Raw genomic sequence first — 72,089 nt, forward strand, 5'->3', positions numbered from 1 at the left:
GCTTTGAGCATGTGTGTTAGACTTCGGAGGAAGTTGGGACACATACTTGCTGTTGGCTGAGTTTTCCTATAACAACACCCACCATTCAAGTATTGGTATGCCTTCCTTCGAGTTGTTGTATGGGAGGAGATGTCAGACTCCCATTTGCTAGGGAGAGGTAGGGTAGCGCATGATGGGTAGCACTGAGATAGTGCTTCAGAAGACTAAGCAGATACAGCTGGTCAGGCAGAGGTTGTTGACAGCTCAGAGTCGCCTGAAGAGTTATGCGGATAGGTGACGGTTCGAGCTTGAGTTTCAGGTGGGAGACTTTGTACTCCTGAAAGTATCTCCTTGGAAAGGAGTGATCCGATTCCGGAAGAGGGGCAAGCTGGGGCCCCGGTACATTGGTCCTTTCAGAGTGACCGCGAGGGTAGGCAGGGTAGCGTTTCGTTTGGAGCTACCTATAGAGTTGAGTCAAATTCGTGATACCTTCCATGTGTCTCAGTTGAGGAAGTGTATAGCCGACGAGTCGGCGGTGGTGCCACTAGAGGATATTCAGGTGGATGTGAGCTTGAATTATGTTGAGAGACCGATCGCGATCCTGGATCGGAAGATCAAGGTTCTGAGGAACAAGGAGGTGCCCCTGGTTCAGGTCTAGTGGCAACATTGGAGAGGGTCCGAGCTGACTTGGGAGCGGGAGTTGGAGATGCGGGAGCAGCATCCTGATTAGTTTGTCGAGTGAGAATTCGAGGGCGAAGTCTGATTCTAGTGGAGGAGAATTGTAACATCCGGATTCCCAGGTATTCTATGTTATTCATTTATTTTGAGTTAGAGAGAAGGACTCGACGAGTCGACGCCTAGACTCGTCGAGTAGGATCACGATTTGCTGACTGGATTAAAGAATGGACTCGACGAGTCGGCAGGGTGACTCGATAAGTCCGTGCTGCGGTCAGAAATCCTAAATCTGCGGGCCTAAGCCCTATTTAAAGGACCTTATAGCCATCAGTTTTGGCTATCCGTCCAGAGAGAGAAACCTTAGAGAGCTTGGGTGAGTTGTGTGTGAGAGCAAGCCATTTTAATCCTTTTTGGTGTTGTTTTGCAAAGAAGAAGGTGTTTCCAGCTAGAGGAGGTCAAGAGGGTTGCTAATCTGTGGTTTACAGGTTTGGATCTGCAGTGTTGAGGTATCAAATCGAACTCTCCTCCTGTTTTGGTGAAGATCTATGAATCTAGGGTTTTCTATACCCTTTTTATGGCTTGAATTGATGAGTTTATGGCCCCTTTATGTGTTAGACTTCGGATCTGGACCCATAGAGGTCCATATAGCATTATCCATCTTGCTTTATGAGGTGTTATGGAAGGAATGAACTTAGGTTGCCATTTTTGAGGCTATTTCTTCAAAAGGAACCATATATGTGTTGCATGAGTGTAAAGGTTTCACCTTTACGTGATTAGTGGGTATGGAAAGGTCAAATCTATAGGTTAGAGAAGTGGATCTGACCTCAGAAGGTCATTTGAGTGTTGCCATGGACGTAACTCGCCGAGTCCATAAGTGGACTCGACGAGTCGAGTCGGGGTTGCCCCGCGATTCGTGACAGGAGTAACCCGTCGTGTGAAGGGATGAATCGACATGCCCAGTGAGACTAGAAGGATTCAGAGGATCTGCATGGACTCGCCGAGTCGCCCATGTGCACTTGACAAGTCAGGTCAAAGTTTGACCATTGACTTCAGTTGACCTTAAGGTTTTGGTCAAGATGATTCAGGAGAGGTCAGGGAGAGGTAGAATGGTCTCTACCCATCATTAGACATGAGATTATGAGAGAGTATTGATTAGGGATGTTATTCTGTTGATAGGAGGAGGCTAGATCGGGTATCCGAGCACAGGAGATTATCCGATATCGTACGAGGTGAGTCTTCTCACTATACTGTACCTAGAGTGGTACTTATGTGTGACCGGAAGGTCTTATATGCTATGAGATGTATGTGTTGTATGAGGTTATATGATATGTATGTGCTATGTGTGTTATGTGTGTTATGACTGATAAGGACCGGAAGGTCATTATGATATGGACCGGAAGGTCAAGATGATATGGACCGGAAGGTCATTACGGGTAGGACCGGAAGGTCTACCAGGGTTGTGGGACGGAAGTCCTCTGAGACACAGTGACCGGAAGGTCTTATAGCCTTGAGTGGCGTATGTGCGTATGTGGTATTTTGTGGAACTCACTAAGCATTTATGCTTATAGTTGTTGTGTTATGTGTTTCAGGTACTAGCGAGCAGGATCGCGGGAGGGCACCGACATGATCCGTACACACTCATGGAGTTTATGTCTTGAGATTCTGGGATATGTTTTGTATGATAACATTGGATACATTATGTTTTGATATTACCTTATGATTAAAAGTATGTTTTAAAAATGAAAAATTGTTTTGGAAATTTACGTTGTTACAAGAAAACATCTGAAAAGGAAGAAGGACAAGTTTAGATTAGATATAAAGATAATCCTTAATAAGACACCCAAATGTAATATTAAGACTAGGACCCAACATAATATTTTATAACCTAGAAGAGGGATGCCGTAATCCAAGCTATAAAATATTTGAAGGTAGGTGAATGACGATTCACCGATTTCCACCATGAAAAACGAAATAAATTATTAGGTTTTAATTGGTTTTGAAACTCCTAGATTCTTTTGAGATTCATTGAACTTTTCAATGGCATATTTCAATCTCGAATGTGCCCTTCAAGTTTTGTGACTGGGATGCCGAGGATCACAAAACAAGGTGTGAATTAACCATTCAAATTACTTAGTACTTTTAATGTTTATCACCTAACCGATGTGCCAGTTAACCACACACGCTCCACCGATCTATGATAAACCTTAAGCCACCCTTTGCCTACCTTGTTAAGTCTAGGTTAGTGTGCCGGTTAACCACACACGCTCCACTAACGACTTAAGCAAAGTGCAAAGTGTAACTTCATGGGTAGCACCATATTCACATTTTCCTAAAGCAACTAAGATTGTGAATTTATAAAAATATATAGTTACTTTATAACCATCATATTTTTAATGAGGATTAAATTCATCGTCCTACACGTTCGGCTAATGACCCTCCACCAGTCAAGGAAGCGGTGGGTGAGAGTGGACACCCATTAAGCTTTTTATGATTCCCGGTGTCGTGCCGATTTTGTCGCGAAACTTCGACAGGTCATAACTTCTTCGTTATAACTCGGATTCTAGCGTTCTTTATATGTACATAAATCTTGTGACATATACTACAACTTAGTTAAGATTATTTATTCTAAATAATCCTCTATAAAAAAGTAATTTTTGACGCTTATCTTCTCTAAATTGACTAGCCCGAATCTGCGGGCGTTACAATTATCTCCCCCTTAGGATGATTACGTCCTGGAATCATCAACGAAACAGGGCTTGTATAATGACTCCATGTGTTATCTTTTCTTCCTAGGTAATAATCATAACTTCTATGTTCCTTCAAACGAGTATCTAACTCTTGGACTTCTTGACTGTAGACGATGCTTAATCTTGCACCCGCTCTTTATCTTATGTTGGACTTCCAATTCCTAACATTCAAGTTACAAAATTGATACTTATTGGACACTCATTCTTCTTCTTCTTAAACAGACTAATCTTAAGAGAAGTTCTTTACTTCGATTATCATAACAGACCGATGGGTCATGTTCTAATGTATGAATCGATGCTTAGACTCAGGTCTTTTAGAGTCAAATTCCAGAACGGAATATAGCTTTATTCATGTTCTAATGTGATATAATCACATTTTAGCATGCATCATTTCTAGTTATAGGCTTCTTACCTAAACAACGGTCGCGATACTTCTATTGATCACTTCGATTAACTTTCACTTCAATCTTCTGGCTTAAGTCGGATGTTACATCAAACTTTGTGTGGGGTATTTCCTTTTCTTTTTGCTTTCTCATTGAAGAAAAGAAGCAACACAAAAGAAGAATAATAGATCAAGTGAAGATTCAAGCTCATTCTTTATAGAAAAGAAAAAAAAAACGACAGAAGACAGAAGACCGATAGAAGAAGTTAAGGATTGAAGACTTAGGTTGTCTTGTGTCTAGTTCTTAGATTGAGCCATTTTTTTATTTTTTCTTATTTTTGATTTTTGGTGAGAAAAAGGCTATGAAGGTGAGACGGTAGATAGTAAAGGATAGTAAGAACAACTTATTTTGCTCTCAAGAACGCTTTCAAAGAAATTGAAGATTTAGAATATTGGTGTAATTCCTTTTCATCTTGCTACTTGAATAATGTTTGGTACCTCTAAACTACTTTACATTTCTTTTATTTTGGCCATGCTTGGCTAGGCTTATACTTGGTTGATTAGGGTTTAGCCCATGGATGATTGGTTGTTTTGAAGACTTTATGTTATCTTGTGTTTGAAGTTTATGGAAATGTTTTCTAGTCAAACATCTTCTTGTGTTTATTTATCTTTGATCATGAGCTTTGATGAATGAACGCTTATTCTTGTTGACTAATTTCTTGGTTAAGTAACGGACCCTCAAATTAGTAAGCAACAAGTGGTTTTTATGTTTGTTTTCATTTCATTTAAACCATGGAAGTGTTTCCTCCATAATGATAATGTAAGCATTTGATAATCTTTTGGACTTGGTAATTCTTAGAACTTAAAGCTAATTGACTTTCACAAGATTATATGCTTCATTGATTTTGTGACTTTAATTAAGGAAATGTGTTAAGAGCTCCTCTAACCATTTTCATAACAATGAAGAGTTGAGGTAATTTGTGCTTATGAATTGCTATATCCAAGTTAAATTAATTCACAAGTGTCGTTCCATTTAGTCTAATGATAAGTCAACTATGTCATCCATGTGGTGTATCCCAAAACCAACCAACTTTACTTCATTGAACTTAACCAAATCAATTCCTTGTTTACTTGTCATTTTATACTCTAGCTTAGCTTTAATTTTCTCAAGCAGCTAAAAAGATTACCCCCCCATTTTACTTTTACTCTTGTTTTATAAGTACTTGAACAAGTTATTTACATAGAGATTTAAATTGAACCAATCTCTGTGGATATGATCCCTTTACCACTATACACTATTTTAGTGTGTAATATTTAGGGTATTTATTTTGTTGGCCTCGACAACCACTAAGAAACAATAAAATGGGGCCTTAGATACTCACTTTCCTTATGTATCGTTAATAGGTTCGAGATGATCATGACGGTTCTTGTTCCTCCAAGGCTTGTAAAGGAAGCGTCTTTTAGATACTCTTAACATGTACCATTTTAGATTATTAAGTTACATAACTCAAATTTTTATTCAAATAACCACTGCTGGTCATTTTATAATGAACTATATAAGGAAATTTAAGTTTTTACCTTTGTTTTCAAAGTAGCTTGTCAAAAGAGGAACTTAATACAAGTTTTTAAAGGTAGAAGAGATGGATCTTCTTGGGTTCATTGTTAATTGAAAACATCTTCTTATGGGGCAGTTAGATACTTGAAAATGACAGAAAGAATTGATCTTTTTAGGTGTTGTGGGTTGTTCGAAAATCAGTCACTGTTTGGGGTGGTTTGGCACTCAAAAAATCAGCAAAACAAGGGGGCTTTGGGTCTCTTTTGGTCACTTAAAAACAGAGGTATACATGGCTGTTGGTTTCTCGAAATTTGACAGCAAAACAACATGTTTTTTGATCATTTTTGGTCACATGAAAACAACTTTGTGTAGGGCTGATGTGTTCTTGATTTTTGACAGCAAAACATGAAGTTTTTTTTAATAGCAAAACAGTGGGTTCTTGGGTGTTAAAAGCCACTCGAAAAACAACTATTTATGGAGCTATTTTGGATCTCGAAAATGCAACAAAAATACATGAAAAAGAAGAGTTTTGAGGCTGTTTCGGTGACTTCAAACACAACAGCCACAAGAGACACGTTCGGGGGTATTTTTGGGATAAACACATGTTAAAACCAAATGCTAAGTGGCTGTAACAGGATGCTAAAAAGAGGGAGACAACAAGTCCATTTTTGCCTTCGGTTTTTGATGGGTTTCGAGGAAAGGGGATGGGCTGTAATGAGGTTGATTTTTGGTATGATCTTGAGAGTAAATGAGTGATTGTTTGAAGTAAAATGGGAGAGAAGTAGAGAGGGAGGGTGTCGATATATATAAATAGCTGGAGGAAAGAGTGAGGAAGGTGAAACAATATTTTTTCAAGATTTGTCCTGATCTCCTAGATTTCCCGATCTTCATTTAGTTAGCTTCTAAACGGTCTAGTTAGGATTATATTTATAAAATATAGAAGAATGTTGAGTGAGGGAGGGTGTAACGAGATTTGTGAATGAAAGAGGGTGAGGGGTAAATGATTTGATATCTTGTTCTAGATTTCTTATCATTACATAGATTCTAAAATCTTTATTTAGTTGGTTGTCATTTGGTTTAGTTAGGATATATATATTCTAATGGGAAAAAAAGAGAATTATGAGGAGGGGAGGGGTAACGACTTTTTGAAGGGGAAAGGAGTAGGCTATGCAAGTGTAGTATAGCTTCATTTTATGTTCTATTTGCAAGTTGCCTATAGTTTCTCTTGTTTCACTAAATTCATCATACTCCTTGATGGAATTACACCTTTTATCCCCTCCATGATTGTCACTTTATTTCAAGTCCCATACCTTCTTTATATATATATATATATATATATATATATATATATATATATATATATATATATATATATATATATATATATATATATATATATATATATATATATATATACTTGTTGGCAATAAAATCACAATGTAGAATATACTTGTTGGAAATTTTTAGGCTTATTCTGATATTATTCATAGATGTTTAATATATTAATTATCCCATAATTTAACGTCCTATTTTATAAACTAATTGTATGATTTATAGATTAAAGCATAATTATGAACGTTAAGATAATAATTGTCATTTATTTTCCGTCATATTTGCTCATAAACGACTAAGTTTGATAAATTTCAGTTCTGTATATTTGTCCATTAATAGTATCACATGTCACCTTTATAAAAATTTTCGTTACCCAAAGCCATGTAAATATAATATTTTGAACACCCAGTTTTTAGTCGGTCGTTTTCACGAAGCCGGTTCTAATTTAGATTATAAAATAACGTTGTTATTAGATAAATTCTTAGATCTTGAAATTTCCTCAAATTATTATCTAAATTGTAACAAATTTTCTCATAATTTTTAGAAATTATAACATTCGTTATTCATTATCAATATAGATCGTCGTACAAAAGTCTATATTTTGCCAATTGTTATATTCTCCCTCCGTTAAAAAAATTTCGTCCCGAAATTCAACTTGTAGATAGGAAATCACTAAACAATTGGGGGTAGTTCTTTTTCATCTGATCCTCATGTTCCCAGGTGAATTCTGGTCATCGCTATGAGTTCCATCGAACTTTCACAATTGGGATACGACTTTGTTTTAAACGTTTTACTTCTTGGTCCATAATTTTCACAAGTTCTTTGACAAAGTGAAGTTTCGTGTTTAGTTGAATCTCATCGAGTGCTATTACGTCGGTGTCATCTGACAAACACTTTTTCAGGTTTGACACATGGAATATATCGTGCACTTTGCTCAGTTCTTTAAGTAGTTTTAGTCGATAAGCCACAAGACCAATTCTATCAAGGATTTCAAAAGGTGCAATGTATCTTGGGTTTAGCTTGCCTCTTTTGCCAAAATGAATCATACATTTCCAGGCTGATACTTTTAACATTACACGGTCTCCATGGAATAATAGAGGCTTATGCATTACATCAGCATAACTTTTCTGACGGTCAAGCGCCGCCTTAAGTCGATCTTTGATCTAAATGATTTTCTCGGTCGTTCCGTGGATTATCTCTGGCCCGATATGCAATGTGTCATTTGTGTGTTCATGGGCTAATTGGGTATCTCCGACCTCCACCCAACATAAAGGTGACCGACACTTGTGTTCATACAAGGCTTCAAATGGCGTCGCTTTAAGGTTGGTGTGATAACTATTATTATAGGAAAACTCAATTAACTGTAGATGAGTATCCCATGAATTTCCAAAGTCGATCACACAAGACCGGAGCATATCTTCCACTATCTGAACGGTTCGTTCACTTTGATCATCAGTCTGGGGGTGGTAAGTTGTGCTCATATCTAAGTGGGTTCCTAGAGATTTTTGAAGTGATTGACAAAATATAGAAGTGAACCTACTATCTCTGTCAGAGATAATAGAAATTGGCACTCCGTAAAGCTTGACAATTTCCCTAAGATATGCTCTTATCAGTTTTTCCATCTTGTCAGTTTCCTTGATTAGTAAGAAATGGGCAGACTTAGTTAGTTTGTCGACCATTACATATATAGTGTCATAACCACTAGGGGTATTAGGAAGCTTTGTGATAAAGTCCATTGCAATATGTTCCCATTTCCACTTGGGAATTTCAGGCTATTGTAGTAATCCTGAGGGCTTTTGATGCTCTGCTTTGATTTTAGAACGGGTCAAGAATTTGCCCACATATATGGTAATATCAACTTTCATGTTAGGCCACCGATATAATTTCTTCAGATCCAAATACAATCTTATCGGATCCAGGATGTACTTAATACCTGGATCTATGAGCTTCGTTCAGGTTTAAGCTTTTAATGTCACTAAACTTTAGTGTCCAGATTCTATTCATGAAATAACGGGTTCCATCATCTTTAGGCTCGAAATGCTTATCCATTCTTCGTAAAGCTTCCTCCCTAACATTTTCTTCTTTTAGAGCATCCGGTTAAGCTTCACAAATTTATGCATTAAGGTTGGAATGGATGGTCATAGTTAATGTTTTTACTCGTCGGGGTTTCACATGTTCCTTGTGACTTAAAGAGTCCACTACAACATTTGCTTTTCGAGGGTGATACCGGATCTCACACTCGTAATCGTTCAATAACTCGATCCATCTTCTTTGCCTCATATTTAGTTCTTTTTGATCAAATATGTGTTGGAGCCTCTTTGGCTCTCAAAAAATCAGCAAAACAAGGAGGCTTTGGGTCTCTTTTGGTCACTTAAAAATAGAGGTATACATGGTTGTTGGTTTCTTGAAATTTGACAGCAAAACATTGGGTTTTTGGATCACTTTTGGTCACACGAAAACAACTTTGTATAGGGCTGATGTGTTCTCGATTTTTGAAAGAAAAACATGAAGTTTTTGACAGAAAAACAGTGGGTTCTTGGGTGTTAAAAGCCACTTGAAAAACAACTATTTATGGAGTTGTTTTGGATCTCGAAAATGCAACAAAAATACATGAAAAAGAAGAGTTTTGGGGCTGTTTTGGTGACTTCAAACACAACAGCCACATGAGACACGTTCAGGGGTATTTTTGGGATAAAAACATGTTAAAAACAAGTGCTAAGTGGCTGTCACAGGAGGCTAAAAAGAGGGAGGCAACAACTATATTTTTGCCTTCGGTTTTAGATGGGTTTCGAGGAGAGTGGATGGGCTGTAGTGAGGAAGGTGACACAATATTGTCTCAAGATTTGTCCTAATCTCCTAGATTTCTCAGTCTTCATTTAGTTAGCTTCTAAATGATCTAGTTAGGATTATATTTATAAACTATAGAAGAATTGTGAGTGAGTGAGGGTGTAACGAGATTTATAAATGAAGGAGGGTGAGGGGTAAATGCTTTGATATCTTATTCAAGATTTCTTATCATTACATAGATTCTAAAATCTTTATTTAGTTGGTTGTCATTTGGTTTAGTTAGGATATATATTAGAATCTCCATATCTAATAAATAAATAGGTTAATCTTATTCTATCATGTGTCAAACTATTAAATCAATATGACGCCCCGTGTCATTGTTTTGGTTCTACAATTTGAATTTCATTTTACAGCTCATACTCATAAATACTCATAAATACTCATAAATTATATGTCAAAATATGTCAATATTACCTACTGCACCTATCCCCCGATTAAAGGATATCTTGCAAATTTTGTTACATTTATTATGTTTACATTTTCAAGAAATTCAAGAAATATTAATGTAGTAGATTTTGACCGTGATTTCCACGAGTTATATACTAGTGGAAAAATAAGAGAATTGTGAGGAGGGAGGGGTAACAAGTTTTTGAGGGGGAAAGGAGTAGGCTATGCAAATATAGTATAGCTTCATTTTATGTTTTATTTGCAAGTTGTCTGTAGCTTCTCTTGTTTCACTAAATTCATCATACTCTTTGGTGGAATTAGACATTTTATTCCCTTCATCCTTGTCACTTTATTTCAAGTCCCATACCTTCTTATTTATTCACACACACACACACACACATATATATATATATATATGTGTGTGTGTGTGTGTGACGACCCAAAAATCACAACTAAAAATTTCTTTTAAAAACGTTAATAAAACCATATTTAATAAAACCGCATCATAAGTTATAACATAATTTCTGAGTATTAATCCAAAACATAGTCTTTTTATCAGAGTAATCATTCTCAAGCTAACTGACTATGGTGTGTGCACTGCAATCTTCCCGAGCTCCTCTTTTGAAAACTGAGTACCTGAAACCAAAAACTGAAACCGTAAGCACGAAGCTTAGTGAGCTCCCCCAAACTACCACATACCATACAATAACATATAGAGCACATACTAGGCCTTGCCCACTGCATCGGACCGAGGTCCGGACTATCTGGGGCCTTGCCCCCTGCATCGGACCGAAGTCCGGAAATTGGCTGGGACCTTGTCCCCTGCATCGGACCGAAGTCCGGACTAACTGATTGGGACCTTGTCCCCTGCATCGGACCGAAGTCCGGAAACTAACTGGGACCTTGTCCCCTGCATCGAACCGAAGTCCGAACTAACTACGTCGGACCGAAGTCCGAACTAACTACGTCGGACCGAAGTCCGGAACTAACTGAACAAAGCATAACATAAACATATCAACTAGCATGAACACACATATACTGCAAACTACATCGGGCCGTAGCCCGGAACACATAACACATAAATCCTGTATGAGCCACGAAGGCATCAAATATACTAACTACTGCATCGGACCGAAGTCCGGAAACTACTGCTAGCTAAACGGGCCGGCATTGTGGCCTTAGACCCGTTCCTACTGGGAGGAAACTCACCTCGAAATGCTGACTGCTGAAAAATCGAGTGAAAGATCCCCGACTGCTGTCCCGGCTGCTCTCCGGCTATCATGACAAGTCAAACACTAAATCAAAAGGGGAATCTTTTGATAGGTAAAATGACTATTTTACCCTTACTATAGTGTGGGTCATAACCAAGGCCCAAACCTTAAATTCTTCTAAGTCCATCAATGGCCCACTAAAGGCCTAGTTTGCTACATTGGGCCTAACCCCATTATTGGGCCTTACCACAAGTGTGTATATAGCAAATTTGATACTTCTGGTAAAGGAGTCATGATTTGATTATATGTAGATGATATGTTGATTTTTGGTACTGATTTAGAAGAAGTTGATAAAACCAAGAAATTCTTATCATCTACTTTTGATATGAAAGACATGAGGGAGGCTGAAGTAATTATTGATATAAGAATTAGAAAAGGAAACAATGGGATTTCAATTTCTCAATCTCATTATATTGAGAAGATATTGAAAAAGTTTAACTTTGAGAATTGTTCTCCTATTAGCACTCCTATAGATCCTAGTCTTAAGCTTCTACCTAATAAAGGATCTCTAGTGTCTCAACTAGAATACTCAAGGTCTATTGGTTGTCTAATGTATCCCATGATTAGTACTAGGCCTGATATAGCATATGCTGTGGGAAGGCTTAATAGATATACTAGTAATCCTAGTTCACATCATTGGCAAGCCGTGAGTAGAGTATTCAAGTACTTAAAAGGGACCATGAATTATGGTTTAACTTATAGTGGATATCCTTCTATTTTAGAAGGTTATTCAGATGCCAGCTGGATTAACAACTTAGAGGATCAATCCTCTACTAGTGGTTGGGTGTTTTTTCTCGGAAGAGGTGTCATTTCTTGGACATCTAAGAAACAAACTTGTATTACTAACTCAACCATGGAGTCTGAGTTTGTTGCTTTGTCTGCTGTTGGTAAAGAAGCTGAGTGGCTAAGGAATTTGATTTATGAAATTCTTTTATGGCCCAAATCGATATCTACCATTTCTATCAGATATGATAGTACTGTAACCTTGGCTAAGGCTTATAATCAAGTATACAATGGAAAGTCTAGACATTTAAGTGTTAGACATAGCATGATTCGTGAGCTCATCATGACTGGTGTGATATCTGTGGAGTTTGTAAGAACTCAGTTGAATTTAGCCGATCATCTAACCAAAGGGTTAACAAGAGATTTTGTGCACAAGGCGGATGTAGGGATGGGTTTAAAGTCCACTTAAAATATTTTATATTGAGATACCCAATTCCCATCTAATGTGATATTAGATGTTGAATTCAATGTGGAAAGCTTGATATTTGAAAATTGGAACACATTATTATCATCATCCCAAGGTATGTGTTCAGTACTGCAAGTAAAGGAGGTTGAATTTATATTCTTAATAGTTCTTTTGAAAAATTGCATTTGCAGGTGCAAGAATAAAAGGACTACCTATATAAGCATGAATTTTAGCTGCTTCAAGAAGTTAGGACTTGGATTTGATATGCTTATTAAAGGATGGGACACAAGCTAGTAAAATATAGTGTCAAGTTAGAACTTATGAGAATGTAAACTGTTGTGTGTATTATCTTCATGTATTCACTATGGATAGAAAGGGTTCAATCCTTAGTGACACCCTGATATTCGAATATTTGGATTGTGTAATATACTAAGGTGAAATTCAATCGTCACGATATTCCATTTATGCATCAGTTTGTTGGTGTTATGTTTCATTTTTTTATCAAGATTACACTTAAATGGGGGAGGTTTGTTGGTGATTTGTTATCATCAATATTATTTAAGTGTAATGGGATTACTTTGTTGACCAACGGTGATCTTGATAAATATTAAACAAGTAAGGAAGGTGTGGAGTATACACTTGTTTAAGTTTGATCAAGTTTTCAAAGTACACTGTCATTTAGGGGAGAAGACCCTAAACGAACGGGGGTCCGGGGGCAGCGCCCCTAGGAGCGGGCTCCAAGGGGCAGAGCCCCCTGGCTGGGGTCGAGTATATAGGGTATGCTGCTATATAAAAAAATGCATCAGAAAATTGTATTTTCAGAGAATTGACCATTGTTTGACCCTTATCCAAACTTCCATTTTATTTCGGTTTTTATAGTTTATGACAGTTTGAAACTGTCATATGACAGTTTTCAGACAAATATCATAAATTCGGTTTTTGTCTCATTTTTCTGGTACAGACGAAACTATCATCAAAGCATTTTAAATTCTTGTCTCTCTAAGTCTTATCTGATTAAAGAATATTGGGAGTACCACACAAATGCTTTAATCTGAAAGTGTTTTACACAATTCTCAAAATTCCAAGCCTTACTATACCCCAATTTCTAACAGGAGGTGGTTGACAATTGGAATAGGAAACCTTGACCTGAGAAAAAAAATTTAGCTTTCTTTTGGTTGTTTTTCGTCGGGAAGTCGTAGAGACAGACATCGTAGAGAAAATCTATTCTAGGGTGATTCGTGGTGACAGAGAACATAAAAACGATTAATAAAGCATACATTATAAAGAAAATATAAAACCTATATTACAGATGCTCTTTTTTAGTTAATAGACCAAATATCACTTTCACATTTAAGATGGAGACCTAAATACATTTGGGTTTGATATCTTAGACCATAGAGAGATTATCGAGAAAAAGGAGAGGAATTAGAATAAAAGGAAAATGTATACCTTAAATTTGTTAGATAGGAAGATGGAAAGGGTGGGGGAGAAGCAGATTTTACAAATTTGAGGTTCATTTATGAAGATATAGGCGGAGGATGGTGGTGAATGGTGAGACGAAATCTTACTGTAGAAGGACATGTGTAAGCATTGCTTGGTATCAGATTGTGTGGGGTATGTAGTCTTTATAAAATTTGTTGAAATTATATAGGTGATTTGTGGTTTCAACAAAAAAATAGCAAACAATACCCCGATTTCATCAAGAAATCAACGATTTCAGTGCATTTGGGGGAGAGAAAAAAAGGAAAACAAAAGAACAATATATACCTGAAGCGACATATGTTGTCGTCGGAGGTGTGGAGGGTAATGAAGGAGATGCGAAGGTGTGCGAGGTGGAACAGTGAATGACAACGTAGTAGGAGGCCAAAGCTGGTTTTTTTTTTAAAGATGATTGTTTGGTGGTCAAACCAACAAATGATGGGATAAAATAATATTAATAAAACTCTAATCACTGCTATTTCTAACACTAAAAATAGTATAGAGTAAGCAGGGTCGGTCCACAGAGATACGAGACTTTTTATCTTGCCATATTTTCACACATAATACAAGTAATATTAAAATGGGAGTTTGTATTTAAACTTGAATTAAACTTCATAAATAAGAAAGATTGAAAACAAACGTAGTAAAAGAAGTACATTTCCGATTCTGACTCTTATATATGTATTATGTTGAAAGATGTAATATGATTATAACTCATGTTCAATCTAGGTTGGTAAGTTGGATATTAATAAACTCTAATATCCAAATTGGCAAAAGTATTTTATTCAAAATAAGCTCTTTAAATAAAACTTCATTTAATTGATTCAACCCAAATAAGCTCTTGCATTAAATCATTAAATGACATTAGGTTCTTGCACTAATTACCAACAATGTTTAACATTCCTCTTAAGCTTGGGAATATAAACATTTAATCTTTGATTGCACTAATTTTGATCTAATTACAACCAAGTAAGTGAGTGTTACTAACATCAAATCATAAAACATATACGAATTTCATGATTTGATTAACTAGATTGAATAGAACCCTGGTTCATTGATCAAGTGAAAAAGAGAATTAACCAAACACATGATTAAGATCAAATCAAAGATTACTAGATGTTAAACACAAGTTAAATTCAAATCATAGCCTAACAACACATACTTAAAAATCCAGATTCGGAAATGATAATAAAATCAACCACACATATCTAGGTTGGACTACAAATCAAACAAGTTTAAACTTCAAATTGACTTACAAAAAGAAATTAAAGTGTTTTCCAAGTGTTAATCTCCTTGTAAAGGCTCTGAAAATCGTCTCTTCTCCTCCCAAAATCCGACCTAACTCCCATCAAAACTGATTGTCTGAATTATAAGAAGACAAAACCACTTTAAAAACTGCCGAGACGTTTACACGGCCCATGTAAACCAAAGGGTTCCATTTACACGGCCGTGTAAACAATAAAAGTAGAATGCTTAATTCTTCCAGGTCTTCGAAATAGAATGTCCTTGCATATACGTTTACACGGCCCGTGTAAATTATAGGTATACATTTACACGGCCGTGTAAACTCCTGTGAAGCCAAATTCTTCATTTCTTCATTCTCTCTCTTCAAAGCTCCAAAACTTCTTGTCTCCAACTCTTGATAACTTCCTCCAACAAGATCCAACCTTCATAAGTCCCTGAAATATCCTAAAAGCGTGTGAATGGAATTGCATCATGAAAAATCCCGAAAATATACAAAATGCATGAGTTTAAACCTAAATGTAATGCACTTTTATGAACTAAAACTATAAAAATGAATGCATGAAATGCACCTAACAATGATGTAATCACTGGTGGTAAAGATCGATGGCTAAGGTTTCTGGAGAGACCCATGATAGATCAATTTGATGATGGATTCAAGGGAAGTTCTGTTAGAATGTCTCTTCAAGTTTATATGAACCAAATGAACAGAAACTACAACATATGAGGAAATGCCGAGATAAGTGAATGAACCAGGTCAAAACAACTGCTCCTTAATAAGAGGGGAGATAAGAGTTCCTTGACTTTTTCAATAGCCGAACAAATAATTTCAATGCATAAAATTGTTGTAAAAAATGTAATAAGCCTTATACCTCTTAAAATTCAGCAAAACATATTAAATGCTTATTAAGGTATATATATATATATATATGATATATATATATATATATATATATATATATATATATATATATATATATATATATATATATAGGGTAAAGTGAATATACCTAACAACCTAAGCTTAGGTACCTAACCTCATCAAATTACGTCATTTTGCATTAAATTTTCATTGCAGTCATCCAAGGTTCTTAAACTTCATCCCTAAACTTGATTTACTTCAAAAAAAAATTGGAAATTCATCATTATATTTCTCCTACATCCTTTCATTTGTAGCGGTAGGATATGAAACCCATCAGGTGGTATTCGATAGAAAGACATGATATAAAAGAAAGATATTGGTGAAAGTCCAAAGATTTTGAAAGTAATCAAGTTATGGGATTAAAATTTAAGAACCTTAGACAATTAAAATGTAAATATGATACAAACTGATGTACTATTATGGAGTTAGGTACCTAAGCTTATATAAGGTTGTTAGGTATATTCACTTTACCCATATATATATATATATATATATATATATATATATATATATATATATATATATATATATAAGAATGATTTTGCCACATGTCCTTCTCTCATTCAATTTGCCACATGTCATTTTGTCATAATTTAAAGATATATTTATTTTCCACTTGTCATTTATTTCATTTTCCATATCTTATATTATTAATTAGTTTCCATAAATTAAACCTACCATAATGATATTAATTTCAAATTTTAAATTTTAAATTTCAATTTCAATTTCAAATAAATTTACAGTTTAAACCTTTGTTTTTAACATTTTGTTATAATTAACCTGTTTAGTATACGGGTCTGATAACTAAACAATAATTTTAATTTATTTATTTTTTGCATGTTTTTTTCTCATAATTTTTATTTATTTCAAATTTCGAATTCAAATAAACTTCTCATTTAATCGTTTCTATTTAACATTTTGTTTTAATCAACCCGTATAATATACGGGTTTCACAACTAGTGTATATAGATGTTGGAAATTTTTAGGCTTATTCTAATATTATTCATAGATGTTTAATGTATTATTAATTATCCCATAATTTCACGTCCTATTTTATAAACTAATTGTACGGATTACAGATTAAAGCATAATTATGAACGTTAAGATAATAATTGTCATTTATTTTCCGCCGTCTTTGTTCATAAACAAGTAAGTTTCATAAATTTCAGTTCCGTATATTTGTCCGTTGATAGTATTACACGTCACATTTATAAAAAATTTCATTACCCGAAGCCGTGTAAATATAATATTTGAACACCCGGTTTTTAGTCTATCGTTTCACGAAACCGGTTCTAGTTTAGATTATAAAATAACGTCGTTATTAGACAAATTCTTAGATCATGAAATTTCCTCAAATTATTATCTAAATTGTAACAAATTTTCTTAGAATATTTTAGAAAGTATAACATTCGTTATTCATTATTAATATAGATCGTAGTACAAATAGGCCCGCGAGGTGATTCAGTCATGCCGAAGTTTAAAATTGGTTGTGATTTTTGTGACGTTACACGAAAATTCTTGAAACGACTCCAATGTTTCCCAAATGTTGGGGTGATCTCAGAACCAATTTGGTTCTTTAAAATTCAAAATCGAGAAGACAATTCTAATGTTAGACATTCTTCTGATATTGAATATCTATATTGAACATTTACTTGTAAAAAAGTTTAAACTATTTAGGCTAAATGTCAAGATTTATAACTTTAATATATTTGGGATTTATAACTTCAATATATTTTTGAGGCATAACTAATGATAAGCTATCTTCCATGCACTTGCTTTACCCAATGAATGTGGACGAGATGTACATACAACCACAACTTATGAGTCATGTTCGCTTTAGGCCAAAGGACATGGTTGCTACGAGAAGTATTCATGGCTAGGTGGAAGGGTAGTCACGACCTTGCACATCATCCCAAATGCCACGATCGATTTGTGGCCTCATATGGTGTTTACAATAGAAGACCACACCGAATCGTTTTGTTCTACTTATTTGTAGCTCTCTCTTCTTTCTACACGCTATGATGGTTCAACTATGTTGTAGGTACACCACAAAGGTTGTGGAAGGAGATAATGGTGAGGTGGAAGGAACGTTGTTGAGGGAGATGGTGTGGAAATATACTCCAGATCCTTACATGTGTACTCCCTTCACTTCATCCATTTCCTAAATAAACGTAAAGTATTTTGCTTATTAATGATCGTAGTCATAGTAAAAAATAAATACTCACAAAAACCATGTCAAGTCTCTCAATTGAATAACACAAAAACGATGTATTACCAACAAAAACAAATGGAAATTAAATACAACCACAAATATCTACTTAGATTGTCCTCTGCAGTTAATATCAATACTGTATGACACATAATAGATAAGAATTTAAATAAAACAACAAGACATGTTAAAATCACTTCCAAATTTTAGAAATTGATACTTTTAGTCATATCAACTTAAAAAACTTGGTATCCAACTATTGGTAGTTTGGAAAAAACTTGGTATCCAAAGACGAATACCTTATCCCAATATCGACTCCGATCCTCGTATGTTTTCTGTTATAGCTCATGGTCTTATTTTAAAGAAAGGGCACCTTAAACTTAAAGAATATTAATTTGAGTTTTCATGTTAATATTATCTTTTGCCACATTTTAAAATACAAAAATATATTTTCCCAATTGAGGAAGTAATTACATTCTTGTGGACCCACTAGATCCTTTGGTCCCACCACCGGCCTCATCATAGATTCATACACACCAACACGTCTTTTTTCCATTGAACCCCTTCTTCTCCATCGAATCACATCACCGACTTCCGGTCAACATTTTCAATTTTCGGAGAGGAAAATCGGTGGTCAACTGTAGATAATCACCAGCCGGCGCCGTCGTGGTGGTGATCTGCGTCGTCTGGTTTCGTTGATTCATGGTTATTTAACCAATTGGCCATCGGTTAAGAACAAAATGGGAATCGATTACTACAACATCCTCAAAGTGAACAGAAATGCTAGTGATGAAGACCTAAAAAAAGCCTACCGTCGTCTCGCCATGATTTGGCACCCGGATAGAAACCCTAGCAGTAACAAAGGAGAAGCGGAAGCCAAATTCAAGCAGATTTCTGAAGCGTATGATGTGTTAAGCGACCCCAAGAAGCGTCAGATCTACGATCTTTATGGGGAAGAAGCTTTGAAGTCCGGCCAAGTCCCTCCGCCCCATCCTTTTTCCTCCAATCGAGGTTACACCGCTCATCACTATCATACCAATAATCACCAGCATCCTGATCCTTCGTTTCGGTTTAACCCTAGGGACGCTGAGGATATTTATGCGGAATTGTTTGGAGGATCTGATGCCGCGGGCGGTGGCGCTGCTGGGCGGAGTGCGGGGAGGGCGTTCAAAGATGGGGCTTTTAGGGTTCCAAACGGTGGGGAGAGTTCATCGGCCAGGAAGGCTCCTGCTGTGGAGAATTTGTTGCCTTGTAGCTTGGAGGATCTTTATAAAGGCGCCAAGAAGAAGATGAAGATCTCTAGGACTGTAGCCAATTCTGCAGGGTACGTCTTTTCTGGTATTTTGCCATTTCTTTATCTAAAATTCTATTCATCAATTCTGCAAATGAGTAGGGTAATGATGGGATGATATACCATTTGGATATCAATGGATGATTTGATTTTCCTCTGAGTTTTGCTGCTTAACCCCTGATCACTTGACTAGATCACCCTCACCTAATCCTCATAATGCCAAATTTCGAAATAAACTTTGCTATATATCACAGTCGTAGCTGATTCAGTAAGCTCTCATATGCAACATCATGTTCTAAAACCTAGATTCAAGTCCCTGATATCCATTCTGATTGAATACATGTATATAGAGATAGGGAAAAACCATTGAAACAACCTCATGAAAATCAATTATGTAGGTTGCCTTTTTGGTCAGGACCAAAATCTAGCTGCTCTCATGCTTCCAATTGTTTTACTTTCTTATCTTTCTTCATAACCTTGATAGTAGCTGTGCACATACACTTACACATGCATATATGTTTTAAAGGACAAGAGCCTTTTTAAGGTAGTAATTGCCATATGATTGAATAATACAACTTTATAGAGTTAATACGAGTCGTATAAATATGATTCGGCCTTTAAGAGGAAAGATATATTTAGTAGTGTACCCCTAACCCTAAGACAGCGTGATGATTTGATTAAACAAGTCGCGCAAACACAACATGATGACTAGAAACTTGTCACAAAAGTTATTTATTTCTTAGTATTTATTTGCATGCAGTAAGATTCGAACAGTTGAGGAGATCTTAACAATTGAAATAAAACCGGGTTGGAAAAAGGGGACAAAGATTACATTTCCCGAAAAGGGAAACCAAGAACCCGGTGTGATAGCAGCGGATCTGATATTTGTAATCGATGAAAAACCTCATGAAGTTTTCACAAGAGATGGTAACGACTTGACCATGAATCAAGAAATCCCGCTTCTAGAAGCGCTGACAGGAAAAACCCTCGAAATCACAACGCTCGATGCCAGAATCCTACGAATTCCCGTAACCGAGATCGTGAAACCGGGATACGAATTAACTGTCCCCAACGAAGGAATGCCGGTTTCAAAGGAACCAAGAAAGAAGGGAAATCTCATAATTAAATTTGATGTTAGGTACCCAACAAGGCTTACAAATGAACAGAAGTTGGATTTAAAAAGAGTCTTGGGTGGAGCCATTTGATCTTGTTTAACAACAAGAAGAAGATGTCAAGATATACACCTACATTTTCTGGTTTCAAGTACATATACTTTGTTGCTTGTATGCAATTGTTTTTGGTTGATTTCGTTTCGTATCCAATCATATGATAATTCATAGATTCATGGATAGATAGTTTTATTGTTGGTAATTTGGTTTACTGAAGTCGTGATATTGACTTGGACTTTGCTTTTATGAATCGAATACAACTACCATAAAAGATAATTTTGCTATTACTATTATATCATCATTAAACATAAATTCATAACACTAGTGTATTTCACTCACAAATCGCACAGACCAACATAGGATTACCTGAAGTTATTGAAAAAGACAAAATTGCAAAAATGGTCCCCATGGTTTCTTATTTTATGTGGTTATGGTCCAAACGTTTGAAAAGTTGCAAATTTGGTCATTTTCAACAGGTTTATTGTGGTTTTGGTCCCTCATCCGTTAAGTTTAACTGGTTGGCTGTTAACTTTTTTAAAATAACAATTTTACCCTCAGGGACCATTTTTGTAGTTTTCTCTTTTACCATACCATAAGGACCATTTTTGCATACATTCTTTTTTATTTTATTGAAGTATTATATATTAATAGATATTATCTTTAATATATAATATTATATATTAATAAATATCGTTTTATTGTATTATTAATTTATTATAGTTGATTTTTAATTTTTTTTTGTTAGAGTAATTCTTTTTATTGAGTTATTATATATCAATACATATAGTTTTTAATATATAATATTTATATCATAATAAATATTATATTATTGGATTATTAACTTCTTTTAGTTGATATTTTTAATTCTTATTTATTTAAATTATTTTTATTGGATTATTTCTTTTAATTTATTATTTTCTTCATATACTAAATATTATTTTATTGGATTATTAGTTTATTTTAATTAATTCTTTTTTTTAAAAAAATTGTCGAAATAATTATTTTTTATTGAGTTATTATATATCAATACATATAGTTGTTAATATGTAATATTTATATCATAATAAATATTATATTATTGGATTATTATTATCTTTTAGTTAATTTTTGTAATTTCTTATTTTTAAACTATTTTTTATTGGATTATTACTTTTAATTTGTTATTTTCTTCATATACTAAATATTATTTTATCGGTTTATAATAATAGTTCTAGTTAATTTTATTAGTTCCACCACAAAGTCATGTGATATGCAAAATCGTCGTCTCTCATCATCGAAATCGTTAGGATCACTGTCAAACACTTTCATTTCATCTAGCTTATAATGAGAAACCATTGGGAAAATGCCACCACCATCACTCGGTCACCACCACCACTTATAAATGTTATCGGGGTTTGTTGCGCATTATGTGGGATATGAAGGATTCCAGTGGATTATGAAGAGGTTGTCGCAGGTGGCTACCAACAACGCTGGGTGGAATAGGGTATGATATCTATTGAAACTCCAATGAAGGTGTTTGGAGGTGATCATGTTAATTTTTGATGATGATAAGCGACACTTTTACGTATTTCGAGGACTTTGTGGTGAAACTAATAAAATTAAAAACAATTAATTGTATACATTCAAAATAAAATAATAATCCAATAAGATAATATTTGTTATATAAAAAAAATAATAAATTAAAAGTAATATTTCAATAAACTAATAATTCAAAAAAAACAAATTACAAAAATTAATAATCCAATAATGTATTATTTATTATGATGTAAATATTATATATTAAAAATAATATTTGTTGATATATAATAATCTAATAAAAAAGAATTACTCCAACAAAAACAAATTATAAAAAGAATCAACTAAAAGAAATTAATAATCCAATAAAATAATGTTTCGTAATATGTAATAATCCTATAATATAATATTTATTATGATATAAATATTATATATTAAAAACTATATGTACTGATATATAATAATTCAATAAAAAAGAATTACTTCGACAAAAAAATTAAAAAAAAATTAACTAAAATAAATTAATAATCCAATAAAACAACATTTCGTATATGAATAAAATAATAAATAAAAAGTAATAATACAATAAAAAATAATTAAAAATTACAGAAATTAACTAAAAAAATTAATAATCCAATAATATAATATTTATTATGATATAAATATTATATATTAAAAACTATATGTATTGATATATAATAATTTAATAAAAAAGAATCACTCCAACAATTTTTTTAAAAAAAAATCAACTAAAATAAATTAATAATCCAATAAAAAATGTTTATTAATATATAATATTATATATTAAAAATAATATCTATTAATATATAATACTTCATAAAAATAAAAAAGAATGTATGCAAAAATGGTCCTTATAGTATAGTAAAAGACAAAACTGTGAAAATGGTCTCTGTGGTAAAATTGTCATTTTAATGAAATTAACGGATGAATGACCAAAACAACAAAACTTGTTGAAAATGACAAAATCTGCAACTTTTCAAACGTTTAGACTGTAACCACATAAAATGAGAAACCACAGTGAAATTTTTAAAATTTTGTAATTGAAAAAATTGTTACATGATACAAAACTGAAATATGTTTAACCCAATCCACCAAGGAACCAGAAGTGAGGTTAAATAACAATGAATGGACTATTATATTCAAAAAAATTTTTTCTTATACATTGATAATTTGACATATATGGTTTTAATAGAAGTTTACCTTGTTACGTGTTATACAGTTTAAAATATTTACAATATTTTATATTATATTAGTATGAACTTATTATTTTATAGTTAAATTCAATGGCACGGTTATTGTTACAACATATATATTTTTACTGTGTAATTATATTATGTGCAAGATGTATGAATTCGACTAGTTAAGAAAAAATTAAGCATCTAAATATATATTTTTCGAATAATTTGTCGAATTCATCCAGACATTTATATGAGAAACAAAAAACCAATGTTTTAAAAAACCGGTTGGACCAGTCAAGTGAACAATTCAACTAGTATATATGTTATGTCTATTTCTGAACCGGATTGAATTGACTTACTTTTACCAAAAATCAGTTGAATCAGTTAAATTGAAAAAAAGAACACACCGAAATGAAACATTTTGGCATTTTGCATAACATACTTTGGTGGTATTTTCACATCTATTTAGATTTTTTTTTACAATTGAATAAAAATACATGGTAAATGTTATGAATCTTTTTGAAATGTATGTACTCATCTTTAAAACTATATTTTGTTTCAGTGTTATACTTTATTTTTTTTATTTATATGAATATATGTAAAACTTATAGTTATGTTTTCTTAATATATTTGGAACGATCTACGACTTGTTTTTATGTGTATTTTTAATGTTTGAATTTATTTTTATGTGTATTTTTACTGTTTGAATTTGTATATTTGTGTGTAGGTAAATAAGAAAAAAAATTTAGAAACCCAGTTGAATCGGCGGTGGAATTAGGAACCGGTCATTGTACCATTTAAATTAAAAAAAAAAAAAGAAAAAAAGAAAACTGGTACTCAAAAACAATGCCGAAAAACCTTGTTGATTATCTTATAAAAACAAGGGTTAAGAACATAACACTATTCTTTGTGGGTACTCAAGTTATCAACAAATCCAATTAATTATGTAGAAAAAAAATTAAAAAGCTTAAAACGTTATATTTAGAAAAAAAAAAACCTAGAAAAGCTATAAGTAAAAGAAAATGTTATAAAACATGAAAACAAGTTAGTAAAAAAATTGTTAAAAAGTTTTAAAAGATTGAATCATTGAAACGTTAAAAGTTTTTAAAAAAAATGAACTAAAAGACTTAATTTTTTAAATATAAAAATATAAAAGGTTTATAATAAATAATATGTTCTAAAAAAGTGTAAATATATATAGTAAAAAGTCTATAAAATATTATATATATATATATATATATATATATATATATATATATATATAGAGAGAGAGAGAGAGAGAGAGAGAGCTAGGTTCTAATGTTTCTAGCAAGTATTGTGTGCATGAATGCACCAATAGGAATTCAAGAAAAAATAATTAATTAAATAAATCAGTTAAGGGTATTATAATAAACTTTGCATAGTTAATTATGGAAGATAATTATATCCCTGATTTCACTCAAGAATCAAAGATAAATTTAGAGCATTAACCCTAAATCGTACTCAGTATCGTTTCTAATTCACCGCTTCTTCTTCTTTTTCTTCTACAATCGATCGCTAGCTGTGAAACCCCTTGCCTCCTTCGTATCTACTACCAACACCGCTATTTTAATCCATTTGTTAAACTCAAATAGCCTCCTTCGATCAATAAGATTGTCACCGCTTTTTGAGTTTATTGACTTCGTTTATTGATCATGGCTATTTGAGTTTGGTTATTGATCATTACTATGCGACATGGATGGGAACTTCCTGTTCACACTTTTTAGGTACAATTTTTGTGATTAATTTGCAACTTCGATCTGCTATGTGTTTGTGTTTTCCCTACAATCATTCAGGCTTTCTGTGTATTTATCCTTTATGTAAGATGCATAACTATCGATCTTGTTGATCTTGGCATTCTAATTGACCCAAACAGGGCAATTGCATCACCTTATAGATCCCATAATGGAACCGAAGTACCCGGTGAAGTTGTGATAAATGTGTTGATGGGTTTGATCATCATTGTAGGGTAAGATCCAAATTCCAAAATGAAAGAAATAGAAACGCACAGGTGAAAATTCTTCTAGATTTTTTTTCATTGTTTATATGTAAATTCACATGATTTAATTTTAATTCTAAATTATTTCTTGTGCAGTGGTTGAATAATTGTGTAGGGAGGAAAAATTACTTCACATTCATGTGCCTAATGGTTGTAAGTGTTGTTTGAGTAAGTTGATTATCGAAAAAATTGTCATAGAAGGCTTTGGTATCTAATATGATGAGGGTAATTCTGCCAGAATGGAGTCTCGAATTTCAATTCTATTAGAATAAAATCTTGGATTCCAATGCTTAAGTTCCAATTCAACCTAAGCATTGAATTTTGTATGAACTATCATGTCTAAAACTTGTTATTTTTTCTACACTTACTCATTAGTTTGTGCTTTTTCTTCAATTTTTACTTATCGGTTTTGGTGCAATTCACAACTTTTATTCTATGAGAATATAAATATTGCATAAAACATGTGTTGCTAGTAATTCTGACAGAATACATTTTATTCTATTAGAATATAACTTATGTTATATTATAGCAAAATAACTAGTAATGCATGTTGTTAGAATAAATTACAATTGTTTTATGTCTACTACATTCTATCAGAATTTATAGTTGTTATTCTTTTAGAATGCTCCGAATTTTTTAATATTTTGAAAGTTGATTATGTTTTTTTTTTTTTTTTTTTTTTTTTTTTTTTTTTTTGTGGATTTAGGTTTTGAAGAGACTGCCATTGATGTGGAAAAGGAGAAAAAAACATGGAGAACTAGAGTGTATTCTTGCAAAATGTATAAAGTGTTTCTTAACAATAATATTCTTTTGGAATGAGTTAGTATTTTTGTTAGATTTTGATGTTTTTTTTTCTTTTTTAACCATTTTTAGTTTTAATCTTTAAGAATAAATGTAATATGTATTCTTTAGAAAATGTTATTCTTGATTATATGTTGTATAATTCTTTAATCATGTTTAATATAAAAAGTATCTTGAATGAAACAATATTCTGCAAGAATAAAACCGCAAATATATTTACAAGTTTATTGTTTTTTGTCATTCTGGCAGAATAAAATCGGTTATTATTAAAAATAATATTAAATTTTAATTAGAATTAATTTAAAAAAAATTAGATTTTTAAAAAATAAGGGAGTTAATGATCCCTTAAAATCCGAAAATTTCCTTTTTTAAAATAGGTTAATTGACCAAAATACCCTTTGGCTGAAATTTGTGTGATTATATAATACATGCTACCCTATGGTAATATCATAGACCCTCAGATCATGATTGTTGATTCTATTCATTCAGTGGTCCAGATCTATGTATTCTGGCACACAATAGTTAGTAAAAACAAAATAACCTAACCCTATATATATATATATATATATATATATATATATATATATATATATATATATATATATATATATATGGAAAAGTTCAATAGAGAACCAATATGGATCAAAGAACCAAGAAACCCATCTTAACCATCTATTTTCTTTTAATCTTGACCATTAATCCTTAATTAACCAAAAAAACACGGAGGGGCATTTTGGTAAGTTCAGCGTCTAATCTAATGTTGATGTTTGTCTCCGTTAGCGTCTTCTGTCACTGTCCTTCATCGATCGATCCAAAATCTCGGCTGTTCTTCGAAATCAACATTTTTCATCCAATTTACTAATTGTTTCTTAAGATTTCAGCTAATAATCAAGTATTTTTAATATCTATTCATCTTTCGTTTATGATTATTAGGTCAATTCCGATGCATTGCTTATCAACTTATTTTTATTGTTATTGTAATCGTCTATTGTCAAATTCTGTTGATTTTACTGTTTAATTTTCAAATTGTTATGTTTTTATTGTTAATTTGCTATTTTTATGTCGTATGTTGAATTTGCGTTTGATGTTACTGTTTTTCATTCGACCGTTTTTGTAATCATTCGTCTGTACGACATTTAGACAATCAATTATATCTTGTGCATCTTCTGACATTTAAGTATTTTCCAAACTTTTAGTGATTTTGAGAATATTATCTTATCTTGTGCATATATTTTAAAGTTTTGTGATTATCTTGTTTATTTGTTTCCTTTTTTTGTATAATTATCAATTCTAAATTTCTAATTTGTATATAAATTCCAGGTTACCGACGATTCATTATGAGTTCTTTGAATTCTTGTTCAGATTTGCATTCAACTATTAATGAACAATCACGTATGTAACAACGTAAATTTTCAAACAAAATTTTCATTTCAAAATAAAGTATTTTCATTTAAAACAAGGCATAAACATTCCAAGTGTCATGTCAGAATACAAATCATATGAATCCCAAGATCACAAAACATCTATCAGTGTGTACAGATCACGCCGGCGCCTTCCCACGGTCCTCGCTAGTACCTGAAACACATACACAACAGCTGTAAGCATAAATGCTTAGTGAGTTCCCCAAAATACAACTTACGCACATACGCCTTTCCAGGCCCTGACCTTCCGGTCCATGTGTCTCAGGGGACTTCCGTCCCTGCTGGGTAAACCTTCCGGTCCTACCCACGCCAACCTTACGGTCCACAACACAACGCCTTCCGGCCCATAACATAATGCCTTCCGGCCCACATAACATACATAGCACGTATAACAATTAACTTATCACATATAGCACATATATCTCATATCATATCCGACCTTCCGGTCACACAGTCAAACCCTTCCGGGTACAGTATAGTGAGAAGACTCACCTCGTGAATATCGAAAGCTAGCAAATCCCGAAGTCACTCATGCTCGATCCGCCGAGCTACAATCTCCCTATAACATCATACATCTCTTATTAACATTTTTATCTTCTAAGTTTGACTATCCCTAAGAAGTCAAACATAGGTCAACTCTGGTCAACGGTCAACGGTCAACTTGACCGGACTCGGCGAGTGCACAGGGGCAACTCGGCGAGTCTAGACGTATTCGTCAACTCCCTAGGATTCCCTTCTTACTCGTCGAGTGCTTCCCCTGACTCGACGAGTTCCACCTGGGAGAGTCGTGGGGCCACCCCGACTCAACTCGCCGAGTCTCAAGAACAACTCGGCGAGTCCCAGCTCGACTCAGTCCACCTGTCGACCCTCTCTAACTCGTCCTGACTCACTGAGTCAACCATAACTCGGTCAAGACTACGCACTGGGTGTCCTCAAGGACAATCTTCAAGCGACTCGTCGAGTCTGTTCATCAAACTCGGCGAGTCCATGCCATGCACCAGCTAAAACTGGCTTTTGCGGTCAGATCCGTTCCATCCATTCATAGATCTGGCCTTCCCAAGCTTATTTGTCACGTAAAGTCTCAGTCTTGGTTGTCATGCAATGAGTACAAGGCTTATTTTGGGGAAACAACCTCTAATATGACCACCTTAGCTTCTAACTCAAAAGGATGGACATAAAGCTAGTCATATGGGGTCTCCTGGACCTGCTAAGGCCCAGATCTAGGTTCCATATCTCCATGGAACCTTTCATACTTCCAATTTAAGCCAAGAAATGCAAGAAGAAACCCTAGATTTGACACATCAACACAAAACACGAAGTTTGGCTCTGAAAGTTACCTCAAGAAGACTCCCCTGATGAATTAGCAACAGATCCAAGCTCCCCAACTCCTCAAGTTTGATCCTCTCCCTCCTTTCTTGCAATAACACACAAAATGGTGAACAAATGGCCTCCAAATACACTCACAAGGGCTCACAGTCGTATGGGGGCTCTTAGGGTTCAAGGTGGCCGCAAATGAGGGCCATAAGGTCCTTTAAATAGGGCTTAGGATCGGGAAATTAGGGTTTCATTAAACAGCGCGGACTCGCCGAGTCCATATCCTGGACTCGCCGAGTCCAGACGAATCCCGCGTCCAGAATCGTGACCCTACTCGGCGAGTCTGAGCTCCAACTCGCCGAGTCCCCTCTCAAAACACAAAATAATTAAACAATAAAGATACTTGGAATTCCGGGCTGTTACAACGTAAGTTTTTTTTCTTAATATAAATTTCACATTTTCTATATAATGTAATAAAATATATGTTTTTTTTTTGGTTTTGCAGTTCATGATCAGTCATCTTCAAATATGAATATTGATCATTCAAATAACAATAATTCTTGTTCAGATTTGCATTCAATTATTAATGAACAATGACGTAAGTTTTTTTTCTTAATATAAATTTCACATTTTATATATAATGTAATGAAATAGATGTTTTGGTTGGTTTTGCAGTTCATGATCAATCATCTTCAAGTATGAATATTGATCATTCAAATAGCAGTAATTCTCGTTATAGTTTTGATTTTGAGCTCTACAATACTGAAAGTGTTAAGCTTGTTCCTTATGATAAGTTGATACATAAGAAGCCTTTCAAAGGATTGTTGTTTGATTCATTGGTGTAACGCCCGCAGATCCGGGCTAGTCAATTTAGAGACAATAGGCATCAAAAATGAGTTTTTAATGGTATATTATTTAGAAGGAATAATCTTAACGAAGTTGTAGAATACGTCTCAAGGGTTCCGTACATATAAAGAACGTTGAAATCCGAGTTATAACGAAGAAGTTATGGTCCGTTGAAGTTTTATGGCAAAACCGGTACGACACCGGGAGACGTAAATAGTGAATTTACGATAGAGGATTTTTTAGCCTTATAATCTAAACAAAATTTTTAGTATACGTTAAACCGAGAACATACAAAAAAAGAACGCCCAAATCTGACTTTGTATGAGGAAGTTATGAATTTTCTAAGATTTGGCATAGCAGTGCACAACCCGAAATTCAAATTTTAGACCGAGTGGTTTTTGGTCTACACGACCTAAATGAGAATTGAAGATCTCATTAATAGGAACTCAACGGTAAAAAGACAGACGAAAACGGAGTCCGTATGTAAAAGTTATAAATTTTACACGGACATTTAACAGTGTAATCACCTCCTACTGTTAAATTTAAGATCGGTCGAGAATTAGCCGACGGAGTAAAAAGGAAAGTTGTAGATTTTATTTTTACCTACGCGTGGATATAAATATGTCAAAAACGGAGCTCGTATGCGAAAGATACGGACGAAGTTTGGAGACTACTTTACTATAAAATTCCTATAAATAAGAGATGAACTCTTCATAATTTCTTCACACCATAAGCCTTTCTTTCTCTCTCTAACTTCTCTCTAACCTCCCTAAACCCCTCCCAAGTATAGGGAACCTCCCTAGCACGAGAAGAAAGCCCCGGAGCGCCCAACGGCTCCGAGAAGAAAAACTTTCAGCTCGAAAACGCTGCTCCAGCGAAGCCCGGTTGTTAATAAAAACACGCTGTAAGTGAGCTACGCCTATACTATATTTAATATAGCTTTTATTTAATTATAGTAACATTATTAGGACCTTAAAATAATTATTTGGGCTATTATTATGAGTTATATTGAGTTTTATTTAACGCTTATATAATAATAATAATAGCTAGACTATTAATTAGTCACGGTTAATGTTAAAAACTAAACCCTAATGGTATTGATACTAGGTTTTGTCGAGGAAAATTGTTTTGAGATAACGAAGCGCTGTCTGAGTTCGGAATCACCACCTAATCAAGTGAGTGCATGGTCTCTTTCATCTTACACATAGATATGAAGTATTTTATATAAACTATGTGCTATGTGTGCATATTATCTGTATACTTGCTATCTATGCTGGATGAATGATTTTATACAAGTTTTAAATGATTTAAATTGTATACGTATTTTATATTTACAAATATGTTGGGTATAACATGGGTAGATGAATGATGAGAGATAAAAGATGATATAAGTGATCATTGGCAGCTATGGACTTAGTGCCTATTGAATAAATGCTGGTAGCTATGGACTTAGTACCTAGACACTGGTAGCTATGGATTTAGTACCCGATGAATGAACTTTAGCAACTATGGAATTAGTGCTTTACGAACGAGCATTGGCAGCTATGGACTTAGTGCCAGTCCTATAACCCTAGAAGCAAAGGACTTTAGAATGAACGAAGGCAAGATAGATGACTCTTAGGGTAAACTCTTGAGAGTAAGGAAGATAATGGGGATGGGTAATTGGGTTGATTGTTTGATTGTTTAAACATAATAATTATATTATTATGGGTTGAAAACCCTATGTACTCACCAGGTTTCCCAACCTGACCCACTCAGCTTATTTATATCACAGGTGTTGATATGAAGTCACATTACACTGAGAGATTAAGGAGATATAAATCACTAGTGATAATGAATATAAGTTCTGTTTATGCTTATGTTTTTGTATTGACGATAACATCCCAAATGTTTTAAAATGAATAAAAATACTTTTCTTCGGAAATGCTTTGATAACGTATTTATCATGTTTTACTGGGAACAAATTCCGCAACATTTTTATTAAAAGAGGTACTCTGATTTTTATAAAGCATAAACAAAAATCGGTCTTTTCTGGCCGTGAAAATGGGGATGTCACAATCGGACATTGGTCTTGACTTTTACAAGACTTATGGTCAAGAATGTGGTTTTCATGTGAATATGCCAAGTCAAAAAAGATACAATGATGACACAATTCGTATTAGATATTCGACATGTAGTAGATCTGGTTTCACAAAGTCATTCAAGAATGAAAATGTTAATGTGAAATTTTTAGATGTTAAGAGAAGGAGTACTTCTTTAAGAAGAACGGATGCCCTGCTGTTTCAAAGTCCAAAAATCTCCGATGTTCTTTAATGTTCTACATTTATGTGTTTGTTGAAGATCACAACCATGAACTTCTTGCTCAAGATCAGTTGCACTTATTGAGGATTAATAGGACAATGGATTTTCTTGATGAATCCTTTATACATAAGGTTGGTACTTGTAACATTGGTGCTTCAAAAGCTTATAACTTGGTGAGTAGTATGAAGGGTGGCTTTGATTCTAGGGGAGGGACTGCAATTGACTTTAAAATTTTCCATAGAGATTTGAATTGTAAAATTGGTGTCAAAGATTCCCAAATGGTTATGGATATATTGACAAACAGAAAATTTTGTTTCTCTAATTTTTCATTTGAGGTTCAAAAAGATGTTGATAATTATCTTACTGGACTTTTTTGGGCTGATGATACTTCGAAAGCCAACTATGAGGAATTTGGAGATGTACTATCTTTTGATGCTACTTATCAAACAAACAAGTAATTCCTAATCCTTATTTTTTCTTTTGATGGTATTTGTTCTTTTTAATAATACCTATAAAAAAAATTCAGGTATTCTATGGTATTTGTTCTTTTTAATGGAGTTGACTACCACAAGCGTTGTGTTACTTTTGCTGCTGGTTTACTAGCTTGTGAGACAACAGATGCATATGTGTGGTTGCTTGAAGTGTTTCGTAAAGCATTTTTCAAGCCTCCCATGATGATTGTAATAGATCAGGATTCATCAATGAAGAAAGCTGTTAATTTTGTTTTTCCTGAATCGAAGCATAGACTATGCATGTGGCACATCACTCAAAAACTTGAGGAAAAGGTATATTTTTTGTTTCTTGATTCCTATATATGTTTATAACCATATAGATCATAAAGCATATAGTGAATTCACAATGTAAATTTTCATATGATGAAAGGAACAAATCTAAATCATAAATCACATTGTGAATTCATAATGTTAACCAAATGTTATGTTAATATGAATTACATCAAGTATTCAACATATGTAATGATTTTTACGTGTTTCTTTTTTTTTAGATTCCTATCGATATTTATAACCATCCGGACTTCCAGAAGACATTTTTTTTGATATTATATGGAATCTTCAATGTTCTCCACAAGATTTGGAAAGTTCGTGGTCAACAATGTTAGATAAGTTTCATCTAAAAGAAAATGACTGGTTAAGGTCTGATTTTAAAATAAGGGATTTATGGAATTCCAGCTTTTATGAGAGATCTTGAACTTTCTGGTTTGATGCGAACTACTTCAAGATCAGAGAGTTTGAATAATGCTTTCTCACATTTTTTGCATCATAAATCAAATTTGGTGAACTTCATGATGTCGTTTGATAGTGCAATGGAGAAGCAAAGGCATCATCAATATTTATTAGATTATCAGTCCACAACTTGTAACATCCCGAAATTCAGGTAAAGCTATTTAATCCTTCTCCTTTTCCCAAGTTGTCAAGTTGAGTCCCTTAAGTAAAATGTTAGGCTAGTGAGTATGCTGGGCGTACTGAGGAGTACGCTGCGCATACTCGCGCGCTTATTTTGGACGCGGACTCGCCTGGGTACGCTGGGCATACCCAGAGTTACGCTGGGCATAGCGAGCCCAGATGAAAACCCTAATTTGGGGCTTGTACACTATAAAAGGAATGTTATGGCCTTGACCTCAGCCACCATTCCAGAGAGTGAAACCCTAATAGAGAGTCCTCCTTCGTTTCTAGCTAGTGTGTTGGTGTTCTAAGCTTCAAAGTGTCATTTCAAGGTGGTGGAAGAGAAGAAGAGGCCATTTTGGAAGCTAGAAGTTTGTGGGCAAGAGTAGATCCGAGCTTTTCAGAGGTTGGAGCTTCTTCCCAAGGTAAAAAGCTCAAAACTTGCCTTGTCTTTTGTGTTGTGTGCTTCTTGGACCAATTTCTAGGGTTTTTGGTCCCAAGATGGAGACTTTATGAGCAAGTGGTCTCCATTGGCCTAGATCTATCATATTTCAGGACTATAAGAGTTGTATGTTCATAAAAATGCAATCTTGGACGTAAATATTGAGCCATGCATGAGATCTAGACCTTTTGAGGAAAAAGGAAAGGTACTAGAGGGTGTAGGGACCTTTACAGCCATGCAAAGGCTTAAAGGTTCAGACTTTATGGGATAAGAGGCTTATGGAAAGTCAGATCTGGAAGTTGAAGGAGTGTCTTAACCGTTTAAGACCAAAATCCAAGGAAAGGATGGAACTGAGACTTACGCTGGGCGTAACTCTCAGTACGCGCAATGTAAGGAGTTGAGACCCCGATTGTGGTTCGCCGGCATACGCCCCGCGTACAGAGAAGGTACGCGCCGCATACTGCCTCCTGTTGACTTCCGTTGACTTCTAGGGTTTTGGTCAACCTTTGGATTTTTGGGTCAGGGAGGGGTAAAATGGTCTTTTACCCTTCTGTGGAAATTGTAGAGTGGATTTAATCTAGCCTTTGAGAGCCATTATTTATTTGAGAGTATTGTTATGTGTTTAGGCGGGGGCTAGGCCAGTGTGTTCGAGTGCGAGACTATCCGAGATACCCGAGGTGAGTCTTCTCACTATACTGTACCTGGATGGGTACCTATGTATGACTGGAAGGTCTTATATGCTATGAGATATATGTGTTACATGCTGATATGTGATATGTATGTGTTATGTATGCTATGTATGATCAGGACCGGAAGGTCAAGATGATATGGACCAGAAGGTCAGGAGGTTACAGAACGGAAGGTCGATACGGGTAGGACCAGAAGGCCTACCGGGATTCGGGACGGAAGTCCCCTGAGACACTTGGACCGGAAGGTCCCACAGAGTTATGGCCTGGAAAGGCATATGTGTTGAATGTGGTATTTTGGGGAACTCACTAAAAATTTATGCTTACAGTGTTGTGTTATGTGTTTTAGGTACCAGTGAGGATCGTGGGAAGGCACCGGCTTGATCAGTACACACATGAGGAGTTTTATATTTTATGATCTTGGGATGTGATGTTATGGATTGTTATGTGATACAATGAATTTTTTATAACAATTATGAATGAAAGTGTGTTTTTAAAATGTGAAAAATTGTTTTGAAATTTACGTCGTTACAAGTTGGTATCAGAGCATTGGTTTGAGGGATTCACGTGCAACTTCGGATGTATCTGAACTCAAACTGAGGATTTGAGAAAGTTTTTGATAAATAAAATTTTTTTTCTAAGAAAGTAAAGGATTTTGGAAAAAGGAAGAACGGACTAGTGTGTACGATCAGTCAGCGCCCGAACGGTGATTTCCCAAAATACCCTTACATTATGTGTTATGAGATATGTTATGATATGATATGCATGCTAGAGTAGGCTAGGTATTTATATTAGGACTAGAGTGGCCTGATTTGTGATGCCTTAGCCTGGGAAGATTTATGCTGCTTGAGAGTGAGTAGATATGAGCGAGGAGCTTATGAGAGATCTACCGAAGGGTAGCCTATGCTAGCGAGGTGTAGAGTACTTATGATCTGGGATCCAAGGAGGAGGACTTGGGGTGAATATTGATGCGGTGTGGGCGGTAGTATAAGGGCTCGTACTACCGAAGACACCGTATCAGTGCACACTCCAAGTAAGAATCCTTAGGATACTAGGGAACAACTAGGGATGTGTTATCGAGTGCGAGTATGCTCGAGCGAGTCTCTGATATTTTATGTTGTATTTCAGAGAGACATCAAGGGTGGGACACGCCACATACCTGAGAGCAGTGGTGTTAGCGATGAGGAGATCCGCGGGTTGATTCATGAGGAGGTGGTTGCTGCCATCCGAGCCGAGATTCCAGAGATGTTTGGGTCTATCAAGACCATGTTGATTGAGACCTTCGATGAGCGGTACGCAACAGTGACTGAGGCTGCGGCTGCTGCAGCTATTGCAGCTGTTGCTGCTGCCAGGCCTCAGGGAGGTGACTCGTTGTTGTTTCAGGAGTTCAGCAACACGAAGCCACGAGAGTTTGATGGGACGCAGGATCCAATCGCTGCGATGAGGTGGATTTCTGATATCGAGGGATGCTTTTACACGTGTTCATGTCCAGTGCATCTGATGGTACGGTTCGCGCTGAACCAGCTTCGCTTGGGAGCGAAGGACTGGTGGAAGTTTGTGACGGCGAGCTTCACTTTTGCGGAGATTTCTGAGGTGACCTGGGAGAGGTTCACCTCCATGTTCAGAGACGTGTATCTTCCCCCAATGGAGAGGGAGTGGTTGGCTTAGGAGTTCTTGACCCTCAAGCATGGTACTGATTCGGTTACTGTGATTACCAGGAAGTTTCATGAGAGGGCGATGTTCTGCCCTGAGCAGGTGTCTACCGAGCAGGCACGCATGAGCCGATATTTGAGCATTCTGAGGAGGGATATTCGGGAGTTTGTATCGAACTCGACTTACCGGAAATTTGCTGAGCTTCAGGAAAATGCCCGAAAGAGGGAGATTTAGTTGGAGACTCAGGCCAGGGAGGAGGCCGAGTCTCAGGGGATGAATAGGCGGCCGACACAGTCTCAGCCGGCAGCCAAGCGGGCAAAGCCCGCCGATTCGAGATCTGGAGGCCACAAGGGCCGCACTTGCGGAAAGTGCGGCAAGGAACACGATGGGGTTTGTCGATCAGGTGCTTGGTACAAATGTGGCAAGGAGGGGTATATAGCCAAGGATTTCCCCAAGGGATTCATGGTTTGCTTTCATTGCAACCAGACGGGACATCGGAAGGCCGAGTGTCCGCAGCTGCGGGGGACAGCATAGGGAGCACAACAAGGATCTGCCCCTGCCGCCGTGCGCGCTATTGAGGTTCGGCCGGTGAAGGCCGAGGCACCGAAGGCTCGCGGGAGAGCCTTCCAGTTGACAACGAAGGAGGTTCGTGCAACGCTCGATGTCGTGGCTGGTATGTATTCTTTCATTTATTTATGTTGAGTTTGAGGTGTTGTGCTTATATTATGATATGTGTAGTTACTTTTCTTGTGAATTCTGTACCTTCTTTGGTGTTATTTGAATTGGGTGCGAGTCGGTCATTTGTTTCCTTAGCATTTAGTCAGCACATCAGTATCCGACGAGAGGCGTTGAGTCGACCTCTGCGAGTTTCTATAGCTGACGAGCGAGCGGTGTATGCTACGGATGTGGTTCGAGGATGTATACTTGAGATCTTCGGTGTGGAGTTCCCGATAGATCTGGTCCCGATTGCGATGGGGGAAGTATGTGTCATAGTGGGCATGGATTGGTTGATCAAATTTGGAGCTGTTATAGACTGCGAGCATCAGTTGGTGACGATACGAGACCCTAGTGGGGGAGTACTTACGGTGTACGGAGAGGGTAACCGGTGTGGGTCAGCGTTTTGTTCAGCTGCCAGAGCGAGACAGAGTTTGCAGTAGGGCTGCAGCGGGTTTGTAGCCTATGTGATGGACACACGAGTGGCCGTTGGGAGGCCAAGTTTGATTGATGAGGTTCCGATAGTGTGCGAGTTGCCAGATGTTTTTCCCGAGGAATTGTCGGGTGTGTCTCCCGAGAGGCAAGTAGAGTTTCGTATCGATTTGGTTCCGGGGGCAACACCTATCGCCAAGGCGCCTTATCGCCTTGCGCCACCAGAGATGCAGGAGTTATCCTCGAAGCTTCAGGAGCTGCTGGGGAAAGGGTTTATTAGAACGAGTAGCTCACCTTGGTGAGCACCGATCCTTTTTGTCAAGAAAAAGTATGGTTCACACCGGATGTGTATTGATTACCGGGAGTTGAACAAGTTAACGGTCAAGAACCGTTATCCGTTACCAAGGATCAACGATCTGTTCGATCAGTTGCAGGGGGCATCTTGGTTCTCCAAGATTGACTTGAGGTCGGGATATCATCAAATGAGGGTTCGTTATGAAGATATCCAGAAGACGGTGTTCAGAACTCGTTATGGGCATTACGAGTTCGTGGTGATGCCTTTTGGGCTCACCAATGCACCGACAACGTTCATGGATCTCATGATCAGGGTGTGAAGGACGATGCTGGATCGATCGGTGATCGTGTTCATTGATGATATTTTGGTGTATTCGAGATATAGAGAGCAGCACTAGGAGCATCTGAGAGAGATTCTCGGGGTATTGAGGTCGGAGAGGCTTTTCGCCAAATTCTCCAAGTGTGATTTTTGGTTACGAGAGGTCCAGTTCTTGGGACACCTTGTTAACCAGGAAGGGATATTGGTTGATCCGGCAAAGATTGAGGCGGTTATGAGATGGGAGGTGCCGAGATCACCCACCGAGATTAGAAGTTTTATAGGATTGGCCGGCTATTATCAGAGATTTATCAAGGATTTATCCAAGATCGTTGTGCCTCTCACCAGGTTGACCCGGAAGGGTGTTGCTATGTCATGGGGTTCGGAGCAGCAAACCTCGTTTGAGACACTTCGCCAGAGATTGTGTGAAGCCCCGGTGCTAGCCCTGCTAGAAGCGATGGAGGATTTTGTGGTGTATTGTGATGCATTGATATCGGGGTTGGGTGCAGTACTTATGCAGAGGAGGAATGTGATAGCGTATGCGTCGAGGTAGCTGAAGCCTCATGAGACGAGGTATCCCACCCACGATTTGGAGTTGGGGGCAGTGGTGTTCGCCCTCAAGATCTGGCGTCACTATTTGTATAGGGTTCGGTGTACCATCTACACCGACCACAAGAGTTTGAAGTATTTGATGGACCAGCCCAATCTGAATATGCACCGGAGGAGATGGATGGATGTGGTAAAAGATTACGATTGTGAGATCCTGTAGCACCCGGGCAAGGCTAATGTCGTAGCTGATGCCCTGAGCCGTAGGGCGGAGAGCGCCCCGATTCGAGACATTTGTATGTGGTTGACAGTGATGACTCCGGTGTTGGACACCATTCGGGAGGCCCAAGCAGAGGCCGTGAGACCGAAGAACCGTAAGAGAGAGCGAGTGATTGGGCAGGTGCCGGAGTTTATTACCGATAGTCGCGAGCTGATGACCCTTCAGGGTCGGATTTGGGTGTCGTATGCAGGCGGGGAGCGCATCACCTTGATGGAGGAGGCGCATAGATCGAGATTTTCGATCCATCCCGGGGCCACTAAGATGTATTTGGATTTGAAGAAGGATTATTGGCGGCCATTTATGAAAAGGGATGTAGCATGGTTCATTGAGAGGTGCTTAACTTGTCGCAGGGTTAAGGCCGAGCACCAGCGACCGCATGACATGTTGCAGCCACTTGAGGTTCCCCAATGGAAGTGGGAACATATTTCTATGGATTTCATCACCAAGTTGTCGAGGACCGTGAGGGGTGTCGACGCAATTTGGGTGATCGTCGACCGGCTGACGAAGAGTGCTCACTTTCTTGCTATCAGTGAGAGATCTTCTGCTGAGAAGCTAGCAGAGTTGTATGTGAGAGAGGTGGTATCGCGGCATGGAGTGCCGATCTTGATTGTATTAGACCAGGATGTACGTTTTACTTCCAGGTTCTGGAAGAAGTTCCACGAGGAGTTGGGCTCGAGGTTGCATTTCAGTACCACTTACCACCCACAGACGGACGGACAGAGTGAACGGATGATTCAGACACTCGAAGACATGCTTCAGGCATGTGTGATGGACTTTGGAGGGAGTTGGGACACGTATTTTCCATTGGCTGAGTTTTCTTATAACAATAGCCACCATTTGAGCATTGGTATGCCTCCCTTTGAGTTGTTGTATGGGAGGAGGTGTCGGACTCCCATCTGTTGGGGAGAGGTAGGGCAGCGAGTGATGGGCAACACTGAGATAGTGCTTCAGACGACATAGCAAATACAACAGGTCAGGCAGAGGTTGTTGACAGCTCAGATTCACCAGAAAAGTTACACGGATAGACGACGATCTGAGCTCGAGTTTCAGGTCGGGGATTTTGTACTCCTAAAAGTGTCTCCTTGGAAAGATGTGATTCGATTCAGGAAGAAGGGCAAGCTGGGACCCTGGTATATTGGTCCAGTTAGGGTGATCGCGAGGGTGGGCAGAGTAGCATATTGTTTGGAACTACCTGCGGAGTTGAGCCAGATTCATGATACCTTCCACGTGTCTCAGCTGAGGAAGTGTATAGCCAACGAGTTGGAAATAGTATTGTTGGAGGATATCCAGGTGGATGCAAGTCTGAATTATATTGAGAGGCCGATCGCAATCTTGGATCAGAAGATCAAGGTTCTGAGGAACAAGGAGGTGCCCCTGGTTCAGGTCCAGTGGCAACATCAGAGGGGGTCCGAGCTAACTTGGGAACCAGAGTCGGAGATGCGGGAGCAGCATCCGGAGTTGTTTTCGGCAAGAGACTTCGAGGGCGAAGTCTGGTTCTAGTGGGGGAGAATTGTAACATCCTGAAATTCAGGTAAAGCTATTTAATCCTTCTCCTTTTTCCAAGTTGTCAAGTTGAGTCCCTTAAGTAAAATGTTAGGCTAGTGAGTACGCTGCGCGTACTCGCGCACTTATTTTGGACGCGGACTCGCCTGGGTACGCTGGGCGTACCCAGAGTTATGCTGGGCATAGAGAGCCCAGATGAAAACCCTAATTTGGGGCTTGTGCACTTTAAAAGGAATGCTATGGCCTTGATCTTAGCCACCATTCCAGAGAGTGAAACCCTAATAGAGAGTCCTCCTTCGTTTCTAGATAGTGTGTTGGTGTTCTAAGCTTCAAAGTGTCATTTCAAGGTGGTGGAAGAGAAGAAGAGGCCATTTTGGAAGCTAGAAGTTTGTGGGCAAGAGTAGATCCGAACTTTTCAGAGGTTGGAGCTTCTTCCCGAGGTAAAAAGCTCAAAACTTGCCTTGTCTTTTGTGTTGTGTGCTTCTTGGACCAATTTCTAGGGTTTTTGGTCCCAAGATGGAGACTTTATGAGCAAGTGGTCTCCATTGGCCTAGATCTATCATATTTCAGGACTATAAGAGTTGTATGTTCATAAAAATGCAATCTTGGACGTAAATATTGAGCCATGCATGAGATCTAGACCTTTTGAGGAAAAAGGAAAGGTACTAGAGGGTGTAGGGACCTTTACAGCCATGCAAAGGCTTAAAGGTTCAGACTTTATGGGATAAGAGGCTTATGGAAAGTCAAATCTGGAAGTTGAAGGAGTGTCTTAACCGTTTAAGACCAAAATCCAAGGAAAGGCTGGAATTGAGACTTACACTGGGCGTAACTCTCAGTACGCGCATCGTAAGGGGTTGAGACCCCGATTGTGGTTCGTCGGCGTACGCCTCGCGTACAGAGAAGGTACGCGCCGCGTACTGCCTCCTGTTGACTTCCGTTGACTTTTAGGGTTTCGGTCAACCTTTGGTTTTTTGGGTCAGGGAGGGGTAAAATGGTCTTTTACCCTTCTGTGGAAATTGTAGAGTGGATTTAATCTAGCCTTTGAGAGCCATTATTTATTTGAGAGTATTGTTATGTGATTAGGCGGGGTCTAGGCCAGTGTGTTCGAGTGCGAGACTATCCGAGATACCCGAGGTGAGTCTTCTCACTATACTGTACCTGGATGGGTACCTATGTGTGACCGGAAGGTCTTATATGCTATGAGATATATGTGTTACATGCTGATATGTGATATGTATGTGTTATGTATGCTATGTATGATCAGGACCGGAAGGTCAAGATGATATGGACCAAGATGACATGGACCGGAAGGTCAGGAGGTTACAAAACGGAAGGTCGATACGGGTAGGACCGGAAGGCCTACCGGGATTCGGGACGGAAGTCCCCTGAGACACTTGGACCGGAAGGTCCCACAGAGTTATGGCTTGGAAAGGCATATGTGTTGAATGTGGTATTTTGGGGAACTCACTAAAAATTTATGCTTACAGTGTTGTGTTATGTGTTTTAGGTACCAGTGAGGATCGTGGGAAGGCACCGGCTTGATCAGTACACACATGAGGAGTTTTATATATTATGATCTTGGGATGTGATGTTATGGATTGTTATGCGATACAATGATTTTTTTAATAACAATTATGAATGAAAGTGTGTTTTTAAAATGTGAAAAATTGTTTTGAAATTTACGTCGTTACACAACTACTACCCCCATGCTAAGGACTCCTTTGGCTATTGAAAAGCATGCATTGGAAATTTATACACATAATATTTTCTTTGACATTCAGAAAGAGTTATATAAATCCGTGTTTTATTGTGTTCAAGAATTTGTAGTTATTGAAGATGAAGGTGAAGTTTATGTTTTGAGAGATAAGAAGAAAAAAAGTTTATTGATAAAAATATGAATGAGGATGAAGAATATGATAACTTTTATCGAAATAGTCTTCCTTCTCATTGTCCTAATACTCGTTACAAGGTATGTCTGTTTGTCCTAATACAATTTATTAAATATAAAATGTAGTTTCAAAATTCACACTGTGAATGTAGGATGTTTTGCTAATTAATAGTGTGAATTTTTATAGAGTTATAAATTGGTTTGTACTTTTTATTAGATTAGTATGGAATATGTTTTTTTTTGTGAATTTGATTTGAACATATTTATATTATTGTATTATGATTTCTAATGTCCTATTGATTAATAATGTGAATTGATGTTAATTTGTATAATTTTTATCGAATGGTATGAGATAGAATTTCTTATTCACATATTAATTTGTTTATTAATGATAATTTTGTAGGTTGTATTTAGTAGAAGGGGTGATAGCATTAGCATCAGTTGTAGCTACATACTTTTTGTCCAGGAAGGATTGTTATGTCGTCATATGTTTTTCATATTAAATATGAAAGAGTATGATGAAATTCCATCAAATTTCATTTTGAGGAGATGGGGAAAAGATATCATAGCTGATGGATTGTTGAGAAAAAAGTACTCATATCCTTATAAAGGCAGTAAAAATGAATGTTTGATTCAAGATGCATATGCTATTCTTCGTTTGTCCATTAACAAGATAGCAAATAATGAGGATGAGTTGGCTAAATATATAAAGCAACTTCAGGAGGTTGATAGTGGTCTTCCTTTATGTACCTCATCAAGGGCATCTTCGAGTAGATCAATTCACATTGAAAAAATTATTGGAGCTGCAGTACTTGATGTTATCAACATTCATAATCTAGAGGGGATCAGAAACAAGGGATGGGTCAGTGGTAAAAGAATCAAGAGCACTAGAGAGAAAGTGATTGAGAAATCTAAAAAGGGTACTAGGTTATGCAGTTTATGTCATAAACCAAATCACAATGCTAGGAGTTGCATTTTGAGGTTTAAGAAGTCTGATTTAGAATCTAAGGTTACAGAAGGCTAATTGTTTCTAATTTTTTCTTTTTAAGACAACTAAAATAAGATTTGATTTTTGTAATGATCATTCAATGGATAGAAATGTTGAAATATTGATGTTAATTTTGATATTCATTATTTTAGAATTTATTTCTAATAATAGAATATATTTTTTTTTCAAATTTATTGTATTTGGTTAAAGATATTTTTTTATTGTTAGTTTTTTTGAATATTTTCTAATAAAAATTACATGCTAATGATTTAATTTATGTATATTAATTATCATTGATAATCTCATATATAAAATTTTCATGTTAAAGATTGTCTTAATGTAATTTAATTCACACTGTGAATCTCAACTATTAATTGTTTTAATGATCTATATGTACCATAATTCACATTGTGAACCTCACATATAAAATATATATGTTATAATATGTACTGTTATTCACATAGTTAATCTTACATATAAAATTTTCACAAGGTTAACATATAAACAATGTAAATTTTCTACATATATTGTATTGTTATTACATTAAAATTTAATCATTTAGACCAAAAGAAATGAAGTAAATGTATGAAATGACAATGTTCTTTCAATTCTTTATTCAGAGTAGAAATATAATCACTTCCCCCCACCCACACACCAATATCATATTTTTAATCAAACATGTAATTGTATAACATACATGTAGACATTCACATGAAAATATAAATATCTTTTAAGTATTTAGTAAAGTTCATTATATTTGATATAGAAACTAACATCAAATTGTAACATAACAAGCATGTATATGTTCTTAAAGAAATTAAAGTGCATCTAAACTTATACTAATAATGAATAGAAAACTAAGTTTTAAGTTTTACACTTCTTTTTCCAATCCTTGAAGTACTATATCCTTTCTCTCCTTTTTCCCATCCCTTGTCGAGCAAATCTTTTATTGCTTCATTAGTCTTTTTTTGCAAACTTAGCTGCTTGTGCAATGATTTTTGACCTGTGTGTGTTTGTGTCACTCAATAGTATCTTTGTCAAATACTTAATGCGTAAATCGTTTAACACACTTTGTTGTTGTTTTGATTCTTTTGGCAATCCACATGTCCAATTTACTGTTTTATCTCCCATATATGTCTCGATATGACGCATGTAAAAAACTCCACAGTCAACATGATTATCCTTCGTGCGCCAATTCATGTTCACCCTTTCTGGTTCAACACCCTCAAAAGTTAAAGCTAATTTGTGATTGACCCTCATCAAGTACCTACTAAAAAGCATTTTCTGCAAAAAAAGAAATTGTCATTTTCTATAGTTATTATTTTATTTAGATTATCAGTCTATTAATACTTATATTTATAATGTAAATTTAATATTCTTACCAATTCATTAGGTGCATCACGATAAGCTCTAGAAAACTTTGCAACTGAATTCCTATTGTCAATGACATCAACCGTTGGTTCCTCTAAGTTTATGCAGATGATGTAAAAGTGATATTTTTGATGAACTGGTAAAAACAGCTGTTTAATAATTTAAATTGTTAAACTTCGTTAAAAATATGTAATATATTCAACAAAAGAACAGTTTATTACCAAGTGAACTTTTTCAAATGTCAGAAGTTCTTTGTCCTTTTTTCATTGCATCTTTGATATTTGACTCAAATTTATCAAATCTTTGATTGAAAGGGATATTTTTGTCAAATATGAACTGTCTCTGCAAAAAAATTTAAATATACATCAATCTTTAAAGAGTAAATTGTTAAATTCACAATAAGTTAAATTGTAAATTTAAAATTATTCACACTGTGAATTATAATGGGATTCACTGTGTGATTTTTATTACTTATTCAAAACTATTGAAAATTGTATTTATTATATTATCAACATTATCATGATATATATATATATATATATATATATATATATATATATATATATATATATTAATTAACTTACCACAATTGATGTATCAAAGAAATACCGATTCACTGTAGAATTTGATTTAAGCTTTTCTTCATGGTTCAAAATATCAGTCCAAGCATCAATGACATATGCATGTACCCATAATCTTGCCTGCATTGTTTCAATCATTCCTCTTCCAAGAACATACCCTCTCTTAGTCTGAAATACCTTCTCACTTAATTTGTAACCAAATAAAACAAAAAAGCAGTTAATAGAAAATTAATTTGTATTTGTATTTTATATACTATTGTATTTAAATAAAAGATAACATGAATTATTACCTGCTATTAGCAATTCTGGAAAAAATTATATCTGATACTTTTACTTCATTTGGATCTACAAATTTTGATGCACATACATGTTTTTTATTATAAGGAGAAGATAGCTTCAGCGATGGTTTTTTTTAATCTTTTTCCTACTTCTCTTTTTTTTTTCTTCATCATCTTCAATTCCCAAGATATTATTGTCACATTCTGTTTCTTCTGAATCATAACTTTCTCCTTCATCAAGTTTTTCATCTTTTATTTCTTTCTTCATGTGTTCATCTTCACTACTTTCATCTCCTTCCCGAAACTCTTGTGTTAGACCAAGACCAAGTCCAACTGAAAAACTAGGCATTGATGATTTCTAGTATTTTTTTCTTTTTTTTTTATCATCTATTTTTTGTTCTCTAAAACTTTTTACATTTTCAAAATCATCATAATTATCAAAATTTAAAATACATTGAATAGAATCAGCAATCTCATGCACTATTGGATCATTGTACAAATTTTCTGGTGTTACCATGATTGTTTGATTCTTTATTTCATGTTCATTCAAATTCTCTTCACTTTTTTTTCATCTTCATCCCTGTCACCTTTTGCATCATCTTCATTTTGAGTTTTATAAATGAATTCTTGTTCAAAGACTTTTTTCATATCTTTCAACTCATCGCTTTCTGTGAATTGTGTTGTTGAAAACTAAATTAACTTTCCAAACTTCATTTTATCATTCACTAGTTTTTTGTAATCCTTTTTCACTTTGAATACCAATTCCTGCGAAATGAGATAAAAAATGTCAAAGAAAATGATTTTTTTAGAACTTTTTTCTATAATAAATTACAGTTTCAGAATATGAATGCATTGATGAGGTATCACATTTTTAATGCATTTTAATAAATTACATATTCACTTTGTGAATTTATTATAGAGAAAGTAATAAAATACACTTTTATATTCACAATGTGAATCACTTTATGAATTTTATTTTAACTACAATTTTATAACACATATCTGTAATTTAACTTCAATTTTTTTTAATTATATAGATTATTAACTTACACCGAGTTTCATATCTTCATTTTCATCGGTGTCGGATTCTTCATCATTCTCTATAACATCATAATTCCATTCCAAAGTTCCAAAGTCATCACTCTTTAACTCAGCTTTTTCCCTTTTCACCACCATTTCATAATCCCAAAAATGTAGTGCATGTATTTGTCTTTTTTCATTCTTATCATTTCTCATAAACTCCAAATAAGCTAGCTGTTTATGTAAACAAAATTATGATTAATTAGTTTTCTTATAATAATATAAATAAAAGTGTTAATTATAAGAATTTTCCTTACCAATAATACAAGAAGTGGACCACAATAGTAGTTTCCTCTATCGGTTTCATCCCATGTCATCTTTGACATTTTCAAGCAATTAATTATAAAACCACATCAGTCAATTTCTCTTATAGGTGTTTTGCCTAACAAATGTGGCAATACTGTTGTCTTACGAGTTCCAGGCTTATTCAGTTCACAAATGGTATTAACAAACAGTAATACAAAGTTTGTTCTGAAAATAATCCCTGAATCTGATGATTCTTTAATTTTCTCTTCAACATCCGATGGTCTCATAGCCTTGAAATTGTATTGTTGCTTCCAGTCCATTAATTCTTTTCCTTCACATTGATTAGTGTTATATATATCTTTTCCACCTAAAGGAATTCCAAGCAAATCATGAACAAGTTCTGGTGTTATGTCTATCTTTGCATTAGGTAGATGAATTTTCATATCTGATGGATTGAATGAATTCACAACAAAACGTGCCAATTTCCCAGAAATTCCATTGGTTGCAATTCTCAGCAAAGATCCCAATCCCATTTCTCTGACATCTTTTCTCTGTTCTTTGTTTATAGATTTAACAATATCATAAAACTTCTTTGGGCTCATTCTTATTCTCAAAGATACTCTGTCATTTGGATTTATTGACACTTTTGCCTTTTTTTCTTTGACTACTTCCAGAGTCTTTGTTTTTCTTTTTCTTTTTCCTGTTAGTCAATAATTTTCGTAAGCTTCTCATAATATAACATATATAATATAAAATAACTAACAATACAAGAAATTCACATATGAATTTGTTTTGCAAAATATAATATAATACATAAAATAAACATGTGAATTGTTTATAACTTTGTAAATTAAACATGTGAATAGTAATAAACAAACCTGTTATTTTTTCATCAGATTCTTTCTTTACAAGGCTATCTTCAACTTTAATAGGAATCACATATTTTTTGTATTCAATCATTTTAAGTCTTGGACTCTGTTTGATTTCTGTTCATGTTTTAACAAATTTATAAAGAATTAATTTTATAATACCAAATTCAATTATAATTTTATAAATACTAACCTTGAATTGTTTTCTTTTCAGGTGTCTTGAAAACAGATTTTTCTGGCTTCATCGACTTTTTCATTTTTGTTTTATGTAATCTTGGACTCCGTCTGATTTCTGTTCATTTAAAAAAAAAATTAAAGATAATTGATTTTATATAATAAAGTAAATTATAATTTTATAAATACTAACCTTGAGTTGTTTTCTTTTCAAATGTCTCCAAAACAGATTCATCTTGCTTCATCATTTTCTTTGTTTGCTTTTTTTGAATCTCATCAGCTTCTAAACTTTTTTCTTTTTCAACATTTTCTTCAATAGTCTTTTCATCTTCATTTTTTCTTAACTTATTAACTATTTCCACCACGGTTCTCCTTGCTGTGTTTTTGGTATATTTTTTTGAACCTTCAACTACATAATGTGAAATTTTTAATATGAATGTCAAAAATATAAGTAGTATTAATACATGTCAAACAATATAAAATTGAACATGTGATGATCAAATTGCAAAAACTTTTTAGAAATTCACATTGTGAATCTGTTAGGCTATGAGCTATATTCAAGATTCACATTGTGAATTTATGCATTTAACAGCAAAAGAGTTTGAGGTTCACCAAATGATGTACACATACACATGGTGAATTTTTAAAATTACATTGAGCATAGTGAAATACAAACAAAAGTGTTGATCAACTTGCAAAAAAATATGTTTTTAAGAGATTCACATTGTGAATCTGTTTGAATGTGAGATACACATCCAAGATTCACATTGTGAATTTATGCATTTAATAGCAAAACAGTTTGAGGTTCACCAAGCGATATACACATACACGTTGTGAATTTTTACAATTACTTTGTGCATACTGAATACAAACAAAAGTGTTGATCACCTTGCAAAAAAAACATTTTTTTAACAGATTCACATTGTGAATCTGTGTGAATGTGAGATACACATCCAAGATTCACATTGTGAATTTATGCATTTAACAGCAAAAGTGTTTGAGTTTCACCAAATGATGTACACATACACATGGTGAATTTTTAGAATTACATTGTGCATAGTCAAATACAAACAAAGTGTTGATCAACTTGCAAAAAACAATATGTTTTTAAGAGATTCACATTGTGAATCTGTTTGAATGTGACATACACATCCAAGATCCATAATGTGAATTTATGCATTTAATAGCAAAAGAGTTTGAGGTTCACCAAGTGATGTACACATATACAAGGTGAATTTTTACAATTACATTGTGCATAGTCAAATACAAACAAAAGTGTTGATCAACTTGCAAAAGAAAAAAAACATTTTTTTAACAGATTCACATTGTGAATCTGTGTGAATGTGAGATACACATCCAAGATTCACATTGTGAATTTATGCATTTAACAGCAAAAGTGTTTGAGTTTCACCAAATGATGTACATATACACATGGTGAATTTTTACAATTACATTGTGCATAGTCAAATACAAACAAATGTGTTGATCAACTTAAAAAAGTTTGTTTTTAAGAGATTCACATTGTGAATCTGTTTGAATGTGAGATACACATCCAAGATTCACATTGTGAATTTATGCATTTAATAGAAAAAGAGTTTGAGGTTCACCAAATGATGTACACATACACATGGTGAATTTTTACAATTACATTGTGCATAGTCAAATACAAACAAAAGTGTTGATCAACTTGCAAAAGAAAAAAACATTTTTTTAACAGATTCACATTGTGAATCTGTGTGAATGTGAGATACACATCCAAGATTCACATTGTGAATTTATGCATTTAACAGCAAAAGTGTTTAAGGTTCACCAAATGATGTACTTATACACATGGTGAATTTTTACAATTACATTGTGTATAGTGAAATACAAACAAAAGTGTTGATCAACTTGCAAAAAAAATGTTTTTAAGAGATTCACATTGTGAATCTGTTTGAATGTGAGATATACATCCAAGTTTCACATTGTGAATTAGTTTTTTTAATAAGTATGTAGTATATGATTAGATAATTAGTTATTTTAATCTGAATGAAAATGTTCTAACCTTTTTTTTTATCTTGAATATCTTTAATTTTTTCACTTGTAGTTGAAGGTAGAACATCTTTTAGACTTCTTGTCAATTTCATTGTTTTCTTATTATCCTTTTTTTATTGATCTTTTCTTCATTTCCTGTTTTTGATTAACAAATTAATTCAAACATCAATTTCATGGTATGAAAGTTATGATTTATTCACATTGTGAATTCAGTTTGAATCAAAACATTACCAATGCAACTCTTTATAAATTTACAATGAGAAGCACAATAAAAGATACAATATGAATTAAACATAGATACACAATGTGAATTTCACAAGATGAAAAAATCAAATGTAAATGATAAATCACCCTGTGAATTCACAATTTGAATAAATGATATGTTAAATTGATATATAATCATGATTCACTTTGTGAATTGTCAAATAATATAATACTCAGAAACATTGCATCCTTTCAAAATAATCAAATGTCAATCACAAAGCACACTGTGAATTCAAAATGTAATATTAGTTTTTCAGTTCAATGAATAAATTCAGAAACCACTTAGATTCACAAAGTTTTTAGGAAATTACGGTTTTTAATTTAGATATTCATGATTTCTGTATCGATTTGAAGAAATTTATATCATTAGGTTTTTGGTAATTATACGAATTCTCAAAAGTTCATGAAATTAGGGTTTCAATTTACTTAATAAACTCAGATTCGAGTTAGATTCACAAAGTTTTAGGAAATTTCAGTTTGTAATATAGATATTCATTAGGTTTTCGTTATGTATACAAATTATTAAAAGTTCATCATCCGACGAGGGTTTCAGATCAGTCTAAAACGATTTTGTTAATAAAATAGTGTATTAACAGATTCATCGAATACATAATGTAACAGATAGTTTGGATTTGTCGTTTTGAAATTTATCAATCGAAAAATATAATGTTGAAAATGGATTAAATGAGATAATCGAAAGTGAATAGCAGTCAAATATACCTTATAGATTCATTTTGACGAACTTTTCGGGAAGCTGTGGATATTGACTGAATCGTCGCCGGAGATTCGTTTGAAATCGATGTCGTCGGTGGAGTAAAAGATCACTTTCAATGAGAGGGTAAAATCGATTTCACTGAATTGAAACTGATGAACTAACGACGTTAATTAACAATGAGATTTAAATAGTTTTAGTTTGACGACAATGCCCCCTTAAGTTACGTGTTTGGTTATAATCAGCTGCACACTATTGTTTTTCATATTTTTATATCTCAAATTCAATGGTTGTTAATATTTTGATCCAACCATCTTAATAGGTTCCTTGGTTCCTCCATCTATATTGGTTCTCTATTGAACTCGTCCATATATATATATATATATATATATATATATATATATATATATATATATATATATATATAAACAAATTTGGAAGAAATTTGTAAAAGAGTTGAACCAATTCATAACAAAGTCGGACCAGATTTATAACAAAATTTAAATTAAAAATAAAAAACATTTTAACCATAAAAACAATTCACTATATTGGTTAACTTTCATAATATATTAGATGAATCCATTTAATTAAAGGCTTTTGACATAAAAGTCCTTAAGTTTGTCAGATTTTGTTGGTTTTGTCCCTGTGACGATTTTTTGTTCGTTAATGTCCAAAATTTGTAAGGTTGTTGTTGTTGTTGGTTATTTTTTTTTTTATTTTTTTTATTATTTTTTTTTGCCCTTGCTTCTTATAATAACAGGTGTCTAGGGACAAAACAACAAAAATTAACAAAATTAAGGACTTTCATGTCAAATTTGGAAAATATAATTAGGATAAAAACCCATAAGATTTGTAAACTTAAGGGTTTTTTTGTAAATTTGAAAAACATAATTAGGGTAAAAACATAAAAGATTTGTAGAAATGACAAAAATGAAAAAACTTGGCAAATTTTGGACATTAACAAACAAAAAATCGTCACAGCGACAAAACCAACAAAATCTGATAAATTTACAGACTTTTATGTCAAAAACCCTTTAATTAATATTGTTGAAGATAAATAATATTTAAATACAAATTTATGGATGTTTGAGAATGGTTTCCAAGTAAACGTTTACATGAGAGGTTATGAATGTTGTAAATAGTTTCCAATGAAACTTTCACATGCATGTTAATGTTAGGTCTTGAAATCCTGTGTCATGGCTCACTTGTAGTCTTGTACTTAATACAACGAGATTTATTGGAGCCTCATATAGAGATCGTGTTATGGCTATTTTTTACATATGTTTTCTAGCTATTTTGCCTTTGTTACATTCCACCTTGGGAGCAGTGGCGGATAGTGGCGGATACAGACCTTTCAAGTGGGGTGTATGGCCCCACTTGATAATGGCTCCCACCATATTTTATACTAAATAAACCTCCAAAAATTCCACTTTTTTACTAAAACCTCCTTCTTGGCACCCACTTTTACAGAAAATACCCTCATTGATATTTGTTTTACTGAAAAAAACCTCATAAATACTTTGCATTTTCAGAATTTTCCACTTTTATACATTTTTTATGTATAAATTTATAATGAACCCCGGTTAAGTTTTGTTTTGGATCCGCCACTGCTTGGGAGTCCGTTAAAAACAAGAGAGAGAAAGACTTGAGATATGTTTGACTTTGAGATTGGGTTGGAATGGGGATTAGAAGCATATTACATTCTTTTTGAAATTGTTCAACTATTATGAATGAGTTCGATATTGTTTAGCAATGCTTATCTTTAAATTGTTTTCCCCCAAATAGGAAATTTATACAAATATTTTGATGTTTTAAAAACCTTTTTAGAAGTTTGATTTTCGGTTTGGATAGTTGACATTATCCAACACTTAACAATTGACTCCGATAATGTTCACTAGGCTTTTAAAGCCTAACATATTTATTTTGACATGTATTTAAATTGGAAAACATAGTCGAAGAACTTGATGGATTTAACATTTGAACTTTTAGAATATTTTGTATTTAAGAGTTACGATGTATTTAATGTCGTTTATTTTACCTTTGTCTCTTGATCATTCTATTACACCATTGTATGTCTCGACATATATAACATTTTGTATTCTTGACCGTTTAGAATTTGTGTTCGTAATATATATATATATATATATATATATATATATATATATATATATATATATATATATATATATATATATATATATATATATATATATATATAATGATAATAACTTCAAAGATTAATTTCAAATAGTCCTTACGAGGGATATCTGATAATTCGGTCACACTAATTGCTTTTTCATTAGCACCCTCAGCTCATTTCAGTGAGTTATGGAGGTACATAGTTATTTATTTATTTATTTATTTATTATTATTATTATTATTATTATTATTATTATTATTTACGATTTTAGGTACTATAACTTTTATAACTATTACTATTGGAATTGATGGATTTATTTATTTTTTCTATGACAGGAGGAATGTTATTTATCTTTCAATTGTGACACATCAATTTTTATCATTACCATCTTTATTTGTACAATACAAACAACTCTTTCAAAAATGGTCTCATCAACATATCAACAGCCATTTTATATCTTTATCAAACACAAACACACACACACACACACATTCACACACACACACACACACACACACACACATATATATATATATATATATGCTTAAGTTATTTTGTTTTTACTAACTATTGTGTGTCAGAATGCACATATCTGGACTAACGGATGTAATTAATCAATAAACATGATTTTAGGGCGTATGCTATTACAATGGGATAATATGTACCATATCATCACACAAATTTTAGCAAAAAGGTATTTTGGACAATTAACTACATTTATAAAACGAAAATTTTGGATTTTTAGGGATGATTAATTCTCCTAATTTTAAAAATCTAAAATTTTTAATTAATTCAATCTTAATTCTAACGTAATTTGTATACATAATCGATTTTATTCTGTCGGAATATTTTTTTTGTTAGAATGATGTTTTTTCAGAATTTTATTCTATTAGAATATTTTTGAAGATTAACAACATTCTTAAATCCGAGGTTGAAAAATAACAACGTTTTAATATATTCTTATACATCCGAAATTAAATACAAATCCATACATATTCTTATAGATTAAAAGCCTTATACATTTTAATATAATTATACATATTCTAAAAAAATATCAACAAAAATGAATAAAATTCTTAAAAAATAACATTCTAAAATTGTGAATATGATCAAACTTTATTCATTCTTCAAGTTATTCCTATTAGGTCTTTAACGCATTCTTCCAGTCATTCCTGTCACAAATACAACAAAAAGTAATAATGGGTAAAAACATGTTACTTGCAATTAACTATCACTTAATATATTCTGGTTGAATACATAGAATATGACATAATACATAGAATACATAGATTTTATTCTGTCAGAATACATAAATTACATTCAAAAGTATTGTATTTACTGCTAATATAATTTTAGATTCCAAATATACAATAATGAGGGACAATAGAAATTGGAATTCAAAATCACAAATTGAACCAAAATAATATACAGACAAATTAATTACATTTTTAAACAATTACATAAAATGTGTGTTGCTAGTAATTCTGACAGAATGCATACCACAATGTTAAATGCTTTAGATTCTCTTTCAGGGATTTCAACAAACACTTATTAGGCATTATCATCAAACAAGACAAAAACCATATTTGATATACTTGCAATAGTTTACCTACAAACATAATTTCCAGCAACATATTTGATTTAGAATGCATACCACAAGGTTCAAAAGTATTGTATTTACTTGCAATAGTTTACCTATAAACATAATTTCCAGCAACATATTTGATTTAGAAGCAGAATTTCAACAATAGTATGTCTACAAACTCAATTCCAATAGGCGCATAAGGAATAAGTAGGCGTATCAGGAAGCAGTAGGCGCATTAGGATAGATGAATACTAGTGCCAAAAACCATTCTCAATAACTAACATAATAGAAATAGAAGAGTAGAAGAGAAACTGAAGTAAAAATTTGAAATTGTTTACTATAAGTGTAAGTCGATGGAAATAGGTAGAAATTATAAAATTGATTACTGCAAGAATCGTACCTTGTATACAAGAATCGGAGCACCAGAAACATGAATCGGAGCAATCCAATTTGATGGAAACGGAGCACCACTGCTCTCGTCGGATGCCCACATGTCGTCGTGCTTCACCACCAACAGAACAAATCGACGATCAACGATACTCGAGGAGATGGCAAAGACGATCAACAATGCTTACCCATTTCGACCAAGCTCAGTAAAAATCGCCAAACTTCGACCGCTGTCACCTCTGTAATTTCAGACATTCGATAGAGGGGCATAGGGTTTTGACACGATATGATTTTGTGATCGACCAGGGATATGGTTTTGTAGGGTTTAACTAATTAAGGAGAGCTTAACTGAATTATTTTTTTTACCATAATTAGATATACTAAGTTTACCATTATACCATTTTTTCAATTTATTTAATAATTAATTATTTCCTAAATTCTCACTGGTGCATACATGCACACAATATTTGCTAGAAACATTTGAACCTACCTCTCTCTCTCTCTCTCTCTATATATATATATATATATATATATATATATATATATATATGGTTAGGATTAAATGTGAATCATAATTATTGTGTGAACGTGTGATCAAATTATAATCATTAGATTAAAATAAATGAATGGAAGTGATCTTTGGGTGTATGTTATTAACATGAACTATCAATTACTATATAATTACAAATATGCTATCTTATTAGGAGAGAGGAATAAAAATTATTTATATTTTAGACAACTATGTCAAATTAATAAATAAAATCAAATGAAATTTTATTTTTTATTTCATTCATTCAAATTAAATCAATTATTTTGTTACATCCCAAAAATACAAGCCAAAAATTTCGTTTTCAAAATCATTTATCAAACATAGATATCATTACCATAGTGTAAAACCATAAAACATGTATCTCGAAAACTCATAAAATCTGATAAACGTATACAGTCTCATAACAAATATCAGAGTAAACTCCCATGCTAATCAATTGTGGTGTGTGTGTGTGCCATGCCATCAGCTCGAGCCCTTCCCTTTACTAGCTGAAGTACCTGAAACCAAAACTGAAACCGTAAGCACGAAGCGTAGTGAGCTCCCCCAAACTACCACATACCATACAAAGCACATATAACAAATAACATAACTTTGGGACTCTTCCCAACTGCATCGGGACGAATCCCAGCATCGGCTTACCCGGCATCGGGCTCACCCCAACATCCGACCGCATCGAGCATCAGGCTTGTCCCGGCACATACTCAACATAACACATATATCATAAACACATAACATAATCACATAATCTGCATCGGGCTTGCCCCGACATCGGACCGAAGTCCGGAACAACATATAACACATAAACTAGCATACATCGGGCTTGCCCCAAAATACATAATACATGGCATAATGGCTAACTTACATCGGGTTTGCCTGGCATCGGACCGGAGTCCGGAACACATAACACATAACACATAATCATGCATGAATCACAAAGACATCAAGCATACATAACTATTTCTCGGGACCGCCCCGACATCAGACCGAAGTCCGGAAACATATAAACCGCATCGGGCTAACCCCGTCATTGGGCTCACCCCGACATACTCTACTACTTAAACGGGCCGACATTGGTGCCTTAGACCCGTTACTATTGGAAGGAAACTCACCTCTCAAACTGGATGCTGAAAACTCGGGCAAGGGTATCTTTGTTAGCTGCTCCAACGACTCCCCGACTATTATGACCAAAATAAACACTTAGTAAAAAATTGAGAATCCTTCTAAGGCTAAAACGACCATATTACCCCTGATCTAATTGGTCCATGCCTAAAGCCCAAAATCATAAAGTCCAATAAAGTCCATCAATGGCCCAATTTTCCAAATTGGGCCCAAAACCTTTCATAGGCCTTTTCCTAAATCTCAATTACTTTTCTGAACCACTAAGGCCCAATTCATCATCTAAGGCCCATTAGGAAAATCCTAGCAAGGCAAGCCCAACCAAAAGTCCATTACACTCAAATCCTTAGCCCATTAAGAGCCCAACCTAAACGACAAGTCCAAAACCAAGCTGGCCCATCATCAAAGAACCCAAAACCTACACAGGGGCTACTCACGTCGTGAACCCTTAATGCTCACGTTGTGAGGTTGTGGTTTCTGTCCAGGAACTCCCTCGAATACGTACTCACGTCATGAGGCTTTATTCCTCACGTCGTGAGTCCAGATCTGACAAAAAATGAGCATTAAGCTCCTAATCCATTAAGCCATAACATGGGACAATCTAGAGCGTCTTCCTTGACCCAAAGGACCATAAAAATCAAATATTTTTAGTCACATATGTCCAATACATGACTTAAATACTAGTTAGGTCAAAAGATGGGTATAAACATCAAGATTCAAACTTGAAGCCCATAACTTGCACCAAAATTCAGATCTAAGGGTTCTAGCATAGCAAATGACTCAATGGTTCATAAAGTTGCTAACTTTATGAACCTCATGCTTGGTGAGTCAAGATCTCATGAAAACAAGGTAGCTAAAACCTAGATCTAGCAACCTCAATAGAAAAAGGTAGGATCTTTATACCTTTCTGGAGCTCCCAAGTTCAGCTAGTCCACAAAGATGAGCTTATCTTGCCCAAATGAGTCACCACAAGAGCTCCTTATTCTTCTTTAAGGGAATCCAAGCACCATTAACACCAACAATGGCTCAAGGGCTTCAATGGAGGCTTAGATTAGGGTTTCTAGGGGTCTTGGAGGTGAAAGAGGTGGAGTAGAAGCAACCCTAATCATCCCATACCTTTAAATACCCGAAAATAAGGGTTTTGGTGCATCAGGTGCGTCTCACGTCGTGAGCCCTTAATGCTCACGTCGTGAGCCTTAAATGAACTTGGTCAACAAGTCAATGATCACTCACCCTAACCACTCTAACTTCAACCGACCATAACTTCTTCGTTTTAACTTCGTTTTTGACGTTCTTTATATCCACGGAAAGGTGGCGAGAAGCTCCACACATCTATCAACTTATCCTCACCTCAAAAACTTCCGAACAAAAAATCCAAAATTCATAAAGAGCTCGAACTGTCACTTTACCGATATACCCCTTGGCTCCAATGCACCACCCAACTCCCGGATTACCTCCAATACCTCGTCCATACCCAATTGGGTCTAGATCTCCCTCTTCTAAAGGCCCTAAGCCTTATGATAAACCATCTTCAGGCCACAGTCTCGAATTAAAAAAATGATTCAGAACAGGGCGTTACAACTCTCCCCGACTTAAATTAGATTCTGTCATCGAAATCACTCCTTACTAATACCTATATCCAAAACTAATGATCCGTGGAACACCACTGATGATCCTGCGCATAAACCAACCTCCTCATGTCAACCTAAACTGATTCCAACTTCCATCCCGAATAACGAACTTCAAACTTCCGTAAACCACTTTTGCTTTCCCAAAGTCTGAATTCCATAATGGTTTATCTCTTTGACGGACCGCTTACACTGCAATGTTACCGTGCTCAAACTTCACCGAACAACTGATCAACCATATGACTTCCAACCCTGATTACCTTGATATAACCTGCGGAATTAAAGCCACTAACCATAACCAGCTGCATAATACTTATCCTTGACAGAAGGCTCATATAATCCTTCGAGTAGAAGATTCATCCTTGTAACGGTTAGACTCATACGAGAGCCGCGCAACAGGTTCAAATCAACTACTCTGAGATTATTTAATCCCACTACAAGCGACAAGTCACTTCCAAATCATTCAGATGGTTTGCTTGTACCGGAAATACTAGGACACCAATACTGTCTGATTCTATGAAACTACCCGCAACACAGAATTGCCTGATACACTAAACTCCCTGAACAGCACGATGCTACATGGCTGCTTCCCCAAGGTCCACCGGGACCTCCCTGGTTCTAGCCTATCTAGAATGGGGACACCCTGTCCGGTTGCCGAGTCAAGAGTAATCTCACTATCGCCTCACACGACTTCCAAGCGTAATCCTTTTTATCAACAATTGCTACAAGTTCTCTTGCCACCGTGGCTCTAATGACCTGGTGATCAACTAATCGAGTCCATATGTTGAGTGGTGACATTACAAATTCTAAAGCTAAGAGTGACTGCTACGCGAACAATAGTAGCCTTATATCTCAAATGACCTTAAATGACCTATTGCTTCCTTGATCTCATAACTGTAGTGGTGATCCCACGGTCTCATCACTGGCTCAAATAAGTCTAACTCATCTGGAGAAATCTGTAACCAATCTATGGATTTGCCACACCCTCACTGCTGCACCCGAACTGGTGGGTACTACTATTCTCCTCGTGATCTACCATCACTCCCATACTACCTGCCAACCTAATGAAATCCATACCAACCATCGCATGTTTACAACACTCTAACGCTATTTGACAACTTGGTGAATGCTACGGCTACACCCGCAGACTTACAACACTCTAACACTATCTGGATACTAGTGAATGCTACGGCTACACCCACAGACTTACAACACTCTAACACTATCTGGCTGCTAGTGAATGCTATGGCTACACCCGCAGACTTACAACACTCTAACACTATCTGGCTGCTAGTGAATGCTACGACTACACCCGCAGACTTACAACACTCCCACACTGTGTCGAACACACACTCAACCTAACAATCAACTGCACTTGAGTCTTAACTGGGACTCTAACCTGGTTCCTGAAACCTGCTTCCCAAAGCCAATGAAAAGTGTAAACCAAATGTTGGAACGTTATGAACTCCCAGCTCATCCAATCCTCAATCAAGAAAACCACTCGACCGTCTCCTGCTCTGATGGAAAAATCTCTAGCCTGGTTTCCCAACCAGTCATCAGCTGATCGTGCATACACGAGCTCAACTTCGGGAAGTTTTCCCCCAACTCCCCGATCACGTGCTCCTCCATACACACAACCACTTGGGCTGCTTTCCTCCTCAACAATGATGCGAACCCAATCCAGTCTCGCACTTACTTCTGCTTTTGACCACTTGGGTGGTTCTCCCCTACTTTGATTCTACTAGCCCCTTGCAGCTTACAGCTTAAAAAGGATTGTAACAGCCCGGAATTCCAGGTATCGTTATATTTATGATTTTTGGGTGTTTTAAGAGGGGACTCGGCGAGTTGGAGCTCAGACTCGCCGAGTAGGATCGCGGATCTGGTCGCGGGTTCGCGACTGGACTCGACGAGTCTGGATATGGACTCGGCGAGTCTGCGCTGTTTAGCGAAACCCTAACCGTCCAGGTTTGGGACATATATAAGGGGCCTTATGGCCGTCATTGTTCATCCTAGTCCTTTGAGAGAAACCCTAATCCGATTGTGAGCATCTGGAGCAAGGTAGAAGACCATTATTGATCTTGGAAGTGTTATCTTGCAAGGAGGAGGAGGCTTGGTTAAGGGAACAACAAGAGAAGCCACATTCTGAGGATTGGGGACACAGAGCCACGTTATTCAGGTAATATTTTCGAGTTGCATTCTTCTAGGTTGATGTGTATATGGATTTAGGGTTTATTGAACCCTTTTGTGGCTAGATTGAGTGTTTCCTTAGTCCCCCAAGCGATTGGAACCCTATATTGGGACCCTTGGAAGTCCAGAATGTCCCATGCCTGAGTATTTCGGGAATCAATGGAGGTTTTGGATTGGAATCCTTATGCCTTAGGTCAAAATGTAAATTATGAGTCATGAGGTGTATTATGAGCACCGAAATGAGGGCTTTACGTGATGAACCAGTTTAGGAAGGCCAGACCTGTGAATTGTCGGAGCAAATCTGACCTTAGATAGCAGTTTGAGCGGTTGCATGGCATGGACTCGCCGAGTCCGATGAACAGACTCGGCGAGTAGCTTGAAGATTGCCTTAGAGTGGTCCTGTCCGGGTTATGAGTTGGATCGGTGAGTCAGGGCGAGTTAGAGAGGGTTAACAGGTGGTCTGAGTCGAACTGGGACTCGCCGAGTTGTTCTTCAGACTCGGTGAGTTGAGTCGGGGTGGCCCCGCGATTCTTCCAGGAGGAACTCGTCGAGTCAGGGGGGATACTCGACGTGTAGAAAGGGAATCTTAGAGAATTGGGGAGAACGTGTAGACTCGCCGAGTCGCCCTAGCACTCGCCGAGTCCGGTCAAAGTTGACCGTTGACCGTTGACCAGAGTGGACCTGTGTTGACTTCTTAGGGATAGTCAACACTAGAGATATAAAGTGTTAACTAGGGACATTATGATGTTATAGGAGGATTAGAGCTCGGAGAATCGGGAACGAGGGATTCCCAGGTTGTGAGATATCGAGACACGCGAGGTGAGTCTTCTCACTATACTTTACCTTGAGTAGGTAACCAGAGTTATATGATAGAGTATTTGTATGCTATGTATGTTATGTGTTGCACTGCATTCTTCTATGTGATTTATGCTATGCTTGTTTACAGAGTTAGAACCTGAGGGTTCACAGAGTATGGGTGCACGGACCCACAGAGTTATAGCCTCGAGTGGCTAATATGTGTTATATGGTATTTTGGGGAACTCACTAAGCTTTATGCTTACAGTGCTGGTGTTATTTGTTTCAGGTACTAGTGAGGATCGCGGGAAGGCGCCGGCCTGATCAGTGCACACACGCGGGATTTTTATATCATGTGATCTTGGGGTTTTTATATATGTTATGAAATGAATTACAAACAATGATGTTTTTATGAATATTAAATGAAGTTTGCCTTTATTAAATGCGAAAAATTATTTTTAAATTCTTGGCATTACAATTTGGTATCAGAGCCTTGGTTTGAGGGATTCGAGTACACCTTCGGGCGTATTTGAACTCAAACTGAGGATTTGAGATGTATTTTTCAAAAGATTAAAAGATTTTTGGAAAGACGCAGAGCAAGAGATGTGTGTACAATCAGTCCGCGCCCGAACGGTGATTTCCCAAAATACCCTTACATTATGTGATGTTAATATTGATATGATGTATCTGCATGCTAGAGTAGGCTAGGCATTGCTACTAGGAATAGATTGGCCTGAATTGTGATGCCTTAGTCTAGGGAGAGGTGAGCTGCTATGAGATGCTTGAGAGTGAGTAGGTAGCAGCGAGGGACTTATGATAGATATATTAGAGAGTGGTCTACGCATGATAGAGTACTTGAGACCTGGAATCCGAAGAGGAGGACTTGGAGTGTATTCTGGTGCGGTGCGGACAGTAGTATTGGGCCCATACTACTGGAAGCACCGGAGCGGGGTGCAGCCCAAGTAAGAATATTTGGAATGCCAAGAATCAAGGAGGAAAGAGTTGACGAGTGTGAGTGTATTCGTGGGGATTCTAAATTTATTGTATGTCGTATTTCAACGGTAGATCATGGTGAGGACACGTTTCACATCCGAGAGCAGTGGTACCAGTGAGGAGGATATCTGCCGGATCATCTAGGAGGAGGTAGCTGCAGCCATCAGGGCCGAGATTTCGGAGATGTTTGGGTCCATAAAGACCACACTGATTGAGACGTTCGACGAGCGTTATGCCGCTCTTACTGAGGCTGCTGCTGCAGCGGTGACTGCTGCAAGGCCGCAGGGTGGGGACACGTTACTATTCCGGGAATTCAGCAACACAAAACCACCAGAGTTCGATGGGACCCCGGGTCCGGTGGCAGCGATGAGGTGGATATCTGATATTGAGGGGTGCTTCTTCACTTGCTCGTCTCCTGAGCATTTGAAGGTCCGATTCGCGCTGAACCAGCTTCGCTTGGGAGCGAAGGACTGGTGGAAGTTTGCAACGGCGCATTATACGCCTGCCGAGCTTTCTGCGGTGACCTGGGAGAGGTTCACCACCATGTTTCGAGATGAGTACGTTCCCCAGATGGAGAGGGAGCGTTTAGCACAGGAGTTTCTGACCCTCAAGCAGGGTACTGAGTCTGTTACAGCAATCACGAGGATGTTCCACGAGAGGGCGATGTTCTGCCCTGAGCACGTGCCCACTGAGCAGGCACGTATGAGCCGCTACTTGAGCGTCTTGAGGCGGGATATTCGGGAGTTCGCTGCAAACTCCTCGTACCGGACATTTGCCGAGCTTCAGGCAAATTCCCGGAAGAGGGAGATCGAGCTTGAGACTCAGGCCAGGGAGGAGGCAGAGTCTTAGGGGAGGGATCGGCGACCGGCACAGTCGCAGCCGGCCGCCAAGCGGGCCAAGCCTGCTGATCCCAGACCAGGGAGCCAGAAGGGCCGCACTTGCGGAAAGTGCGGCAAGGGGCATGACGGAGTTTGTTGAGCGGGGTCTTGCTACAAATGTGGCAAGGAGGGGCACATGGCCAAGGACTGCCCCAAGGGGTTTGCAGTGTGCTTTCACTGCAACCAGACTGGACACCGGAAGGCTGAGTGCCCGCAGCTGCGCGGAGCATCTCAGGGATCTGCTCCTGCCGCCATCAGAGCTACAGAGAGTCGGCCTATGAAGACCGAGGCACCGAGAGCTCGAGGGAGAGCCTTTCAGCTGACTGCGGAGGAAGTCCGCGCTGCGCCCGATGTGGTGGCTGGTACGTTTCCTTTCATGTATTTATATTGATGTTGAAATATTATGCTTATATTAGGTTATGCGTAGGTACCTTCCTTGTGAATTCTGTGCCTGCTTTAGTGTTATTTGACTCGGGTGCGAGTCGGTCTTTTGTATCTCTGGCCTTTAGTCAGCATATCAGTGTTAGTCGTGAGGCATTGAGTCGGCCTCTGAGAGTTTCCATAGCTGATGATAGAGTGATTTGTGCCACGGGAGTTTTCCGGGGATGTGTGTTAGAGATTTTTGGGGTTGAGTTTTCGATTGACCTAATTCCTATCGCGATGGGTGATGTCTGTGTCATTGTGGGCATGGACTGGTTGAGCCGATTCAGCGCAGTCATCGACTGCGAGCGTCAGCTGGTGACTATACGAGACCCTAGTGGGGGAGTTCTTTCGGTGTACGGCGAGGGTACGCGTTCGGGATCCGCCTTTTGTTCGGCCGCCAGAGCGAGGCAGTGTCTACAGCAGGGCTGTAAGGGTTTTGTGGCATATGTGATGGATACGCGAGCGACTTCCGAGAGACCGAGTTCAGTTGAGGAGGTACCGGTGGTGCGTGAGTTTCCAGATGTCTTTCCCGAGGAGCTGCCGGGAGTACCTCCTGTGAGGCAAGTGGAGTTTGGTATTGATTTGATTCTGGGAGCCGCGCCTATCGCCAAGGTGCCTTATCGTCTTGCACCTCCAGAGATGCAAGAGTTATCCTCGCAGCTTCAGGAGTTGCTGGGGAAGGGATTCATTCGGCCGAGCAGCTCGCCGTGGGGAGCACCTATTCTGTTTGTCAAGAAGAAAGATGGTTCACACCGGATGTGCATTGATTACCGGGAGTTGAACAAGTTGACGGTCAAGAACCGTTACCCATTACCGAGAATCGATGATTTATTTGATCAGTTGCAGGGAGCATCTTGGTTTTCCAAGATCGACTTGAGGTCGGGATATCATCAAGTGAAAGTGCGGGATGAGGACGTACAGAAGACAGCATTCAGGACGCGATATGGGCATTATGAGTTTGTGGTGATGCCTTTTGGGCTCACCAACGCCCCGGCTGTATTCATGGATCTCATGAACAGGGTATGTAGGCCGATGTTGGATCGGTCAATGATTGTATTTATCGATGATATTTTGGTGTATTCGAGATCTAGAGAGCAGCATGAGGAACATTTGAGGGAGGTCCTTGGGGTTTTGATATCGGAGAAGCTTTATGCAAAGTTCTCCAAGTGTGACTTCTGGTTGCGGGAGGTCCAATTCCTAGGACATGTTGTTAATCAGGAAGGGATATTGGTCGATCCGGCCAAGGTTGAGGCGGTGATGAGTTGGGAGGTGCCGAAGTCACCCTCTGAGATCAGGAGTTTCCTTGGATTGGCAGGGTATTATCGGAGATTTATTAAGGACTTCTCCAGAATTGCAGTGCCACTTACTAGATTGACCCGAAAGGGGGTTGCATTCTCATGGGGACCCGAGCAGCAGACCTCTTTTGAGACACTTCGCCAGAGGTTGTGCGAAGCCCTGGTGTTAGCTCTCCTAGAAGGGATGGAGGATTTTGTAGTTTATTGTGATGCATCTATTTCGGGGTTGGGTGCAGTTCTGATGCAAATAGGGCATGTAATAGCATATGCATCGAGGCAGCTGAAGCCTCACGAGACGAGATATCCCACGCATGATCTAGAGCTGGGGGCGGTAGTGTTCGCCCTCAAGATTTGGCGTCATTACTTGTATGGGGTTCGTTGCACGATATACACGGACCATAAGAGTTTGAAGTACTTGATGGACCAGCCCAACCTAAACATGCGTCAGAGGAGGTGGTTGGATGTGGTTAAGGATTATGATTGCGAGATCCTGTACCACCCGGGCAAAGCTAATGTGGTAGCAGATGCGTTGAGCCGTAAGGGGGAGAGCACTCCACTAAGAAATGTATGTTTGAGGTTGACCGTGATAGCTCCAGTACTGGATGCCATTCGTGGGGCACAGTCTGAGGCTATGCAACCAGAGATGCAGAAGAGAGAACGGGTCGTTGGGTTGGTTTCAGAATTCGTTACTGATGTTCGAGGGTTGATGACCTTTCAGGGTCGGATTTGGGTACCGTTTGTGGGCGGTACGCGTACTACTTTGATGGAGGAGGCACATCGATCGAAATTCTCGATCCATCCCGGGGCTACAAAGATGTATTTGGATTTGAGGAGAGAATATTGGTGGCCCTGCATAAAGAGGGACGTCGCGTGGTTTGTCGAGAGGTGCTTGACCTGCCGTAGGGTTAAGGCCGAGCACCAGAGACCGCATGGCAAGTTGCAGCCATTGGAGGTTCCCGAGTGGAAGTGGGAACAGATCACTATGGATTTCATCACCAAATTGCCGAGGACTGCCAGAGGAGTTGATGCAATTTGGGTGATTGTAGACAGATTGACGAAGAGCGCTCACTTCCTTGCCATTAGTGAGAGTTCTTCAGCAGAGAAATTGGCGGAGGTGTATGTGAGAGAAGTAGTATCTCGGCATGGGGTGCCGATCTCGATTGTTTCAGATCGTGATGTGCGTTTCACTTCTAGGTTCTGGAAGAAATTTCATGAAGAGTTGGGTACTAGATTGCATTTTAGTACCGCATATCATCCCCAGACAGACGGTCAGAGTGAGCGGACGATTCAGACGCTCGAGGACATGCTTCGGGCGTGTGTGTTGGATTTTGGGGGTAGCTGGGATGCGTATTTGCCCTTGGCGGAGTTTTCCTACAACAACAGCCATCATTCGAGCATCGGTATGCCGCCCTTTGAGCTGTTGTATGGTAGGAGGTGTCGGACCCCCATTTGTTGGGGAGAGGTGGGGCAGAGAGTGATGGGCAGTACAGAGATCGTGCTTCAGACGACAGAGCAGATTCAGCAGGTTAGACAGAGGTTATTGACCGCCCAGAGCCGACAGAAAAGTTATGCAGACAGACGCCGGTCCGAGCTTGAGTTTCAGGTTGGCGACTTCGTACTCCTGAAGGTCTCTCCTTGGAAAGGAGTGATTCGATTCAGGAAGAGGGGCAAGTTGGGGCCCCGGTATATTGGGCCTTTTCGTGTGATTGCGAGGGTAGGCCGGGTGGCCTACCGTTTGGAGTTGCCAGCGGAATTGAGTCAGATCCACGACACTTTTCATGTGTCGCAATTGAGAAAGTGTATAGCCGATGAGTCGGCAGTGGTTCCATTAGAGGACATTCAGGTGGATGCGAGCCCGAATTATGCCGAGAGACCAGTGGCCATCAGAGATCGGAAGATCAAGGTTCTGAGGAATAAGGAGATACCTCTGGTGTTAGTTCAGTGGCAGCACCGGAAGGGATCGGAAATGACCTGGGAGCCGGAGCGTGAGATGCGGGAGCAGCATCCGGAGCTATTTTCAGAGTGAGACTTCGAGGGCGAAGTCTAGTCCTAGTGGGGGAGAGTTGTAACAGCCCGGAATTCCAGGTATCGTTATATTTATGATTTTTGGGTGTTTTAAGAGGGGACTCGGCGAGTTGGAGCTCAGACTCGCCGAGTAGGATCGCGGATCTGGTCGCGGGTTCGCGACTGGACTCGACGAGTCTGGATATGGACTCGGCGAGTCTGCGCTGTTTAGCGAAACCCTAACCGTCCAGGTTTGGGACATATATAAGGGGCCTTATGGCCGTCATTGTTCATCCTAGTCCTTTGAGAGAAACCCTAATCCGATTGTGAGCATCTGGAGCAAGGTAGAAGACCATTATTGATCTTGGAAGTGTTATCTTGCAAGGAGGAGGAGGCTTGGTTAAGGGAACAACAAGAGAAGCCACATTCTGAGGATTGGGGACACAGAGCCACGTTATTCAGGTAATATTTTCGAGTTGCATTCTTCTAGGTTGATGTGTATATGGATTTAGGGTTTATTGAACCCTTTTGTGGCTAGATTGAGTGTTTCCTTAGTCCCCCAAGCGATTGGAACCCTATATTGGGACCCTTGGAAGTCCAGAATGTCCCATGCCTGAGTATTTCGGGAATCAATGGAGGTTTTGGATTGGAATCCTTATGCCTTAGGTCAAAATGTAAATTATGAGTCATGAGGTGTATTATGAGCACCGAAATGAGGGCTTTACGTGATGAACCAGTTTAGGAAGGCCAGACCTGTGAATTGTCGGAGCAAATCTGACCTTAGATAGCAGTTTGAGCGGTTGCATGGCATGGACTCGCCGAGTCCGATGAACAGACTCGGCGAGTAGCTTGAAGATTGCCTTAGAGTGGTCCTGTCCGGGTTATGAGTTGGATCGGTGAGTCAGGGCGAGTTAGAGAGGGTTAACAGGTGGTCTGAGTCGAACTGGGACTCGCCGAGTTGTTCTTCAGACTCGGCGAGTTGAGTCGGGGTGGCCCCGCGATTCTTCCAGGAGGAACTCGTCGAGTCAGGGGGGATACTCGACGTGTAGAAAGGGAATCTTAGAGAATTGGGGAGAACGTGTAGACTCACCGAGTCGCCCTAGCACTCGCCGAGTCCGGTCAAAGTTGACCGTTGACCGTTGACCAGAGTGGACCTGTGTTGACTTCTTAGGGATAGTCAACACTAGAGATATAAAGTGTTAACTAGGGACATTATGATGTTATAGGAGGATTAGAGCTCGGAGAATCGGGAACGAGGGATTCCCAGGTTGTGAGATATCGAGACACGCGAGGTGAGTCTTCTCACTATACTTTACCTTGAGTAGGTAACCAGAGTTATATGATAGAGTATTTGTATGCTATGTATGTTATGTGTTGCACTGCATTCTTCTATGTGATTTATGCTATGCTTGTTTACAGAGTTAGAACCTGAGGGTTCACAGAGTATGGGTGCACGGACCCACAGAGTTATAGCCTCGAGTGGCTAATATGTGTTATATGGTATTTTGGGGAACTCACTAAGCTTTATGCTTACAGTGCTGGTGTTATTTGTTTCAGGTACTAGTGAGGATCGCGGGAAGGCGCCGGCCTGATCAGTGCACACACGCGGGATTTTTATATCATGTGATCTTGGGGTTTTTATATATGTTATGAAATGAATTACAAACAATGATGTTTTTATGAATATTAAATGAAGTTTGCCTTTATTAAATGCGAAAAATTATTTTTAAATTCTTGGCGTTACAATTTGGTATCAGAGCCTTGGTTTGAGGGATTCGAGTACACCTTCGGGCGTATTTGAACTCAAACTGAGGATTTGAGATGTATTTTTCAAAAGATTAAAAGTTTTTTGGAAAGACGCAGAGCAAGAGATGTGTGTACGATCAGTCCGCGCCCGAACGGTGATTTCCCAAAATACCCTTACATTATGTGATGTTAATATTGATATGATGTATCTGCATGCTAGAGTAGGCTAGGCATTGCTACTAGGAATAGATTGGCCTGAATTGTGATGCCTTATTCTAGGGAGAGGTGAGCTGCTATGAGATGCTTACCCCGGAACACATAACATATAACATAATCATATATACTGCATCAGACTTGCCCGACATCAGACCCGAGTCCGGAACACATAACACATAATCATGCATGAATCACAAAGACATTAAGCATACATAACTACTTCTTGGGACCACCCCGGCATCGGACCGAAGTCCGGAAACATATAAACTGCATCGGGCTCACCCGAACATACTCTACTACATAAACGGGCCGACATTGATGCCTTAGGCCCGTTCCTACTGGAAGGAAACTCACCTCTTAAACTGGATGCTGAAAACTCGGGCGAGGGTATCTATGTTAGCTGCTCCAACGACTCCCCGACTATTATGACCAAAATAAACACTTAGTGAAAAATTGAGAATCCTTATAAGGGTAAAATGACCATATTACCCATGATCTAATTGGTCCATGCCTAAAGCCCAAAATCATAAAGTTCGATAAAGTCCATCAACGACCCAATTTTCCGAATTGGGCCTAAAACCTTTCATGGGCCTTTTCCTAAATCTCATTTACTTTTATGAACCACTAAGTCCCAATTCATCATCCAAGGCCCATCAGGAAAAGCCTAGCAAGGCAAGCCCAACCAAAGTCCATTACACTCAAATCCTTAGCCCAATAAAAGCCCAACCCAAACGACAAGTCCAAAACCAAGCTAGTCCATCATCAAAGAACCCAAAACCTGCATAGGGGCTACTCACGTCGTGAGGTCGTGGTTTCTGTCTAAGAACTCCCTCGGATACGTACTCACGTCGTGAGGCTTCATTCCTCACGTTGTGAGTCCAGATCTGACAAAAAATGAGCATTAAGCTCCTAATCCATTAAGCCATAACATGGGACAATCTAGAGCGTCTTCCTTGACCCAAAGGACCATAAAAATCAAATCTTTTTAGTCACATATGTCCAATATGTGACTTAAATACTAGTTAGGTCAAAAGATGGGTATAAACATCAAGATTCAAACTTGAAGCCCATAACTTGCACCAAAATTCAGATCTAAGGGTTCTAGCATAGCAAATGACTCAATGGTTCATAAAGTTGCTAACTTTATGAACCTCATGCTTGGTGAGTCAAGATCTCATGCAAACAAGGTAGCCAAAACCTAGATCTAGCAACCTCAATAGAAAAAGGTAGGATGTTTATACCTTTCTAGAGCTCCCAAGTTTAGCTAGTCCACAAAGATGAGCTTATCTTGCCAAAATGAGTCACCACAAGAGCTCCTTATTCTTCTTTAAGGGAATCAAAGCACCATTAACACCAACAATGGCTCAAGGGCTTCAATGGAGGCTTAGATTAGGGTTTCTAGGGGTCTTGGAGGTGAAAGAGGCGGAGTAGAAGCAACCCTAATCATCCTATACCTTTAAATACCCGAAAATAAGGGTTTTGGTGCATCAGGTGCATCTCACGCCGTGAGCCCTTAATGCTCATGTCGCGAGCCTTAAATGAACTTGCTCAACAAGTCAATGATCACTCACCCTAACCACTCTAACTTCAACCGGCCATAACTTCTTCGTTTTAACTATGTTTTTGACGTTCTTTATATCCACGGAAAGGTGGCGAGAAGCTCTACGCATCTATCAACTTATCCTCACCTCAAAACCTTCCGAACAAAAAAAATCCAAAATTCATAAAGAGCTCGAATTGTCACTTTATCGATATACCCCTTGGCTCCAATGCACCACCCAACTCCCGGATTACCTTCAATACCTCGTCCGTACCTAATTGGGGCTAGATCTCCCTCTTCTAAAGGCCCTAAGCCTTATGATAACCCGTCTTCAGGCCACAGTCCCGAATTAGAAAAACAATTCGGAACAGGGTGTTATATTTTTTTAGAACACGTCTTCAATCAACATATATAAATACATATTTCAGTGTTTCATTCTTAAGGAATACAGTTTAATTAAAGAATTGTGTTTTTATTTAGGATTAATATTCTTAAAGAATACACATGTATATGATAGAGAATAGCATATCATTCTTTAAGATAAATATATTGCAATATAGTTAAAAATAAATATTATAAATATAAGAACCATTTTAATAACATAAAACAATCATTTTTATAACAAAAATCAAGAATATTTATATAAATCATTTTCGAAGAATATAAAAACCTTCTATAATACATTACATTCTTTAAGAATATGTCCTTATTCATAAAAAAATATACAAAAAAATTATAATATATACTATATTTTTGAAAAATCTGTCGTTATTCTTGAAGAATTTATCACCAGTCTTGAAATTTTGTCATTATTCTTGAAAAATCTGTCATCATTCTTGAAGAATTTGTTTGATGGTCAATCTTTACATTTTTCACATTTGAACCTAAACCAACAAATCATTCCATTAAAACTTCCATTTTCTCCCTATAAACAAGAAAGAGAAAAATTAGAACATCTTGTACAAGATTGTATACTTTTTAATTAGGAAAAAAAATTAAATCACAAAAAAACATATTTTTCCTATCATCCACAACATTTGTTAACTTCATCACATAAAAACAAATACAAAATAAAAGATTTAATAAATTGTGGGACCATATAGCCTTTTGAAAGACTTTCACGGTTTGAAAGAAGAATACACACTGACCTTTCGTTTTTTTCTTTGCAAGAGTGTTGAGAGACCAATGTGGAAGATCTAAGCCATTTAACAAGATGCGAAGGTACTTCGATTCCTCTAATGTATTCAAAACGAAAATTACGTTGGAATTGACGCATATGGCATGGTTATTACCGGTGCCTTTCATTGCAAATACATGTACTAAATCTTTCTTACATATATCGGTGGTGCTCCTTACATATATCATGTTGAGTTTGATGTTTCATTTTGATCGCTTGCAACTTTCGTACTTATAGCTTGATTTTGACGGCTTGTTGGAGGTTATATGGGACGGGTTCATATTGTTTCAGTTGGCACTGACAGTTCATTGGAGGTTCTGTTGATATATAGTACTATTGTTTATGGTTATTTGGCTTTGGTTCATGCTTTTTATGCAATGTCTTATGTACTTTATTTCTCTCATTTTCCTTGTAATCACTATTCTAGTTTTTAGCTTCTCGTTATGGTTTTTTACTCAATATATATGATATTGCTATTAATTTTAACTGTTTACAAGGAAAAGAATCAGATAAATATTATAATACATATTTTCTAACAGTAATTTTACTTTTATCAAATAAATATTTACTGTATAAAAATATATTTTT

The 72,089-nt window shown here is 36.7% G+C and overlaps 3 protein-coding genes across 3 annotated transcripts; all 3 read left to right on the forward strand.

The window, feature by feature from the left end:
* The first annotated feature begins 18,808 nt into the window (after positions 1-18,808).
* Positions 18,809-20,952, forward strand: LOC145052367 (DNAJ heat shock family protein). Its single transcript, XM_079000183.1, has 2 exons — positions 18,809-19,540; positions 20,268-20,952. Exons 1-2 carry the CDS (start codon positions 18,957-18,959, stop codon positions 20,710-20,712), a joined length of 1,029 nt encoding a protein of 342 aa, XP_078856309.1. The 5' UTR covers positions 18,809-18,956; the 3' UTR covers positions 20,713-20,952.
* Positions 20,953-31,832: 10,880 nt separating this feature from the next.
* On the forward strand, positions 31,833-33,207 carry LOC145049470 (protein FAR1-RELATED SEQUENCE 5-like). The gene is made up of 4 exons (XM_078997869.1): positions 31,833-32,037; positions 32,130-32,544; positions 32,617-32,875; positions 33,094-33,207. Exons 1-4 carry the CDS (start codon positions 31,833-31,835, stop codon positions 33,205-33,207), a joined length of 993 nt encoding a protein of 330 aa, XP_078853995.1.
* Positions 33,208-42,250: 9,043 nt separating this feature from the next.
* Positions 42,251-43,268, forward strand: LOC145049471 (uncharacterized). The gene is made up of 2 exons (XM_078997870.1): positions 42,251-42,325; positions 42,648-43,268. Exons 1-2 carry the CDS (start codon positions 42,251-42,253, stop codon positions 43,266-43,268), a joined length of 696 nt encoding a protein of 231 aa, XP_078853996.1.
* Positions 43,269-72,089: the final 28,821 nt, after the last annotated feature.

The sequence above is a fragment of the Lactuca serriola genome, chromosome 5 (genome assembly GCF_051521515.1).
Source record: "Lactuca serriola cultivar US96UC23 chromosome 5, Lser_US96UC23_V15, whole genome shotgun sequence".
In the NCBI taxonomy this organism is placed as follows: Eukaryota; Viridiplantae; Streptophyta; class Magnoliopsida; order Asterales; family Asteraceae; genus Lactuca; species Lactuca serriola.

Excerpts from the sequence above, each read along its gene's own strand:
- LOC145052367 (XM_079000183.1), top strand. The coding sequence starts at position 18,957 with ATGGGAATCGATTACTACAACATCCTCAAAGTGAACAGAAATGCTAGT. Across the intron at positions 19,541-20,267 it reads ACTGTAGCCAATTCTGCAGG|TAAGATTCGAACAGTTGAGG; the intron begins GTACGTCTTTTC and ends ATTTGCATGCAG.
- LOC145049471 (XM_078997870.1), top strand. The coding sequence starts at position 42,251 with ATGAATGAGGATGAAGAATATGATAACTTTTATCGAAATAGTCTTCCT. Across the intron at positions 42,326-42,647 it reads GTCCTAATACTCGTTACAAG|GTTGTATTTAGTAGAAGGGG; the intron begins GTATGTCTGTTT and ends ATAATTTTGTAG.
- LOC145049470 (XM_078997869.1), top strand. The coding sequence starts at position 31,833 with ATGGGGATGTCACAATCGGACATTGGTCTTGACTTTTACAAGACTTAT. Across the intron at positions 32,038-32,129 it reads TTTAGATGTTAAGAGAAGGA|ATCACAACCATGAACTTCTT; the intron begins GTACTTCTTTAA and ends TGTTTGTTGAAG. Across the intron at positions 32,876-33,093 it reads CTCAAAAACTTGAGGAAAAG|ATTCCTATCGATATTTATAA; the intron begins GTATATTTTTTG and ends CTTTTTTTTTAG.